At 41.9% G+C, this 63,578-nt stretch overlaps 2 protein-coding genes and 2 long non-coding RNA genes across 8 annotated transcripts; 2 read left to right on the forward strand and 2 right to left on the reverse strand.

Annotated features, from left to right (window-relative positions):
* Nucleotides 1–1,946: 1,946 nt before the first annotated feature.
* Nucleotides 1,947–17,803, reverse strand: RBM17 (RNA binding motif protein 17). Of its 2 annotated transcripts, none has more exons than XM_065049304.1 (12): nt 17,675–17,803; nt 15,515–15,655; nt 13,713–13,829; nt 12,645–12,811; nt 10,999–11,093; nt 10,016–10,072; nt 8,041–8,182; nt 6,014–6,165; nt 5,234–5,307; nt 4,765–4,863; nt 4,371–4,443; nt 1,947–4,225 (listed from the first exon to the last, which is right to left on the reverse strand). In XM_065049304.1, exons 2-12 carry the CDS (start codon nt 15,635–15,637, stop codon nt 4,122–4,124), a joined length of 1,203 nt encoding a protein of 400 aa, XP_064905376.1. In that variant the 5' UTR covers nt 15,638–15,655; nt 17,675–17,803; the 3' UTR covers nt 1,947–4,121. The 2 variants fall into 2 exon arrangements, with proteins under 2 accessions (XP_064905376.1, XP_064905375.1); XM_065049303.1 differs by having other exon boundaries at nt 10,999–11,096.
* Nucleotides 17,804–19,918: 2,115 nt separating this feature from the next.
* Nucleotides 19,919–46,275, reverse strand: LOC135578249 (uncharacterized). The gene is made up of 2 exons (XR_010469678.1): nt 45,982–46,275; nt 19,919–22,360 (listed from the first exon to the last, which is right to left on the reverse strand). It is a non-coding gene; the product is annotated as an uncharacterized LOC135578249 (long non-coding RNA).
* On the forward strand, nt 27,153–39,291 carry LOC135578250 (uncharacterized). Its single transcript, XR_010469679.1, has 3 exons — nt 27,153–28,427; nt 28,846–29,600; nt 30,295–39,291. It is a non-coding gene; the product is annotated as an uncharacterized LOC135578250 (long non-coding RNA).
* On the forward strand, nt 40,172–58,198 carry LOC102090507 (interleukin-2 receptor subunit alpha). 4 transcript variants are annotated; one of them, XM_021281594.2, is made up of 9 exons: nt 40,172–40,981; nt 48,465–48,611; nt 50,792–50,974; nt 51,167–51,301; nt 51,593–51,829; nt 53,102–53,143; nt 54,064–54,111; nt 55,022–55,085; nt 56,148–58,198. In XM_021281594.2, exons 2-8 carry the CDS (start codon nt 48,533–48,535, stop codon nt 55,063–55,065), a joined length of 768 nt encoding a protein of 255 aa, XP_021137269.2. In that variant the 5' UTR covers nt 40,172–40,981; nt 48,465–48,532; the 3' UTR covers nt 55,066–55,085; nt 56,148–58,198. The 4 variants fall into 4 exon arrangements, with proteins under 4 accessions (XP_021137269.2, XP_064905380.1, XP_064905379.1 ...); XM_065049308.1 differs by lacking the exon at nt 48,465–48,611 and adding an exon at nt 44,098–44,147 and having other exon boundaries at nt 40,174–40,981; XM_065049307.1 differs by lacking the exon at nt 48,465–48,611 and having other exon boundaries at nt 40,174–40,981; nt 51,179–51,301.
* Nucleotides 58,199–63,578: the final 5,380 nt, after the last annotated feature.

A 63,578-nucleotide genomic window follows, 5' to 3' on the forward strand; every position in this document is an offset into this window, starting at 1 on the left:
TTCATCTACCACCTCTCTGGCCAACCTGGGCCAGGCTCTCACCACCCTCACTGTAAAAAGTTTCTTCCTCATTGTCTGGCCTGAATCTTCCCTCCTTTTGTTTACAAAGCCACCACCCCTTGTCCTATTGCAAGAGACCCTACTAAAAAGTCTGTCCCCTTTTTTTTTATAGGCCCCTAAACTACGTGGGGTCACAATGCACATATTCTCCTCCACAGAAGGGTAAAATACGCCAAACATACTCTGACAAACCTACCACAGGAGCTTGATTTCAGGTAAGCACCTCCAAAGGTGCAACTCACAGATTACATCTCCTTTCCTCAGCTGAATTCACTTCAGAGTCCAATGTTCAGGGCTAAGCACACTTACCATTTTCTGCTGTTGAAACAAAAAGCAACTCAATGAGGAATGTGGCTTTTGGTTGCGTTCTTGGAAATATAGGGCAATTGGGTGTAATCCCAACTCTCTTACAACCTTTTGCACAACCTTGGGCAAGACATTTTTCACCCCTGCCTCCTTCCTTCTTTCTATGGCTGTTCAGACAGAAAGTTCTTTGAAGCAACAACTCTCACCTTTCATATAATACTGGCACAGCAAGCTTAGATTTTTGACAATCATAACGTTAAAAATGTTCCCTACAAGCTCCATCTCATCGGATTTCTTTAGTCTGACACTGAGTGGGCAAGTGATAAAGTGACAACTGAAATTCAACACAGGTTAATCACAGAACAGTGCACATTAAAAAAAACACAATCATAACCTATGTACAGAACGATGGGCTCTGAAATAGCTGGTACCACTCAGGAGCAAAACCTTGGGGTTGTAACAACTATAGAAGCATCAAGCCAAGGTGTCCCGACTGTTAAAATAGCAGCCAGTGCTACAAATTAGGAAGATAACAAGGCAGCGGTTATGCTGCTATGTAAATCCCTGTTCTTAAGACTTTAGGGTTGATCAGGCACTGGGGATGACACCTCGTTCAGCTCTGGACCGACACGTCCCTCTGGGTTTCAGGACACAGCCAAATCTCTCTTAAGTAGGCACCTAATCTAGATTCCCAGAAGTAACGAATAGTTCATACTTAGCCTGAGAGGAGATTCAGTTATTCAGCACCTTGGAGAATCAGAGTATATACACGGGTACTTAAAACAAGGAATTAAAGCTTCACTTTAGGAAATCAGGCCTGAAAAATACCAAACGCTGGACTAAGGCAAACATTTTAACAGGCCACCATTCTCTTAATTTTCTGTAAAATCACAATTTTTTAAGGCACCACACAAAGAGAAACAAAAATATTATTGCCTCAGACAATAGTTAAAAGGACATACCTTACAGAAAAACATGGGTGCGTAATTTCAATCATACAAATAAGTAAAACTTCGTAGCTGCAACAAAGAACTGCAAATTAAGTGCTGCTGAACCTTTTGAGAAGCTGCTGCTGAATCACAGAGGAAGGAAAAAGAATGAATGTGTAAGCAGGAAGAGCTGGAGGTGTTAAATAATAAGTAATTTGAGAATCTACTAGTAATAGAAATAAATCAGTGATAAGTTTCCAGCTGAGGTAAGGAGAAGTAAATTCAGAACCAAATTTTTAAAGACACGAAAGATACAGCCATACCTGAGAAAGTCTGAGCTGACACATCAAGGCGAGCTCAGTGGAAGAATGTGCATTTGCAAAAAAACTGCTTCCTACCAAGGACATTATCTGTGATAAGTAAGGTTTGATTAAAAACATCAGTCAGCATGTCTGACACTCTCCAGGTTTCCACACCTGTGCGTTTGCATTTACCGTGGCAGCACATAGAGGATGACTGCTACAAATCAGGCTCCAACATCCTGTATTTGTACAGCACCCACAAAGTGAGTACCCACAAAGAGAGGAAATTAAAGCAACATAGGTCTGCTAAGGCTTTAGAAGGAGTTATGTTGTCTGGGTGACTCCATGGTACAGAAAAATACTTTATTTACAGAATGAATCTCTTACACAAAGCACTAAATGAACAAGTCCTCACCCGTACATTTCCAGGGGTAAACTTTATCCAGAAGTCTTCAACCACAATATGGATTTTCAGAACTAAATGGTTCAAAACTTGCCAGTGAAGCGATTCTCAGCAAATGGAAGACTTCCAACTCATTAAACTGGAAGTTCAGAAGCTGGTATTACAGAGATAACAGCAGAAAAGGCAGCTATAAGACAGAGAAAAGAGTCTATATACCTTAGGAAATGCTTACACAGCAGTATTTGCTGAAATAGCCATAAATAAACAACGCTGCTTAAAGTCAAGTCATATTTCCAGCTAAGTTCAGATCATAGTGAATCTGTTATCAGTTACTTTCTACAGCATGCCACTCAAATTATTTGACTCTTACAAGCAATTCTATGCTAATTCACATTAAGCTAATTTCTTTGTTTTACTACAAAGTAGCAAAAGGCCTTAAAGCGTTGCTCAAAGTTAAACAGAAAACTAACAGCAGAGCCAAGAACAGAATTTGGATTCTGTTATTGCCCCAAGTCTTGTGGTTTTAGTGTTAGTCAGGCTGGTTTTTTACCTCTGCTTCAGTGAGGTTTTCTAAAGGTGAATTATAACTATTGCCAACAGCAGCACATGTGGTGTGGAAGTGACTGACTCTGTGGGAAGGCCTTGTGCAAGAGGACAGTAAAAAAGCCAACACACAGTAGGTAAAATACAAGGGGTTTTTTTAAAAATGGTTTTCTTGTTTTACAAGCAAATGTTTGTACAGAGGTGGGTGGAACACGAGCGAACAAAATAAGCGAAACACAAGACCAAGGGTTTGTCATATAGATCTGCGGCCAAAACTTAATAAAAGGGCAATAACTGGAGATATTTACAGTGTCGACCCCCTTCCCCCTAACATGTCTATATAACAGGAAAAAAAGACATCCAGCATCAGCTTTGAAACAGCTAAAATGCCCTCAGAGCTCACTTCCATTTTAATATCTGCACAATTCCAGGTGCAATGGAACAACTGCCATCATTGCACAGCCACCTCTTGGCAAGTCTTGTCACATACCGCTTCCAAATAAAAGCAGACATGAAATCAGGAGCAGAGTGCTATGTATTGTTTTACATCAGATAAAAAGAGTTGTAGTGTTTAGTAGCTCAGTTTGTCAACTCATCAGATTTTCATTTGAGAGTTTTCTTCCATTGCCTCCTACTTCGAAAACTTCGTCTGGCACACCACAAAAAAAAAGCCTAATTCAAATGTTATTTGACCTCAAATACAGAAATTTATATAGATAGCACAAATGCCAAGTTTGAACCAATTAAACAAGAAGTTAGTTACCTATATGTAAGGTTAGAGGAAGTGAAAATCTGATAGCAGGCCAGATACAAGAATGAGTTTCCCTCAGTTCTACCTACAGCATTTCAATCATGACCTGTGACCAGATAACCCTGGATATTTCTAGCAAACACTTCCTGACAGCACAGAGCTCCCGCTAAGTCCACTCATTCTGATTCAAAGGGCTCAGTGCTTTAAATTCCTTCCTCCTTCTATTTCCCTGGGTTAAACGTGTATTTTCTTTGGATGTGGGAAGACAGACTCATTCCTTGTTACTTTAGTCTCCATTCTGGCATATTGTCCTGGAGTCAGGAGAGAACAAATTAGCTGCCAGCTGTCCAAGGACCCCAAATCGCTCTGGTGTGCAGATGGAGGACTTGGGAGAGAACAGCTTTAATTCTGAGATACGTCATCAAGGAAGAAAAGCATGATAACACACAGTCCTCTTCCAAAGCTTCCCACTTATTGTGGATGCAGCACAGGGACTCCATGATGAAGCACCAGGACAAGGAAAGCAGGAATACAGGCAAAGCATCTCCTCGGCAGTGGGTTTTCAAAAGAACGAAACCATCTGAAAGCTCAAAAAAACAGGATCCCCAGAGCAATAAGCAGAATTGTGCAATTCAAAACCACACAGACGTGAATCTTACTTTCAAAGGGCTTTATATTACAAAAAACGTAAGTCACAACGAATGCGAAAAATCCATTCAATGAGGCTTGTTTCCAGTTTGCTAGGAAAGCTACTTTTTCTTTATTCCCAGCCTACCGCTGAAAACATGATTGCCAAAACAGTGACACCTAGGGCTAGGTTTTTAAAATCAAACTTGCTCTGCCAGATCCAGCACTCTGAACTTGTCCAGGTTGTAGAAACAAGCCTTCACCACTCGGCCTCCAAAGTATCTTCCATTTAGATCCACAACAGCTGGAATGGAAACCAAGAACAGGTCAGCAAGCAGCAATTCAATAAAATAAACATTTCTTTAGCTAAACAGTCTAATCAGTGAGACTGTTTAATCCCTTTACAGAAGTTAACTCTGAGGTTCACAGGACACAATTTAGTATCCTACCTTTGATGGCAGATTCAACCCGTTCAAACTCTAAAAATATTCTCACAGCTTCATCATCAGGGGCACCAGGAATCTGAAAAGAAACAAAAAAACCCAGAAGGAATTAGAACAGCAGCAAAAATACTGTTTTATATTGCTATTCTTCACAAAAGTAGTAAAGAGAACACAATGGAAAGGTTCCAAAAGCACAATACTCAGAGATTTTTGCCCAGTTTCTGGCATTAAGTGTTTGTATCTTACAGATACGGAAAATACAGAATCACAACACAGCAAAGCACCCTGTGAGATCTCCTAATCTATGCCCCTTCTCTACAGCAGTAACAAGCCAGTTGTGAGGGACAAGTGCCCAGTTTGCTTTCAGAGTGGCCAAAAACAGAGACAGACTTTCTCTTACCTCAAAGATGACACATTTCCCAACTTTGCCGTATTTTTCGCACTCCTCCTTAGTTTCAACTTCTAGATCTTCGTCCACCTCCCCAGCACCTACCATGTTCTGAAAGTTAAAAGAATAAACCCAACTCACTGGGTGCAGTCTATATAGATGATTATTTAGGCAAATGCCAGGTGCACACAACTGTGACCATGAATACTTTAAACTTCTCTTTACTAGTCAATATCCACAGGAGGAGCCAGTTCACCAGTACTAAGACAAGGTAACTGTGGGATCTAAGGCAGTGCTGATTTAAAGTCACAATTTTTATCCCAGGAAGACACATATTTTCTCCAAAACACTAAGCACCGTATAGGCACAGGCCAGAACTGTTCAAACTACAGAGTCACTGCAACAGGAACAGGGGTTTAAGCATTTCAACCGGTCATGTACACTGCAAATATCAAGACATGTTCCCTTACTCCCAACTTACCCTTAGTAAGACCACTTTAGTTGGGCATTTCAGTATCTCAGTCAAGGGGTTAGAATCCGCTTTCTTGCCTGTTTCTGGTATGAAGACAGAACAGTGAATCACGGAATAACATAAGATTAAAGCTGATTTAAACCTTATACAGGGGCTTTTATCAGAATCTTACTATTATCAAACAATGGATTAAAAGACACAAAATGTAGTTTCATATTGCTGAGGAATAGTTATTCAGAACTTGTAGCTATTTGGAAGGACAATAAGCAGAAAAACCACTGCTACAGAACGTGAATTAAACTATAACACTGACAACATACTGAGGGAAATAACTCATAAATTCAGAATTGTATTGGATCCCCTAAGAACTAAAAATGAGATCTGACTTTCAACACCTGTGCTCAGGCAGAGGTGCGTTTCTAGTAAGCTGAGATGTTGTCTCTACGTCAGACAACAGCAGGGAAATGAGGGCAATATCTAAAGCATGTGATAGAGAGAAAGTCATCAGGAGCAGAGCAGGATCACCCTTTGAAGAGGCTTCCAAACACTAAAGGAGGACAACTGATGGGGAAGGGGAGGATGCGTTAAAATAATTGAGGACCGCTTCAAAAAAAGATTAAAAAAAAGATCAATTTCCACGAGAAGGACCATGAGTCATTCTTCCAAATCTAACTAGTATTTTCTGCAAGGATAGATGGCAAACAAAAAATCCAGGAGCTTCCACTGAGCCCAAAATATAATTTTTCCCTGAAGATTTTTCACAAACTTATTGGTATAGGACAAAATTACCTTTCTCTGTAGACTCGCCAACAATGATCTTGCCACCCCTCTTGCTTGTTTTCTCTACAGACAGTGCTGTGCTCAGCCCCTGTTCATGCTTCCCCAGCCCCTGGCCCTCTCTGAAACCATACTTCTGCATGATTTTATGAGCTACTGTCCCTCTGCAAAGACAAAAAGCATCAGTAAAGGTTTCTTAGACAAAACATTAACATTGCATTTCTCCCGAGTGCTCATTTACTCTGCCTCCTAAAATCTCATTACGCAGAGACTGAAAACATGTTTCTACACGACTTGACAACCCAGCAATTTCACAGCACCCTGTGAACATGAAAAGTGTTACCCTGAATTACAGACAGAAAAGCTGCCAGAGAAGTTGGCTAAATAAAATTGTTCACACTTTTCCAAATAAAACCCAACTTCTATTTGCAGTGCAAGTCAGCATCATACACTCTATGGAACGGTTTGGGTTGGAAGGGACCTTTCGAGATCATCTAGTCCAACCCCTCTGCCATGGGCAGGAACATCTTCAACCAGATCAGGCTGCTGACAGTAAATCACAAACCAGATTAGATAAAGCGTCTATTTAGTCCAGTTTCTTATCTTTGCCAGTGGCTGGTATCAAGAGCTTGAGAGAAAAGGCAGATGTGGGATGATCTACTTCCCACTATCTACTAGTTCAAAGTTGGCGTAAGCTCTGGAGTAAATGGCTTTGCTTCCCCTTCCTGTAACAAATCTGGATATCCTCAGTATTTATTTAAGCATCTCATCTGTCTGAATTTTCAAAAATGTACTGAGGCAATACAATCCCTAAACTATTTTAAAGTAAGTACCTTACAAAAAGCACCTCCACTGACAGGTTTTAAAATTCCCACTAAACTAATAGATAGAAACGTGCTGGTATTTCTTTGGAAACTATAGTTCAATAGGCCAAGACACAAAAGACATGCCATGGTATAATAGTTTACACCGCAGTAAATATTCTACGTTCAGTGACCGCTATTTTACCAAGAGGCATGTAAAATTACATAGAAAATGCAGGATCAGTGACTACAAGACTATTTTCTAAGCATACTATATGAAACACACAAAGACAAATTAAAAAAGGCCAAAATTCTGGCTACATAACATTGAAAAGTTAAAACACTAAATCACAGAATAAACAGTAGCCAATTGTGCTGGTCAATGTAAGGCAGGTCAAGTCATATTTTTAGCACTTCCTCCAGTGAACTGAAGGCCCCAGGGTACTGCTAACTAGACAAGGGAACAACACATAAACTGATCCAACAGTACTGAGTCTGGTCATCCTTTTTCTTGACAATGTAAAAAAGAAAAAAAAGGCATTTCTATTAAAAAAAAAAAGCATGAAAAATTGTCTCCAAAACATAAATGAACTGTAATAATGTAAAACCCCACATTTTTATGTCTGTTTTCCTCCTGGATATAGTTTTGAGTACACCGAGGCTGCATTTCCACAACACCCACTGCGACTGATAAGGACCATACCTAACCACTAAACGTCTCAAATGAGGTCGCTAATTATAAATTTGACTTCATTTTGTTGCCTCAGTAGTAACACAAGAATGGCACACAATGCTAATCCAAGGCAGAAAAGTAAATGGACAGATTTGCAGCCGTGTCTGCTACACTCATGCGAGTATGCTTTGAATTTTTGAACAAATAAAGCAGAACTGATATTATTTGACCACTAGTACCTAGAAAATTTAAGACAAAGAAAACCAAAGGAACTAAGGTTCCATCCGTATTTTCCTGTATACACACTAGCTTGGCTTGTAAAAGCCACCAACACTTCACACTGGAACGTGGCTTCAGAACTTGCTTAAAAGCACAGCCTTGAATGCAACCACCTCAAATGAATCTCTCAATGGCGTCAATCCACTGATTTTTCTGTCTCCTGACAGCATGCACTCAGACTAACTACATACATGCAATGGGTTGTGTTCTCTATTGACAAACTATTTTAACTTTTGGTTTCCACCACCTTTTTCCACTAAATGTGCATAAATTCAAACATTTACCCCATGTTAGCAAGGAAAGAGTTGCTTGGTCCTGTAGGGGAACGAGGTCTTTCTGGCTCATCATACACAGGAGGAGGAATAGCTGCTTTGGAAGATGGTGCCCGAGGTCTTGATTCCTCTTCATATGGAAATGATGCTACAGCTGAAGAAAACAGAGACATTTGCTTTTTCAATCAAATACTTTGCATGAACTACCTACTTGTTATGAACACTAGAATATTATGCCTTCAATCTAACACATTTACAGACAGCTCTTCATATGCAAGTTGTAGTTTTTTCTGCTTTAATACTAACAAACTACTAAAGAAAAGTCTTCCACATAAATGCAAATCAGAAAAATGTTCCTCTGCACATGCTGCTTTAACATCCCCTCATCTGTCCCTCTCTCAGAAACAAGATTTGAGTTGTTATTCTGGATTGTTCTTATAGGATATACGATGAGTTTATACCCATAGGTCTATAATGCATTTTTTAACCTCTTATCAAATGGAGAAAAGAAACATTAAGAGGCCACCTACACTACAATGAGTTTATCCAGACAGAAGACAAGCAAGTCCCGTTCGTCAGGAACTAAATTATGACAAAAATGGATCAATGCACACAGCTTGGTGCCTGAGGGCTGTAAAGAAAACTACACTGTACACTTACACAAAAGAGAAATCAGTCTCTTAAAAAGAATGAATGCAATTCAAAGCAAAGCATAAAATCTTAAGAGATCTCACTGACAATTTCTGAACTGAAAGCTTTCCCAGGAGACAAACATACGTATGTGTAAGTATATACAGTACTGATCAGACTACTGAGCTACCTTCCACTGTCAAGCGGCAAAACACACAAAAAAGCCTACAGAACACTGAAGACAACTTTTGAATGTATTTATGGACTCTGACTTCATTTTACATCATTTTCTTGAGAACTAGTGCTTGTATCTTAGCAAATAAAATGAAGTCTGAGGATGTCACATGAGGAAAATAGAATCCTCATTTAAGCGGCAGATGGTCTGGACTACGGGGCTTCTGCTCCAGCAATGTTTTCTCAGGTTTTTCCAGCCCCAGCTTTGAGCACCAAGTAACAAGTCATACAAAGGTTTCCTTGTGAGTTCATGTCACATTTTGAAAGCTCTCCCCCTCAGGATATTTCTACCATTTCCAGCCGATATTTACTTTTCCTTGACACTGCTCAATTGCTCTTAATTATTTACTCAAAACAATCTCTTTCTGTTTTTAATGTTTACACACTTCAAATGCTTTCACTATTATATCATTCACTTACTCCACCGAGCTTCATTTTTTTTTTATCTGAATCTTCTCATAAATAAAATCATGACTCCCAAAGGAAAGTTTGTGTGCAAAAGATTATTTTTCCTTTTTATTTTTTTAAAAACGTACACAACATACTGTTTATTATATTATCTTTAATGTTTAAGACAGTTAGACATAAATAAATTGAACAGTTTTGTTCTTACAGGAAGATTTTGCCACCTAGTGGACAACTTCAAGCCAACTTCACCGAGGGAAACCCTAGTGCGCACCTCACACCTCTTTAGCAAATATTGTACCCCTCAAACACTGACAAAATTCAGTTTGTAGCGCACAATCCCTTCAGAAAAGATATTAATAAGATACCTCCTATAGCAAAGGGTAATAGAAAAACTCCTTCTCCGTGATGTGTGGGTTTCTAGCCTACCCAGAGAAACCAATCTGCAACGTTTCTTCTTTCACATCAGAAATGAGTGACTGAACATGATTATAACAGACCAGCTTGCTCGGCCACTTCTCAAGCAATACAGAAAGAATCGTTACAACAGGACAATAATATCAGAAGTTCCCCACAGCTTCCCGTCAAAGAACTAGCACAGGTTCTTCTGCCAGAAAGAACCATATGGGAAGAGTGACAGGACACGTTAACTGATTAGAGGATTGAGAGAGAAATAAATAGCGCTCTGTTTTAGAGAATGGGATTTGGGTGTACTTACGTTCCTTGTCCTTCTCAACAAGAGAAGTAGGTGGTGCAATAGCAGCGCCCCCCATACCTATGGGAAAAATGGGAGATAATTCACTCGTATGATTAGGGTCTGCTGCTTGAAATAGCTTCATTGAGTATTAACGCAGCTGCTGGGTTCTTAACAACCAATTCTTAACATATATCTCTATCAACAGAACAGCAGCAAGAGAGCAGTCTGAGAATTTTCAACAGTGGTGAACTAGAAATGAACAAAAAGCACACCAAGGGAAAAATATCAAACTGCAATTTATACATATTGTCTCTATCACAAACATATTTCACAGGATTTCAAATTTAAAGACTATAGTGAAACAAATCTTCAGTTTTAAAACTACTCAAACCAAGTGAAAAAGATACTATGTTCAACTACATTTTCAAAACAGTAGCGTAGAAAGAATATTTTAATCCATATTTTAATGAGCAATATTCTAATGTAGTCCCAAACTTCCAAAGCAGAGCAAACATTTGAAATGTCCTGATCAGAAATTATTTACTGTAACTTTGTTGCTGAAAGAGAATAAATTTATGTAAAGACATGTCTCACCACCCAGATCCACATCTTCTAACTAGTTCTAAGGGCATTCAAATGACAAATGCAGGAACAGTAAGTTTTAATAGTGAAAACCCAACAGTGATCCTCGTAGCCTAATTTTATCTCACATCTCACCCCTGGAACCTGCACCATGCAGAAACTTAAAACAAGTATGTACAAAATAACATAAAAAGAGGTCTTTCCACAAAAAATTTAGCTGCCATCTGTCTCCATGGAAAGAACACTTTTCTGCATTATGGTGTAATGAAATGCTAGGTTTACTCTAAAGGCTCAGAAATACCAGCATGCTTCTCAGCTGAGAACAGAGAAATACAGAATCTGTGAAACAGGAACAGGATTGTGAATTGTCCCCCCACCCTCTTCCTCCTCTTTCCCCATGAAAAGCCAAACAGCTCCCTTACTTCTTTTTCGTCTCTCCCTTTCATAATCTTCATCTTCGTCAGAATCTGGATCAGGTCTCCTTGAAAACCCACTGGCTTCATGTCTGTCTTTACGCCTTCTAGGAGACACAGTGAGTTAGGATAAGAAACCATCAGAGTTAACTCTTTGCTTTAATTTGTGATACACCTTTGCAGTGTGAATTATGCTGCTACACTTCGAGTGGCATTTTATAATTTTTCCATGAAGGTGTAAGTAAACACCTTTACTTTTTCTTTGCTTTTATCCTCACGGAGTACTTTCTGTACAATATAAGATAGATCTCAAACAAGATCATTTGCCACTTGCAAGTCAGTCAGGAAGAATACATGGAAATAAGGCAACATCTGAATAAATCCTGTCCAAACTAACAACAGTGACTGAATGACTACAATGGAACGGATAGCAAGGTAAGGCATTAATTAATCACACTGCTTTGAACAGAACCCTTTTAAAATTCCCTATTCAGAGTAATATCATTTACTCGGTCTATTAAAATAAAATCATCACACTTCAACATCAGATTATTGAGAAGCTAGCTTGGTAATTAAAATAAGATTTAGGCAAGTCCAGTAAAACTTTCAACATTAGTGAGAAATGCTTCAATACTTTTTTTGTGATTCGTTATTTATTGTGATCATGACATCACTAATTTTAACACTTTAGAAAACAGTAAAAGTATTTTTTTTCCCAAAAAAGTTAAAGAGCACAGCTTGGGGCATAAATCACATCTGATTCCCAGCACAACCATCAAAATTGTGCTACAGGATGCTAAAATCAGTGTTGCTATAGAATCAGAAAAAAATTTCTGAATCTCTACACTGTGAATTTAAAAGGAATGTATGCTCTCTGTTCAAACAGCCAAGTTATCACAAATTATGTGATCAAACTGGCTTATTAATTTCCCTTAAAATAAGCAAATATAATCTCAGTGCCTGGCTGGCAGATGTTTTACCACCTATTTCAATAGGACACGGAATCTGCATTCAACTTCTTTAATATGATCAGAGAGATTTCTTATTCCAGGGAAAGAGCATTAAAATAATCAAGTAGTATTTTCTGTTGTCCACAGACAAAGGGGTCATAAATACACGATTAAGTAACTCAAACTGAATGCAAAATATTAAAGAAGAAAATGCCAACTATGCCTCTCAAAGGCTACAACACCTACTTCTTTAAAACTGACACGCATTCATGTATCAGTTTGGAGTATTTAAATACAGAAAGGGGTGTTTATCATTGAATGTTGAAAGATACTTCTGTAGTCATGTTATCCTGACAACAAATGCTCTAAAATACCTGCAAGGTCTGCAGGTCTGACAACGCATGGAATAGCAAATTCTGCAGCTACTACCAAAATAAAGTAAATGTAGAAAAACTTGACACACCTTTCAGTCAAAGAGGCTGTAAACATTATAGATCTTACAATTTTTGCACTGTTAGACAACTCCAGTGAGAGCACTAAAACTATTAATGAAAACATTGTGCTTGTTTCTACAAGCACACAGTATTCTTCACAAAACTTTTAAGAATCTCCCTGAAACTGTTTACAGGGATAAAACTAAACAAATTGATTTTTCTATACTTTATCTAATTGTCAATATGTCATGAATTTCAACAAAAGCCTTACTTTTCTCTTTCTTCAATCTCCTTTTGCCTCTCCAGCTCACGCTGCCTCTGTCGTTCTTCTCTTTGACGTTTTACCACTTTTTCGTAGTCATTTGGGAACATGGGATCGTATTCATCCGCCAAAGGAATCAACACATCTCCCGCAGAAAAACCGCTAGGTACAGGATCCTTAAAAAAGAAAAAGGATTTTTTTTCAGCTGAGATCTGAAAACAGCCAGTTGGACACCAAGGGTTTAACACTTCCAATGACACAAAACTCAATTCCTGACTTCTATAATAACAGATAATATTCTAATCCCACTGGTACTAGAGAAAAATCTTTGTTTTATTAAAACTAACATTTCACCCAGTCTCCCACTATCTCAAACTTTTCCATGAATAAAGAATCATTCCCACCCACTCCCCCTATCAGAAACAAAGCAACATGGACGAGAACTTTCAAAACCCATTAATTCATTATTAGAAGTATTATGGTATCTTCGTGTTGCAACCATCTGCAAAGGATCCTCCCACACAATCTCTTCAGTCTTTTTCATCATCTGCTATTAATGTAATACCAACGGAGGCGCAGATACTGTTCTTCTCTCATCTGAAAGAACTATTTCAGAACCATCACCACTGAAAAAGTTTCAGGGAGAAAGTTTCTTTTGATTCCTTACCACAAATAGATCCATTTTAAAAGGTGAGCTGGCTTTTCTTTTATTTTGAAGTTGATTGTTATATAGGTCAAGTTCCAACACTGGTGCAATTACATTCATTATTTATGTGACCAAATCGCTGTCTTGCAAAGTACTTTGAAAGTGTTCAGAAGAAATATGCTGGGAACATTGTTTTATTTTAACTGCACATTAATCTTAGTTAATTCCATGTTGTATCACATGGAAGTCTGTCTAAAGTAGAAACGTTCATTAATGAAAGAGCCTCTTAGCATAGGAACAATTTCAGAAAATGATCACTTCTTTCACCACTAGGAAAGATGATGAAAAAATAAAAATACAGACTGCAGTCAAAGAATTCCAACTCCAAAACATTTATTAACAGCCAGACTTTTTAGCTGCCTTGGTCTTACCTTTAACCCAGATGCCACATGAGGTGGTGTGTCCACAATCTGTCTCTCATCAGAAGAACTACCTCGTTTCAGGTCAATCACCGGAGCAAGGACTGTTGTTTGTTTGGTTCTCTGACTCTGTAAAACCACCAACACACAAAATGTCTAAGAAAAGGACAAAACAATTATCTAAAAACTAGCTTCCTTTACATACTTACTTGCAGCTGGTATCTCATTTTTTTCTTTTAAGGATGAAAACCACTGTCTCAAACCAATGTCTCAAAGCTCAATATATCATTTCTCTTCAGTTTATCAACATACAGTAATTCTCAACATTTCTAAAGAACCTTGATGTGGATAACTAAGTTGATGTCATATTTTAGTGGCGGCAAAAGCCGCTCAGTTCTGAGAGAGGTGCTTGCCAACTATGACTAAAGAGCTGCTATGCAAATAGAGACCTGACTCAATATTTCAAAGATGCTTCAGTGGAACCAGTGCATACCTTCTTATTTTTAAGCAAGTGAGATGAGACTTTTCTTGTGCATGCACTAGGACATACAATAGGAGGTGAATGGTCCTTACTTTGGACTAGGACCAGAAAAACACAAAAAATTCATATGACATCTTCAAATGAGGCTGAAGCGAAACCCCTTTTTTTAAGAAGGTTAGACTTATTCTGGAGATCTACCAGTCTTCACATTTTATAACCTGATAAAATGTATTAATCTATTTTGATCTCTGAATTTTCTAATCCTATTCTATTTTTCTATTAATCTAAGCATATACTGCGTATAGTTCCATAGAAAAATAATATATCTAATATAGTAGGCATTTAGATTAAATTCACGCAGGTTGTTCCAATTATCAACTAAATCCTGCCCTCAACTTTAGCAGCATAAATCAGGACTAGTTCCAGTGAAAAAAATGCTGTGCCTACTCAAGTATTCAGTTTCTACGCTATTACTTCTTTTTTAATTAAGTAATATCACTCCAGAACCTACACACCACAAAAAGCACAGGTGTCCTGCCTGAACAAAAATATCAACACTGCTTAAAGAAAAAGGGCCAAATACTGTGGCAATAGAAAGAGAAACTGGCTCTGTCACAGTTTAAACTCAAGAAGAAACTTCTTCTCAGTGAGGGTGACAGACACTAGACCAGGCTGCCCAGGGAGACTGTGGAGTCTCCTACTCTGGAGGCATTCAAGACCTGCCTGGACACCTTCCTGTGTAACCTCATCTGGGTGTTCCTGCTCCGGCAGGGGGATTGGACTGGATGATCTTTCGAGGTCCCTTCCAATCCCTGATATTCTGTGATTCTGTGTGAATTGGTTTGCTCTCCTTTTCTCTTCCATGTACCCTGGAAATACTTGCTGCAAAAACTTCTTATGTATGACAATTTGCACTTTAGGGCTGAAAGCCTTTTAAACAGCAAGTACAAAATGATGCAAACATAAAAATAAAAACCAACGCAAAATGCCAAGAATGACCAGCAGTCAAGTACTGCTGACTATCAATCACAGTATGACCCTTACTTACTTAAAAAAATACCAAAATTTCATCTTAAAAATTAGACCTAGTTAAAAGATTTGAATCTTGCAGTACATACATCACTTCTTAATTCAGTTTTAATTTTACAAGACTCCCTCTAACAGACTTCAAAAATCATGCATCTTGCCTTTTTCCACCATCAGTTTTACTGGGCTCCTCACTAAAACTCAAAAATTACCCCAAATGAGTATTCTAAGGTCATAAACCTTCCTCAGTGCTCTGAAGACAAAAGAAGTTTGAACAATAGAAAGCAAAACCACAAAGGGACCATACCTTTGCTTGTGTGAGAGCTGCTTTCTTCACCTGCAACTGTGACTGTAGTAGTTTGAAATTTTTGGACCAGCCTTCTGTTTTAGAATCGCTGGTCTCAACTCCCAAGTCATCGTAAAGTGACATTTTCTCTTCAATTTAAAACTAAAAGACAAAAGAAAAAAATCCAGATGATAACAAACCTATATCCAGGGCTTATTTGCTACTAGTTTTCATGTCTTTATTCCATACCTTTATTTTCCAAAGTCAAAGAGAATTCAAAATAATAACATTTTTCTTGTTAGTAGCAGATACACATGGCTGTTTAAAAGTAACTGAAATGTAACGAACTGTTCAAGCATTAACAGGCATTGAGAACTTCCCGAAATTACATTTGTAGCATTAGATATCAATCATTTGAGGCTTTTAAGAAGTTGTAGTTCACACTGGTACCTTGAGGTTCACAAATAAATTCAACAATAAGTATCACACAAGCCTCAAGACTTCCAAATCAAACACCAAGGAATTATCGTCTCTGCTGACCTTAAAAACTACATGCACAAATATATCAACATTCCAATCACCTTCTTAAATTTCACTATTTTTTGCATCACTGTAAGGGAACATCTTTCTTTTACTAAATATACCTGCCAGACTATTAATATTTAACTATTTCCACAACATTTAAAGGTCTCTGAAGTACAGAGAACTTAAATATGCACATACATACAACATACACACACACACATATATAAAAAACTATCTAAGTAACATCATCAATAACAGGATATTAAATGTATCGCTTTGATATTGTCTCTAGCATGAACAGAACAAGAGAAAATTTGAAAGCAATGAGAGCTCTGTCACCTGTAGAACAATCTGTATGTTCATTATTTAGTCTCCAACAGGCCTGGATTACACTGTCTCCACCCAAAAACTTTAACTTCTTCATTTATTACAGAATCAAACATGACTTATTAACAGTCTCAAGTGAATGCTTAAAGACTCATCAGCAAGATCCTGATACCACATATCTCACATATAGTTATATTTGAGGGAACCTGCCTGGTGTATAAGAGATGGCTATTGCTATAAATACAACTTATATGCATTTTAAGCTTGTGGGAAAAGTCTCAGATACAGCAGACAACAACTATATTAGAACTCCAAAAAGTTGTGAGCTCAGAAAAAAATTTTTAAAACCCAATAATTTAATCTTGCAGTGGAATATGAAAAGCAATATGAACAACCACAGCTCAGAAAAAGCGAGTTCACTGCACAAAAATGGAAGAAGTTGCATCCATTGGAGATTATTAAACATCTGGGCATAGAGAGTGAAACATATAGAAGAATGTTATAATGCCTATGGGACCAGGATGAGGACAGGGCACTACAAGAATTACCATCTGCCACAGGGAAGTAAACGTTACAGAGTAGGACAAAAGCTGTTCTAGGGCACATATGAAACACCTGGGGTACTTTATGCTATGCCTACAGATACCGAGACAGTGCTGCCACCATGAAAAACTTCAGGCATAGAATCATAGAATAGTTTGGGTTGGAAGGGACCTTCCAAGCTCACCCAGCGTCACCCCTGCCATGAGCAGGGACATCTTCACCAGCTCAGGTTGCTCAGAGCCCCATCCAGCCTGGCCTGGGATGTCTCCAGGGATGGTTCATCCACCACCTCTCTGGGCAACCTGGGCCAGTGTTTCACCACCCTCAGGGTCAAAGTTTTTTTCCTCGTGTCCAGCCTGAATCTCCCGTGTTTTAGTTTCAAACCATCACCCCTTGACCTATTGCAACAGGCCCTGCTAAAAAGGCCTCAACGCCTTAGGGAGAGGTTTTAGTACAGCCGGTGGAGACACAAAGCAGGAAAGCGGGGAGGGTATAACCACATCAACAGAATACCAGGCTATTATTTCCCTCTCCCATGCGGACAGAGGGGCCGAGGCCTGGGACGCAGCCAGGCTGCACGGCAAGGGCCGAGGGGCCCTGACTCCCCTCCCCCCCATCTCCACACAGGCCTCGGGCCCTCCAAGGCGAGCAGCCGCAGGGCCAAGGCCGCTAAGGGCGAACAACCACCCGCCTCCCGCTCCACCCTACCTCCCCACACCCCCACAGAGCCCAGGGCGGCCCTCCCGGGCAGGTGCGGCCGCTGGCAGCCCTCCGCCCGCCACTCACCCGTAACGGCACCGCCGCCATGAGCCGGCGCTGAGGCAGCCGGGAAGGACCGCCCCGCACGGCGGCCGCGCCTGCGCACTGCGGCCCCCACACCCCGGGCACGACCCGCACAGCCAATGGGCGCCGAGGGCGCTGCGGCAGCACCGCTGTTGTACCGCCCCCTGGCGGTGGGAGGAGAGCACGGCACCGTCTTTCCTCCCCCGTCTCCCGCCCAGTGCGCACCACAGAGTGACAGATTCACAGGCACAGGATCACACAGAATAACAGAATAACACAGAATCAGAGAATAACACAGAATCACAGAATCTCAGGAACTGGAAGGGACCTCGAAAGCTCGTCCAGTGCAATCCCCCCATGGAGCAGGAACACCCAGATGAGGTTACACAGGAAGGTGTCCAGGCGGGTTGGAATGTCTGCAGAGGAGACTCCACAACCTCCCTGGGCACCCTATTTCAGTCTCTGTCACGCTCACCGTGAAGAAGTTTCTTCTCAGATTTAAATGGAACCTCCTGTGTTCCGGTTTGAACCCATTACCCCTTTTCCTATCATTGGTTGTCACTGAGAAGAGCCTGGCTCCATCCTCCTGACACTCACTCTTTATATATTTGTAAACATTAATGAGGTCACCCCTCAGTCTCCTGTTCTCCAGCTCTGGAGCCCCAGCTCCCTCAGCCTTTCCTCACACGGGAGATGCTCCACTCCAGTATGGAACTGAGGAGAGAGCGCCACATCCCATATGCCCCATGTTGCTACGGGCTGGAGGAAGGTTCTCTGACCCAGAAAAGGAGCCTGGAGAAGAGAAGCTCTGGGGAAACCTTATTGCAGCCTTTTAGTGTTTAAAAGGGGCCGATGAGAAAGATGGGAACAGACCTTTTAGCAGGGCCCCTTGTGATAGGACAAGGAGTGATGGTTTTAAACTAAGGGAGGGGAGATTCAGGCCAGACATTTTTACGCTGAGGGTGGTGAAACCCTGGTCCAGGTTGGCCAGAGAGATGGTGAATGCCCCATCCCTGGAGATATCCCAGGCCAGGCTGGATGGGGCTCTGAGCAACCTGAGCTGGTGAAGATGTCCCTGCTTATGGTAGGGGTGGCACAGGATGAGCTTTGAAGGTCCCTTCCAACCCAAACTATTCTATGATTCTAGGAGGGAATGGAGGAACTATTTAGATTCCTGACCTCCCTCTGCACTTGCATCCCTAATTAAGGTGCCAGACCCCCAAAGCAGCCCCCTTTTACCTGCCTGGTGCAGTGGGGCCAGACCCTGCCTGCACCCCAGATTTCCTACACCTCAGACTCCATAAACCTCAGACTTCCTACACCTCAGACTACAAAGCATGTTGTTTCGGCAGGCAGGACAGGGCAGGATGCAGAAAAATGGTGTGTGGGGATGAATTCTTCAAGACAGACAGGTGACAGCTAATTGTACACCCTATTTTTCACCACAGGTGTGTATTTTGCCTCCAGGCTTACTCAGTCCCAAAGAAACCTTAATTCCTTTTGGTTTTCAGAAGGTACACCTGGTGTAATTGGTGCTCTGAGCTTTGTTTCCCTCCCTACACAGGGAATCCAATCCCTGATGTGCCTTGGGGTCTTGCTGTGGGTGAGACCAAGATGTTGGTGGGGCTGGGGTCCCCTGGCATCGAGATAACCCCAGAATTTTCAGTCCTGTGGGGTGGTGATGGGTCACAGCCCAACTCTGGGGGAGTTTCCAGTTGAGCTGAATGAGATGAGAGTCATTCAACTGATGTTCTGCAAGTGATAGTCACATAAACCACAGAATGGTTGGGGTTGGAAGGGCCCTCTGGAGATCTTCCAGTCCAACCCACCTGCTAAAGCAGGTTCACCAGAGCAGATCACACAGGAATGTGTCCAGGTGGGTTTGAATGTCTCCAGAGGAGACTCCACAACCTCTCTGGGCAGCCTGGGCCAGGCTCTGGCACCTCAAAGGAAAGAAGTTTCTCCTCATATTCAGATGGACCCTCCTGTGCTTCAGTCTGTGCCCGTTGCCCCTCATCCTCTCGTTGGGCACCACTGAAGAGTCTGGTCCATCCTCTTGACATCCACCCTGGAGATATTTATAAACATTGATGAGATCCCCTCTCAGCTTCTCTTCTCCAGGCTGAACAGCCCCAGCTCTCCATCTCTATTCTGCAGGTCTCTACAATGATCCCTGCAATAACCCTTTTAAAGGAGGTGTGTGAAACTGTGGAAATAGGGACAAACAACAATGAACACAAGGTAAAGTTTATTTTGGCAGGATGGTTTAATGTGAAACAGCAAATACTATCGGACAGTCCATATATTTCACATAAAGACAGCCACTTTGAATCCCGGTGGCAACAGTGATACCAAACCTGTTCTACACTCAGAATTTGAATGATCCTTAAGAGCCATCAGGGTTCTTCAGGTTTAAGAACTCGTGTTGCTGCTGAGGAGAGAAGAAATAACCATTATAGCTGAATTATGAAGTTTTTTACAAAACAGAGTTGAGCACAGAGATATGTCCCTGCAATATGATGAGCTGCACTGACTTACTTAGTTGGAGCTATATTGGAGTTTGAGGCACATTTAGGAATTTGAGCAGCAGAGGGCAGCAGTGTATTTATGCCCATCACTGTATTTTCTCTGTATATCACAATTCTCTATACTGTATTTCTAACTCCTTAAGAAAACTTGGTAGCTTATTGAATGAGTAATCTGGCAGCTTGTCTCCTTGGGCATTCAGCATTTCCAATTACTTACCAAGCGCACCTTAATTTGGGGGGAAAAAATGGAAACAATAATGTGAGACTCTTCTGAATTTAACAACACAGTTGAAGAGAAAAGGTTAGGAAGAAAGAAAACATTCTCATTTCACATCAAGCGTATTTTAAACATCCCCATTTATTATTCAGGCATGCTTTTACCATTTCAACTCTGCCATCACTCCCACTAATACTGAGGTCACTGGATAATCATGTTATTGCAAAATATTTGGCTATTAGAAGTATTTACAGCCTGATGTCCTTTGAGTGGGCTGAAGTGGTTGATTTCTGTGATTGTCTAGCTGCAGAAATCATTTTTGTTTTCAAAAACAATCCCTAAAATTCTGTATCTGCCCAAGCTTGGATTTTACCCAATCACACCAATTTCCCATCTTTGCCAGGTAGCTCACCCCAAACTCTTGCAATAATTATCCAGTGTCTTCTTTTTTTGCAGCCGCAAGAATGGGTTTTCTTTTTCTTTCTTCTTACAGTGAGCAGATGGATCTCCAGCTCATACCAAGCATGTCAAATTGGTCGAGCTGAGGTTTCTAAGAATTACGGCCACTTTATGATTAATCAGGAAGTCCTTATCTCCAGTGTTGCTTCAACTGTGCTACTATGCAATTTATTTCCCCATGGTTAGCTGAAAAAAATGATTCTAGTAAGTAAAACTACTACTGAAAAAAGATCTAATTTCAAGTTCTGGACTATAGTAGACCATTGGCCTCCTAGTTATGCTGCTTTCTCCTAAGGCAGTTTTCCCAGGCGGTGCATTTACAGATGGGTGTGTTTCCATAATAGCAGTAAAAGCTTCTTAAGCATAAGAAGAAATTTGCTTGACTTTATTTATACAAGATCTCCCAATTATATTTCTTTGGTTTCTCATCCTAGCAATGCTTGCATTTTTAAAGGAAGGATTGATATAATTCACATATTTGTAACTTTGTGGAAGAAAGAAAATCAGCAGGACACTGGAATACTAACTTTACAGTGGCGGAATCCCATTGAGAAAAGAACTCGCATCCTACGTTAAAGGAAGAAATCAAATAGCTAATTGCATCAAAAGGTACTGAGAGAAATCTCTCTGGATCGAAATGTCGCAGAGCAATATCACAGCATGACAGTTGCTGGGAAAAGCTAAAAAGAGATTAGAGTCTGCAAAGGTGGAAAACACGATAATAATGGGAGATTTCAGTTCCTCCTAGGAACAAGTCACAACAGGGAGGGCAAAGGCTGAATTATTAGACCCATAAATAGCTACCTATTGAAGCAATGAAACAGATGATTCACAAGGAGAGAAGCAGCTCTTGGTTAAGTCTGGAAGGTGCATTAGGCATGGATGAAAATTTATCCATCACTGTAATAATAACCACAATATACTTGTATACCCCTATATAAGAACAAAGAAGCTAAAAAATTCAGGAAGGCTGCAGGCAGGTAGAGAAATCCCACCCAGATGCCAAGTCTAGAGGTCCCGGGCAGACTGGAAATGGATGAGATGCTTTTGAGATCATCTCCAGAGCTACATGTCTTGGAGATAGGTGATACCTGTGACTGAAATGCCTTTTTTTGCTAGATCTGCGAAGGTGAGGAAGTATTAGCCAGCTCTGCACCCTCCTAAAGACCCTCAATGATGCTGAAGTCTGACCGTAGAATCACAGAATGGTTTGGGTTGGAAGGGACCTTCAAAAATCATCTAATCCAACCCTCAACTTTCAACCATCTTCTTTTTTTTTTCCTTTAGGATTTTAAACCAGTCCATGTTGGTGTTTTTCCTCTTGAATCGCACTAATAATCACAATCTCAGCAGTCCTGTTTTTGCACCTGCCTTTCTTACCTCATCTGGCCCTGCTCTGTACCTTTTCTTGCAGCTCTTTCACCCAACTTAGCAATTTTATCAGCAGTTTGAGATGGTGTTGATGCAGCTGGGTCTTCTGAATTCCTGGAAGAGGAGAGGAGAGAGATTATGGAGATGGGTTTACAGGCAAGACCAAAAAGCTGTGGATAAACCCCTGATTTTCACTGTCAGAAGCACCACCAACCTTGGTTGGGACTCCCCGTACTGACAAGTAACCTGGAAATGGTGAATAGCCAAGGTGATAAAATTTGCTGCGGATCCCATTTTATTCAGAGTAATCAGCCAAAAGCTGGAAGCAAAAAGTTGCAGGAGGGTGGGATAACGCTGGCTGGGTGATGAGATGGCAGATGGGAGCCAGCGTTAATGAATGCAAAGCAATGCACGCAAGAGAAAATAGCACTAACAAAACACACACAGCAGCAGGCTCTAAATCAGCTGCTTCTGTTAAGGAAAGAGATGCTGCATTCATTGTGGATAATTTTCTAGAAATGCCTACTCAGTGCTCTGAAGGAGGCACGAAAGTAAACAGGCTGCTTGGAAGTATTAAAATTAAAAGAATTAAAAAAAAAAAAAACAGAAAGCATACTCGATATAAATCCAACATATGCATGCACCTTGGAGTGGCCATACACACTCCTGGGCATCTCATCATCTCCAAGAAGCAGCAGCACAACACAAAAACTTAGACAAATCAGATGTGTTGACTGAAGAGACAGCCAAAGGGAACCCTGAAAGCATCTAGCATCCAAAATGATATAGAAAAGGTAGATAGGGAGTTCTCATTTTTCTCCCTGATAGTGATTGCCAAAAAGGTGTAAAACAAAGCAATGCCAGGGAAAAAAAACAAAAACAAGCAAACAAAACACACACAATCCTCCCCACCCCAAACAAACAGCCTTTAACCACCTTATTTCATATATTTTCCCTTAAACTTCGATGTCAGTTTTTGCTGGATTTGTATAATTTGTACTAAATATTACAAGTCTCCACTGAAGAGAAGGGTTTCTAATGTAACCCAATGGCATTAGAGGGCAGTGCGTCACAGCCGAACTGGAGATCTTTGGGGTGACAATTGTGGTTGCAGAAAGCCCCCCCAAAAACACTGGGGACAGGGAGAGAAGAGCAGTTCCCACCCACCCACCCAGGTGGAAAATGATGTGAACCGCAAATGTAGCTCAACAGCAAAACATTGGGGCCACTCAGAGAAGTGTTGGTGGGGTTAAAAAGTGGCTAAATCCCACCAGATGGTGGTTTCCAGCCAATGGTGGATGTCGCAAGTGGAGAGCTGACAATTTTTGTGGTGGTCCTGGCAGCACCTTCAAATCTTTTTGGACCCTTTTTCATTGTTTGGGGTTTGTTTGTTTGTTTTTAGAAAACACCTGCTTGATTATCATGCAATCTTCCCAATGACCTTCAGTGTTCTCTGAGTGGCAAAGTGAAATATGAAGAGGACAGTGCCAGAAGAAAATATATCCTGGCTTGGGAAGACTGGCTTAAGTTTGCTGACTTTAAAAAAAACCCCAACAACTTGAAGGTGTAACAACCTAAGAGAATTTAAAATAGGTAGAAAGTCATTTGAAATATTCTTTCTTCTGCTAAAAGAACAGCTGAAAATGCCTCTATGAAAGCAATGAAGAAAACAGTATATTTTTGCTGTGCATAGAATGATTCAAAACCCCGGAAAATTGTGGCCTTTTTTCACCCAGTTTTTACTTACTTCACATTTTTACCTAATTTCATATTTTGGCTCAGTTCCATAACAAAAAATGAGTAAGAAGTGTCTCGGAACAGAAATGTTTCATCACAGATGAAGTTTCCGACACACTTATTTCAATATTTTTGATCAAAACTGAAGAAAGCTCCATCGCTATTGACACTGCATAGTGTTTTTGTTTGGCCAGCAACAGGGGAAAATAAATTCTATAGAAGAGGAAATGACCATTTTGTCCTACTGTCACTGTCTCAAGCTGGTTTGAAGAACCGAGAAAACATGTTGAAAATGTAACAGTGAAAATATTACACGAGTAGACACGGTACAGATGGGATGTCTGCCGTCACTGAGGGAAAAAACATGATTGTGCTGCTCTGCTAGAGGAAGGGTTTGGATACGAAGTTATTCAAATCCCCCTGTGTTAGCCGTAAAGAGGCTCTTTGTGCCAAATATGTGGGGTTTTTACGTGCTTTAAATCCCACTGTCTGGGGCAACAATATAATCAGAGGGTTTTCAGGAGTTTTGTGTTTGCTGGGGGTTGGACTCAATGAGACTTACGAGTCCCTTCCAACTTGAGAATTTCTATGAGTTTATGAAAATGAAGGAGAGGGGAGGAAGAAAAGAGTTCAACCTCCATTGCACTGCTCATCGGGTTTAAAACTAATGGCTTTGAGAAAGATTTTGGAAGCCAAGGCAAACAGCAAGGGAGGATTTGGAAGAGAAGGAGAAAATCAGCTTTACAAGCTGGCTTGCTTGCCTTCCCAACAATTACTGTGTGTGTCTGCACTGAAAGCTTTCTCCCATCTTTCTTTTAGTTTTTTCTTATTTCAGAGCTAAACTTTGGCTGAACTAGTTCTTTTTTTTCTCCCCAAAATTTCAATAGCTCCCACTCCTTTTCAAAGATGAAGTGATGTTAAGTACTATGGTAGAGAACCTTTGCTATTAGATTTGTCTCCAGGTTTGAAGATTTCATGCCAGGAAAGGCCATTGGTTAAATTCACCAAACCTTTTACTATGCAAAAGTGCTGATTCCCTTATAGAATCATTTAGCCCCTTTGATTTTCCATCCTAAAATACTGCTTCAATCTGCTGCAGGTTTAGTAGTGACGCTAATTTATTTCCTACAGTTTTGAGAGCCCAGCTTGAAACCGCTTGAAGGATTCTGGCCACCTATTCGCTGCAAATGAAAATATCTCAAGCTGAGTACTCAAAACCAGGAGTCTCAGACAACAACTTTCAACATCGGTTGAAACGTCTGAAAGAAAGCTGCCTTCAAATTTACAGGTATGTTTTCTGAACTGAAATACAATTCTGGACTTGAGATTAAATTCTAAGAACTGTGGGTTGTTACTGAGCAATACGACATTGCTCTGGAGATGCATCTGTACTGATGATTTACAGATAGGTAAGGTTACCCTTCCGCTTGCTGCAGATTTATATCAAATTCTTGTGAACAACGGTTTTCGGTCCAAAACAGCTGAATTCAAGAACTTAAGGTTCAAAGAGAATAGTTTAAGCTCCTGTAGGTGGCCATCACGACACTCTGAGGACAACCAGGATTATTTGGCGTTAGTAGCACATTGATGGGTGCTAAGACGCTCATGGATAGTAACAGGTTTGTGCAGTCTTCATCCTTGGAGGTTTTCAAGACCCAGCTAAATAAAGCCAGGTGGGATCTTATAACAACCCATAGGTTAAGCAGGAGCTTGGGCCAGTCCTTTCCAATTTGAATTATTCCATGAGTCAGTGATTATTTCTGTGGCTTTGTTACTTGCTGCAATTCTACAGAGAGCTGAGACGAAGGAGAGGATTTATCCTCCTGGCTTGCTTTGAGTTACTGGCCAAGTCCTCTGGTCACTGGGAAGATATGCAGAAGAAGTTCTCCTCCTCTGGTAGCTATGTAGCTCAGAAATGGAATGAGTAGTATAAAATGCAAGTGGATGAAGGTACCTGCTGTGTTCATGAATCAACCACCTGCTCACCTCACCCCAGTGAGTTTCCTATTGCCTGGTTCCAGGTGAGGTCTTGTTCTCCATAGCGGAGCACCATGTTAGATGTCCAGATAAGACCTGTTAGGTCAATGGAGAGGGACAGATATTTCCCTTGAACTATCTGAATTGTTCTAAAAACACTCTGGATTCTTGCTGGTGACCACATGCAAAAGCCAAACACTTAAGATGGCTGTCCTAAAATATCCTGTAGGATAATCTCACCCAGGCATCTAAAAGGTATAGGCCATCTAAACAGTCCTCCCCTTTCTGATCCTCAGCCTACACAATAATACTGACCCTAGGGAGTCCAATACCATAGTGCAAGTCTAACGGTTACGATTTCATGGAATCACAGAATGATTGAGGTTGGAAGGGACCTCTGCAGGTCATCTTGTCTAACCAGCTTCTCAGTCAGAGCCACCTAGATCTGGTTCCTCAAGCTAGACAGCTTTTGGGTACTTGCGAGGATGGAGAATCCACAACTTCCCTGGGCAACCTGTTCCAGTGCTCAGTCACCCTCACAGTGAAAAAGAGTTTCCTGATGTTCAGAGGGAAACTCCTTTGTTTCCCATGCCCATGGCCTCTGGTCCTGTCACTGGGCACCACTCAAGAAAGCTTGGCTCCGTTGTCTTTGCACCCTCCATTCAGGGATTTATACACATTGATAAGATCCTCCTGAGCTTTTGCTTCTCCAGGCTGAACAGTCCTGGTTCTTTCAGCCTTTCCTCACAGGGGAGATGCTCCAGTCCCTTAATTATCTTTGTGGCCCTTCACTGGGCTCTCTCCAGTATGTCCATGGTCTTCAGGATGGATTCAGACCTCGTTATGGAAGTGTTGGTCTGCAGTTATGGGATATATTACCCAATTTGGTGATTTCACATAGTTTGGAGGTCGCTTTTCTGAAGAGTATCACAAAGGGATCACAAGGGAGTGACAACTTTAAAACAGAATTTCAGCTTCTTTTCCATGTATGCAGCCTTTTGTGCCAGGGCAAGTTTTTGGTTTTTATTATGACTTTCTTCTTGTGTGGGGAATGTGCAGAATCATTTGGCCTGAAGTATGTCCAAGCAAATAGCATTGCAGTGAATTTTTGAACCTAAGATGAAGCTGTGTTATGCAGAATCTGTTGAATGAAGGACTGCTGGTTTGGAGTTGTCCTAGAGGACTTGGAAAGTCCTGGAGGACTTACAAATCAGCCCTTCAAGATATTGTCTTTGCCACAGAGGTGCTCGATGCAAACAGGGACAGATATATTGGAACATCCTTGTCCTTGACATTGGGAATGGACCAGTCTGATCTAAATGTTGTGGCTCTGCTTTAGGATTCAGACCTTCAGCAAGTGTCTGGCAGCATTTTCCAGCTGTTTAGCAATGACACTTCCCTTCCCGGGGTAGGACTGTGTATATTGGATATGTGAACACAGAGACCAGGTAAGGTGTCTTGGACAATTATAATATAATTCATCTAATCCAATTTTATCTATCTAAAACTGAGATGCCCAGTAAGTTTTCAAGCATGAGTTATGGCCAGGAGGTGAATAATGTCTAGAAGACAGGCCAGGGAACAACACTTTCTTAATTTACTGGGACAGTTTCATATTCCACTTTATGTCACCGGATTTTTTTTTTTGTTCATATTTTTCATTTAATAAAGAAGTTTGTGTGCCTTGAGGTTTTCGGTCTTTCTGCAATTCACAACGTACTGCTGTAATATGACACAAAGAGCTATGTGCTTATTCTCATGCAAGAGAGAAAAACTGTGTGTTATAAAACAACCCAATGACTGGAATTTAAGACAAAATGAAGGACAAGGGCTGATTATTCTGCATTTTTCTTGGTTGGATTTCTTGCCCCTTCCTTTGGAGATATTATCCTGATTATTGTAAAAGGGCTTGACACATTGATAGGGAGTCTAGCCCAGCCTAGGAATTCCTGTGTTTCTTAAGAAAAAGCACTGTAGCCAGAGATACAGTGCCTAAAGTCCTTAATGATCTTGTCCTCTGGTATCATAGAAGGCAAATGAAGAATATTGAACCCTAAGTTTGCCTCTTTTTTTTTGAATATGAAAACATTCACTGTTTCTCCCGTTTTTCCTTCTACACTCTTTCCAATTTGTGTAAGACCAAGACCTTAAGCATAAGTGAGCAATGGCCAAGAATGAACATCGTCCATCCTTCTGTTCCTGAAAAACAAGGAAGACATCAGAAAAAAAATTACGCACTCTTCAAGCAGCAGCCTTGTAAACAGCATTATCTCCACTGTCAGAGCAGACCACATGCCCATAAAAGGATGTGTTATCAAAAATATCTATAATGGTGACCTTAAAAAAGTACAAGAAGTGCTAATGAATTTCTTGTTATTTTAGAAAGGGACTTTCTTCTCCGTTGTTGCAGAGAGCTTCCTGAAGCAAAAACAAATGAAGTTCTTCTCTCTTTCTTTTTAAATACAAGGTAGAAAACCTTTTTACTAAGTTTCTGCTCAGTTGTTTCCTAGCTATTCAGAATTAAGAGATTATGCTCCGAATGAAGACTTTTAAAGTAATGTCTTTGCTCAAAGACTGCATGACATTAAACAGGAGAACATAGAGACATTTCTGCAGTTACAATCAAGATTGTTACCAATAATTTCTGGTTATCAACAGCTTGCAGGTATCAGGCAGGGGGGAAGACAAGTAAATGGCTTCCCCAGGCCACAGTTGGAGTTAGTGGAGGAGCCAAAATTAGGATAAGGTGCTCATAGATGTCTCCTCTGGACTCATCCTTCTGATGCTTGTTGCCTTCAGCAGCAGGTCATTCTAATGAATCTCTCCCTTTCTTAGCTCATCTGGTTTCTCGGTTATGTTTTTTGCTATGATTTCTCTTTTTAAAGCCTGGTGTTGGAGCTGGACGTTGCTGGGATGGAGCCTTCCAAGGACAGAGCCTGGCTGTCCCACTGTGGGGAGCTCATGGCAATGCTTGTGATGATGCATCAGTACCAGCATCTCTGCTCCGACAGTGTCACTTTTGGAGAATGTGAGAAGCTGAGGCTTGGCCGTGCACAGCTGTTTGGGACACCGGACCTACCAGAGCCCAAACCCAATTGTGTTACAACAGGGGCTGTTACATTTTCTCTCCTGAAACCCAAAGAAGAATGCTTTCTTCTGAGTTTCTCCTGCTAAAAATTATCCCATACATTAACACTGCCTGGCACTGCTGGCCACACTGACCCACAGTGAGAAGAGGGTGCTGGTTTTGTGCTGAGCTGAAGGACGTTATATCCTTGGTGCTTCTCCAGTTTCACCGTATTTTCTTGTCTTCCCTCCCTGATAAATTGATTTGGCAAAGCTCTAGGGCAGTGCCCATTGGAGGCATGACAGAAAGACTCGAAGTCTGGACTCTGTCACACTGCAAAACTCGATAAAATGGAAAAAAGGAGGAAGCCATGCATAACAATGTCTGGGCCAAGACCTGGGAAAGAAACCATTTGTTTTAACTTCTTCATGCAAATCTTTAATTTCTCATTCTTCTTAATTCAACTCAAGAGAGATGATAGAGATTTGATCATCTTGGTGGACATGGTTTGAACAGTCATAGAATCATTTCAGTTGGAAGAGACCCTCAGGACCATTGACTCCAGTCAAGCAGGTAGATACTATCCTTCTATTGTACTTTATATTTTCATATTATCCTTTATCTGTTCTTTCTATAGTACCTGAGCTGTACATATCTGGCATGGCAATGGGGGTACTTTCCTCTTCTAACTTTAAATGAGCTGACAAAACACTCCAAATTGAGGAGGCTCAATGTCTGGCTTTTATTAGTCACTTAAAATATTTCAGGTTTTCCACTTGCTCACCATGAAAACGGCTAATGAGATTATTTTTTGTTGAGTGCTACTCTCGGTATCATGCAGGTAACAGATGTAATGAAGATGATCCTGCAGACATCTGAGCAAGAGGCAATTAGAGTCTGACTGATATGAATTAAATCAGCCCTGGGAAATCTTGTCTTGTTTTCACTGCTTCAACACAAGTGACATCAGTCTCGTGTAACATGGGGCCATGTGGATCCATCCCCACCCCCAAAATCCTCAGGTTCAGGGACTTCTTTCTTATATTTTGAAAAAAAGAATTTTAAAAATCCTATATTAAAAGAAAGTTACAGTTGCAAATCAAACTGTCCAGATGAGGAAATGTTGATCTCTGGGAATTAGAAATAAAGAAACTTAGGAGCTTGGAGCATGCAGCTTAGGACACAGACTGTAATTATAAGATTGTTTAATACTTTCTTCATAGGACCTTATTCTCCTATATGTCTGTCTGTCATTATTATCCTGCAGTGATCAAAACAGACAGGACTTCAGAACGTCTGAACTGTGATAATCAGAGGTATAAATAGAGAAGAGAGTGTCCGTGTGTCCAGAAGAGATATTAATATAAAAGATCCTACATTATGCTTTTCCATCTGATTTCTTGCCTGCAGTAAACATTGCTGTACCCTTTGAAGAACAAGACCATCCCGCACATGGTGGGATTCTGCTGGATGAATGTGGTGTCCAGGAAAGTTTGCACATTTCTTGTGCAGTTGGGAAATGCAACCAGATTTGAAGCTGACTGCACTCACTGTCTGAGCTTGGTGTCTTGGGTGAGGACCCTTTTTCAGCACCAAATGATCTCTGGTTATAATGAGCTTTGTCCTGGCCTTAGGGAGAAAGTTTGAAGTCAATTGCCATAGACAAGTCGGTCCTCTACAACCTGCAAAGTCAACCCCTGGGCAGTTGCATTGGTTGGATGGATGCAGGTGATGAAATAGGGTCTGGCCATGAAGTGTGGACAGTTCAATTTATGAGGGTCAAAGGAGAATTTCCTTGGGGTAAGAAGGCTTCTGTTGAACAGCCTGATAAACAGGTGCTGCGAGTTTTTTTTGAGAAACAGCTACAAGGCATGGAATATAAACTGTTTCATGGAAATAACTCCAGCACTTCATTAGCATGTTTTAGACTTAGCTTTACCCTGTCTGGGTCACCTAGATCAGTACAAGAAAGACATGGACCTGTTGGAGAGGGGCCAGAGGAGCCACAGAAATTATCCGAGGCTGGAACAGCTCTGCTGGGAGGACAGGCTGAGAGAGTTGGGGTGTTCAGCTGGAGAAGAGAAGCTCCGGGGAGACCTTAGTGTGGCCTTTCAGTGCTTAAAAGGGGCTGATGAGAAAGATGGGGACCGACTTTTTATCAGGGCCTGTTGTGACAAGACAAGGAGTGATGGTTTTAAACTAAAGGAGTGGAGATTCAGACCAGACATGAGGAAAACATTTTTGACACTAAAAGTGGTAAAAGCCTGGCCCAGGTTCGCCAGAGAGGTGGTGGATGAGCCATCTCTGGAGACATACCAGGCCAGGCTGGATGGAGCTCTGAGCAACCTGAGCTGGTGAAGATGTCCCTGCTCATTGCAGGGGTTGGGCTGGATGAGCTTTGGAGGTCCCTTCCAACCCAAACTATTCTATGATATCGTGATTCTATGACCTTCCTCCTTCCTTCTCCCAAGCTCCAGAGAGGCACTGACCATTGGAGGCCCTGAACAGCACAAGTGTTTGGACTGGTATGGATATCTTGGACCTTTCAATACAACAGATTTACCAGCTGCAGTTCATTGCCTTCACCTTCAATAGCATTCACCTCGAAGAGCAAGGCTCTCCCCAAAACCTGCTGCTCTCCAGTCCTTATAACCTGTGTACAACACTGGAACACCCAGAGAGAGGGTGGGGTTGGTGACAGGGTCTGGACCCAGGACTTTTCACAAACATACTGGCTTATCTGTGTGAAGGGGTCCAATCTGATGGTAGGGAGATTATTTTTGCCAAGGTCCCTAAGCACTGCAAGACAGTCATAGACACTGAGGCAATGCCAGGCAATTTTTGCTGCTAGTTACAGCAGATGGAGTTTGTTTGCGACAGTCGAAAGCCGGGTGGGAAGGTTTGGTGGGTATTTGCATGCCAAATGTGACATCTGCAGCATGTGGGCATTCAGCTCATTTGTAGCTGGTGTGGAGAAGCAGACACTTCTGCGGTGCAGTTCATCCCACCCAAATTCAGACACCTAAAATATGTCATCTCTCCATTGACTGCAACGGCAGACGAGTGACTAGCTCAAAATTTCATGTCTGCCCCAACATCTAATATTAAGTGAGAAAAGATGAAAAGCACTTCATTGATCCCAAAGTGTTTTCTTGTCTATAAGTCAGGTTTCCCACTAGAGAAAGAGGTGGAGTTCTCTGAAATCCTCAACAGGCCCATTGGGTTACTCAGAGCTTGGCACATCCAGCATTCACCATCTCATGGTCATTTGCTAATCCAAACATCCTCATCCCAACCCCACACCTTCTCCAGTGGACAAATAGTGCTCGGTCCACAAAAATGGTACTAGGGTAGCAAAATGGGTCACAGAAATCTAACCTGATGGAAAGGATACCTGTCAGTTGGCTATTTATTTAATATTTCACCCCAGCCCCTCGAATGCTGGTGTCACTGCAGTATTTGAGAACAGCTGAATGTGCATTAGAAAAACACCCTACAAAGAAAAACCTAGATCAGCCAAAAGAAATTATGATTTGAAAATTATGTCCCAAATCATGAGGTCTGACTGAAGTAGCGTAACCTCAGCCTAAGTTACTCCAGCAATAATTTGAAGGATTGTTCTTGATACTGTAGGATAAGACCTGGGGACTCATCACAAGATGAGCCTTATTAGGAGCAAAAAACAAGGCAGGAACCCTTATTCTGCAGTGAATAAAAGGGTCAGCTTTAGTAATTTATGCTCAAGGAGGAAAAACTCATTTTCTATTTCTTTAGCAAGAACTTTTCATTTTCTCACTCTCTACTTCCTTCCTGAGGACCACACCAATTTTCTCACTTATACACTAACATTTCTTGGTTAGTGGTTAGATTTAGAAACCTCCGAACCTTCAAGCTACTCTAGCTGAAGAATTTATGTAAATATTTCCTACTGCTACTATATGCATGTAGAGGTTCTTTTCGTGTTTCTGTAAGGAATCCTCAAATTCTATACAGTTCAGAAGCCTTTTTTCACACCCAGGGAAATAGCACTAGATTAAGATCACCTAAGAACTGAAATGCAACCGTTTACATTTATTTCTGCGGCATGGTATTTAGCTTCAGTTCTTGGAACATCTACAACTGTTTCCTATGAGGTGGTAAATTCAGAGCTGACTCAACAAAATTCATACAGCCGAGATTAACTGTGCCTTCACTGACCTAAAGGAAGGCAACTGAACTGTGCTTTCCGAAACAGAAGCATCTAACCAGGTCATAAAACTAAAGAAGAAAGCTGCCTTATGACATGCAGCAGAAAGATTTCTAATGGTGGTCTTCAACCATGGGAAGTTCACTTGGTAATATAAGGGCTGAATATGGGATGGGAAGAGTGTAATGTAACAGTCTGTGCTTGAAAACTTGCTGTAAGCCAGATTTGTCTCCTCTGATTTTAGATGCCTATAATAAAGGGTATCTATGTGTAAATTTATCTTCTAGATCACCTTTATTTTCAACAGAGAAAACTGAATACTTAGAATAGAATCACAGAATCATTTCAGTTAGAAGAGACCCTCAGGATCATCGAGTTCAACCATAACCTAAATCTAGCGCTAAACCATGTCCCTAAGAACCTCATCTAAATGCCTTTTAAACTCCTCCAGGGATGGTGACTCCACCACTGCCCTGGGCAGCCTGTTCCAATGCCTGACAACACTTTCTGGGAATAATTTTTTCCTAATATCCAATCTAAACCTCCCCTGGTGCAACTTGAGGCCATTTCCTCTTATCCTATCAGTTGTTACTTGGGAGAAGAGACCAACACCCTCTATGTTACAAGCTCCTTTCAGGTAGTTGTAGACAGTGATAAGGTCTCCCCTTAGCCAATTCCCATGCCTTATAGGGCATGTTCTATCTGACCTACTTAAAACAACTTTTCTATGACACAGCCATGTTCTAGTTGAGTCTGCTTGTCTTGACTGACAATAAAAGGAGTCTAGACAGCCAGCTCAAGTGTTTGTCTCCCATGTGAGTCTCCAAAGGTGTTATGACTCCCACCTTTGGTGTCTAGTTTTCAGATAGGGACGAAAGCCTTCTTGGTTAGACAAAGGCAGATACTACATATTCAATATCCCAGATGAATATTATGTAAAGTTTCTGGCTGGCTTTTATGGCAACAATACAATTGTGTTATGCAAAACACACATTTGTTCATTTAGTCTTAGACCCCAGTACAGTCACAGACCTCTTTAAAACTGAAGGCCAAGCTCTTTCTCTAGCCCAAAGAAGGTATAATCGATACAAAAATCATTCAGGCTCGGAGGCTGCCCAGACATGTGGGTTAGATGAGAAATAAGAGCTAATAATAACGCAGAAGGACTTTCCCTGATTCTAAATTACAGGGCTAGAGCACTGGTTGCGGCATGCTGGGCTGTGGGTCCAGAAAGTGAGATGGAAGAGCCTGATCCTTAACAGACCATGGTCTCTAGTGCTGGAAGAAAACTTGAAGGCTCATCTAGTCCATGGCTAGGCATGATCACCTCCACATATATCACTGCTGAAGACTGTTATCTTGCCCCCTTCTCCATCATCATTCCTCAGACAGTCTCAAGTTATTCAGTATTTCCTGTTTGGAAATGTTTTCTAGACTCCCTTATCATTCTTATTGTTCCTCTGAAGTGTCTTCTGCTAGTCTGTGTTCTTCTTAATGTGTAGTGCACACAACTGGGCACAGCACCCTACCCATGGCTTTATTGTCACAGCATAAAACAAGGGATTGCTTTGAGTGTTTTTTACATTTCAGAATTAGATTTACATTTTTGATGTGTGACATTGCCAGTTGGTCTTTTGCATGTGAGCCCTAGATCGTTTCCGGAAGAACATCTATCTAACCAGTGATGCCACTACTCCATTTCACAGGCTGTTTTAATCTGGTTACATATAATGCTTACACTTATTCTTTAAATTGCATGTTTGTTTGTTAGTTTGTTTTGTCCAGTATTGAGGTCACTTTGATCTCCCTTCCTGCCCTCTAGTATGAGGATGGTCTCTCCTGGCTTAGCACCTTGTGCAAATGCAGTGAATATTGTCTATATTAATCACCCAGGTAATTGTAGAAAATACTGAATAGCCTAAGACTGACAGCATAAGCTGGGGAAGACCTTTCAATACATCCTTTTCTTCTGACAGCTAATTGGTGCCACTCAATATGCTCTTCCATCTGACACAGTTTTGAACCATTTTAAGGGCACTTTCTTTTTAGGGATTTCCCAATCAATTTTATACTCACCTTATAATTCAACTAGGTTATATTTCCATAACTTGACAGATAGTGTAAAAATTCTTTCTTAAGTCAAGCAAAGAGATAGGGTGCCTTGGGTAAGGAGTTCACTACAGAGAGTGTCTTAAGGCTTGTGCACTGTGCAGGATTAAGTATAATTGATTAATTATAACTTGATGGCAATAAAAAGGAGAAGGGAAGGAACAGTTATGAACATGCAATAATATACTTATCAGTTTATTTTAATGTCTTGAAATTTTCTACTCGGGCCAGAGGAATGATAGTTGCAAATAAGAATATCTATAGAAAAAAGTTATCTGTACTATGCAGCTGTATTTGCATGGGGAAGTGTTAAAGAACGAAATCTATTAATAGGCATAGCTATGTTAATGAAGTTGTGGCAGTGCTCACTACAGGGAAAATAAATATATCCAAATAGTTTTAATGTAAACCAGAAGCTCAGCCTTACAAGGAGAGTCAGCAAAGGTCTAGGACTGTTCAGCATGGAAAGAGGGAGGATGTAGGGAGGTTAACTGTATCGTGGAGGTGAGGGATACCGTGAATGCAATCATTAGCCACCAAATCCCACAGTAACAGAACTAGGAGACATTTACTGCATTCAGCTCTGGGGCCCCCAGCATAAGAAGGACACAGACCTGTTGGAGAGAGTCCAGAGTAGGTCACGAAGATGATCAGAGGGCTGGAGCACCTCTCCTATGAGGACAGGCTGAGAGAGTTGGGGTTGTTCAGCCTGGAGAAGAGAAACTCCAGGGAGACCTTTTAATAGCCTTCCAGCCCCTAAAGGAGAGGTACAAGAAAGCTGGAGAGGGACTTTTTACAAGGGCATGTAGTGACAGGACAAGGGTTGATGGCTTTAAATTGAAAGACGGTAGATTTTGATTAGATGTAAGGAAGAAATTCCTCACCATGAGGGTGGTGAGACACAGGAACAGGCTGCTCAGAGAAGCCATGGATGCTCCGTACCTGGAAATGTTCAAGGGCAGGTTGGACAGGGCTCTGAGAAACCTGGTCTAGAGGAAGGCGTCCCTGCCCATGGCAGGGGGGTTAGAACTAGATGGTCTTTAAGGTCTCCTCCAACCTGAACCATTCTATGATTCTATGATTAGTAGGAGATCAGTTTAAAACAGACAAAAGGGTGAATTTATCCCAACACTGAATACTGGATCCTCAAGATTCCCTTTCAGTTTTATTGTCCTCACATATTTATCACAGAACTTGGCATCACTGAAAGGAATAGCTAGTAAGAGTATAATGAACTTTGTCCAGGATGTTGAACAGGGAAGACTGTTCTCAGTCACTAAATAAGGCATTTAAATTTTCTTTTGAAATTCGGTTTGTATTTTCAGGATGAATTTGTCTCATCCAGGTGTGGCTGTCTAAAAGGTTTGTGTTTGGTTTAAACTAGTTATGCTGGTCTAACGATTATCTGCAGATGGGAAGGAGAGAGAGAAGGTCAGATCAGTGATTCACCCCATAGATGTTGATGTCCAGAAGAGGAGGTGACTCTCTAGATGCACTTGTTGACTCTCTCCATTGACTCAATTTGACAACTATGCTGACCATACAACTTTCTCTTGACTTGAACCTGAATGCTTGTTGACCTTGCACATGGTGTAACTAGGGCCTCCCTACACTTCTGCTTTGCTGATGTAGACAATGGGAAGGACCATTGTACATGGTATTTCTAATGGCTTTTCTTGAAAATATGGAGTAAAGTCTCTAAGTAATCTGTAAAGAAAGCCAAGAGTGACCTATTTAAGTGGAAAACCTAGCTATTTGAACTTCAGATGTTCAGTAAGTAATGCTGTATCCCATACTTAAGGACAAATTCCTGATACATTTCCTCCCAAATAAAAAAAAAAAATAACATTAGTTTACAACTGCCATTACCATCATTTCAAGGCTGTATAAGCAATACACTGATTAAAAGTTTAGTTAGATATTAGAGCCAGCTTGACACCTGCCAGGCAAACTCCATATGAAGTGTTATTCCCATGAACAGAGGGCTCATGTAGGGGTGATTCACAGCAGAAAAGTTGAATTAAAGAAATAAATCATTGTTTTTATTAGTGAGCTACGTGGGTATTTACCACTGCTTAGAGCTGGAAACAGTTGTAATACGATCACAGTGTTGTCCTTTCATTAAGCTGGCTTATTTTTGCTTGCAACGTCATTGAATTTATAAAACGAGCAATGCCCAAGTGAAAATTTGATACTGCTAGGTTTTATTTGAGATGGTAATGTAAAGGGGCCAAATCTCCCAAGTCTCAGGAGATCTTGATACAGACCTCTATGAATTTCTGTGTCCTCCCCTGCTTCTGAATGATTCTGCTTTTTTTCCATCAGATAAACCTGCACCAGATACGCTGTAAAATCTGCTTAAAGCCTCCGCCACTCAAACCTCCAGACCAAACGAGTTTGTGCACTAAGAGCTTTAAAAGCACTTGCAGGATTTCAAAAGGCCCTTGTTAAACTCAGACCTAAACAAGGCTGGAGCTGTGTCTGTGTTTTACTCCCTGGAAACTCCATTTCTGCATCTTTCTTGGTCTTGTGGCATTGTATAAAAATAATCTTCATAATCTTGTCTGTGGTGGCCTGGGCCATGTGACAGACTCTTTTCCTTCCTGCTCTCTGATGAAAGAAGGGACTTTTCTGAGCAGCAAAAGTCTGGTGAACAATGGAATAAAATAAAAAAGCAACACAGACACCAGCACCTTCTGTTCCCCTTATGCCTTCCTAGATGCTCAAGATAGAATTGTAGAAACATTTTGGTTGGAAGAGACACTCAGGGTCATCTAGCCCAACCATAACCTAACTCTAGCACTAAACCATGTCCCTAAGAACCTTGTCCAAATGACTTTTAAACTCCTCCAGGGATGGTGACTCCACCACTGCCCTGGGCAGCCTGTTCCAATGCCTGGCAATCCTTTCTGTGAATAATTAAACAGAAATTAAGATGCTCCTGTTTCCCTTCATCACTTCCCAGGTTGCCACTGAGTTTTCACAGCACCTCCCCTCCTTTATTGCCACACACCTCTGTTGCTAATATCTAATGTTAATCACCTAAATTATAATGCTAATTATAAATACTGGTTTTGTTCTCATAAAACCCTGTTTTATTCTGTGCCTAGATAACTTTCCCTCTTGCTGGGTCCCTCCATTCTCATCCTCCCCTTCTCTGCCTCGCTCTGTTTTGGGTCAGTTTCTTGCAGAAGCAGCACTGTTCTTTCCAGGAATCGCTCAGCAAGGTGACCTATTTCACAAAGCTGACCTAACTAACTGCTCTCACAAGCTCTAACCGTTTTTTTTTTATTTTCCCTGACCTTTAAGAGGTCTAAATGCCAAGTTACAGGTCTTTCTCATGCAAACTGTGCTTGTAGGAATCAGCCACCTGGGGTCACCGTTCCTTCCAGTACAACTGACTGTAGCTAGGAAATAAACTCACCATTTCTAATAAAAATCTTAGTGGCTTTTATCCACCTACACTGAGATTTGCTGCTTGAAAGCAAATGGCTGTGTGAAAGAGGCAGCGCACCTCAGCTCGCTTGCTGAAATAAAGGTCATTTTTTTTGCAGCAAAAGGAAAAATTCAGCTTGTTGAGAATCTGTGTCTGCAGTCCAGACTGCTGCCCTCTGCTCAGAGCTTCAGATCACTAACTGACCAGCAGGATCTTGTTAATAGCTGAGAGAGGCAGATTGAGCTGCAGGACTGCAGAAAAGGTCCCCCATTTCTGTCTCCATCATCCAAATAGCTATGTAATTAAATAGTTTGAGCAGGCAAGAAATTGAAGGAGATGTTGGGGAGTAAATCCCTGCACCTCCAAAGCACAGACCCCATGTTTATTAAGGGAAGTATAAATTTTGATTAAAAGCCTGAGATTTCTTTCCAGGCAATGTAACCAATACTTTTTACCAACCCAGATGGCTGTGGTTCTGCATGTGCAGTTGCATATCTCCATATATCTTGGAAAAAAAGGTGAGGAATTGATATCTAAGACTTTCAGACAGATGTTTCAAGAGCAAATCTCTCCAAGTCCCTCAGTGGGCTTTGGCATGAGTGTTTCATATTATGCTGTTAAATACGGAAGATGATTTGGTGCTAAAGCAAAGGCAGTAAATATCTGTGGATCATGGAGCAGCCCACAGCAGCTGCTCCAGATGTCTTACTCATTCTCTGTGCCCTGTTGCGTTTGGGTCTTGGCAGTCATCTCCTGGCCAAAGCCTCGTTGCCAACAGACCCTCCAAGAGGACTTGTTGCCTGCATCAGTGGAGCTGCACAAAAGCTTTCATGAGACTTATCAGGAGGCAGGGATCAGGGGCTGTGGCATCTCTTCTGTCTGCTGCTCTCATGAGCGCTGCCTTGTTTGCACCTTTTCATGTGCTGCGGGAGAAGATGCACATTTGTGCAACCTTCCATGGGTATGGCATCATTTATCCCCCCAAAAAAGGTCTATTTTGGGTCTCACTCAAAAGAAGCTCCCTCGTGCCAGCTGCCTTTCACAGGGTCATCGCACTTATGGGTGTGAGGACACAAGAAGCTCTGATAGTGAGGAACAGAGATACTATTACACTGATATTATACTAATAAAACAGCATCCTCTGCATCTGTGGCTACAACTGATGGATGCGCCTGTAGCAATGTTTAAAAATGTATCACATCTCTTTCTTGGCATGCCTGTTCAGAAGACTTAATTCATTAAGGATTTAGAAAGGAGAAGTAAATATCCAGCATGTAGTGATCATCGTAGAATACCACAGACAGTTTAAATCTGTTTTTCTATAGTCTATCTGAACTAATTCTCTAGGTGCTGACAGATAATTTATCTGGAAGTGGCTGAAGAAAAACTACATAAAGTGTGATACTTCCTTGATAGTTTCTGTTTTGGAAGAACAAATTTCACACAAACCCAGACAATTCAGGAGAAAGCACGACCCTTTCCAAACCTGCCAGCCTCATTGTCATAGATTCTTTCTTTTTTAATCAAAGTGTCCATCCTTCAGAAGCTCAGCTGTCACTCAGAGAAACTGCAAACAGGCATACATCAAAAAACAAATGGAGTGTGTCTTTACCATCATCAGAAAACCTGCAAAAAGCCAAAACAATACCCCACGGGACCTTTTCTTTGTAGGCAGACCCCACAGGCAGTGTCTGAGGTCCATTGTCATACACCAGACAACTCTTCTACAGCCATGGTCCATCTCAAATGCCTGTCCAGCCACAGGCTTGGGGCTGAGTGGCTTCACAAACCTGTTAAAATCTTGCCCCTCTCTACCGACCTCAGCTGGAGAGGAACAGCTCTGGAGTCAGTAGCTCTGATGTGTCAAACCACTTCCTACACACGACGGCGTGCTCCGCCACGCTGAGCCTTGCATTTGATTTCCTGGATAAAACCTACTAATACCTGAACAGAGAACAGCTTTTCTTCTCTCTTGCGAAGCCAGCCAGTGAAACGACAATTTGCAGACCAAAGAGCAAAGTCCTTGCTGCGCACGCAGGGTGATGCTCCCCACCGGTCTAACCAGGCAGTAGACATCTCCTTGGCTTGGTCGGCACCAGCCCATCGCTTCTGAGAAACTTCACCATCCTCGGTGTTGCAGGGAAAAGATGTGAATGAGTCCCATGGAGCTCAAGTGCCTTTTGATGTGGCTCTTGTTTGGATCCATCAAGGGGAACAAGACAGGTAAAAGACTATTTCTGTCTTCTGGGGAGGGAAAATATGATTTGCGTTTTTGTGGTGACTGCTGGAGGATGTTCGCAACATCCTGACTCCTTTCAAGTAAGGAAAGGTATTAAGAGCTTAAGGAATTTATTATTCTAAGGAAATGAGAGAAAAGGGTTTTGTGCCCGCAAAACATCCACTGCAGACAATCCACAGCATTACAGGATGTTTTTTTGTGTGAGTAATGTATGTATCCTCCAACCCATTGTTGGAATAGTGGGCAGATCAAAGCAGCCTTGTGCACCTTAGGTAGCTCTTTTTTTTTCCATTTTGCATGTAACTTTAGGAAATATAAAAATAGACACTGAAATGTCAGTACCCCTGTAGGTAAAATTGATGGCAATGCTGTTAGTTAAAAGGTGCCATCCAAGTTTGCTATGGATACTATAGATATCAAGTATTCTTTCAGCCACACCTCCCAACCAGTGGTGCCTATAAACTGAACGGAGGCAGCTAATTCATTCAGCATAAATTTACACATTTATAAATTGTGATACTGCTTATATGTAGCTTATTTATTGTGACAAGTGTGTGCATTGAGAAATGGTCTGGTGATATATTAGCACATTTGAATTTAAACTGCTTTGTTCAAAGGGAAAAAAACCCTACAACCTTACATTCTCAGTGCTCCATAAATTTGATATTTCCTTCTGTATCTGATGGTGATGTCCGGGTTGGGAGGTATGAGCAGATACAGCCTCAGGCAGTTCTTGGATACACTGGTAACTGCTAATGGATTATTTCTAGCAGGGCTGCAAATTTTACCAGGAGCTGGGCATCTCAAGGGAAGATTGCATTGCTTAAGAACAAACTCATTAATGCAGAAAGTACCTTCACAAATGTATAACCCCCATCTAATTTTACTCTTGTTAAAGTATTTTGCCAATAAATGGTGTACCTTTGCCATCCCTGGAGGTGTTTAAAAGACGTGTAGATGAGGTTCTTAGAGACATGGTTTAGTGCCAGTGTTGGGTTAACACTTGGACTTGATGATCTTGAGGGTCTCTTCCAATCAAAACGATCCTCTGATTCTGTGGTTCATGAGGCATTTTCATTCCCAAACAAAGTGCCAATACCCATGACAAATGTTTAAGAGCTGCATGCAAGGGCTTCACTGTGAGACATTCAGCCAGAGATACGTAAATAGAATCAGTTCTGGGATGAGTCAGGTTCCCTATATCACGTTTTCTGTATTACTGTGTCTGGGACATGTTGTGCAATTTCTTGCTGGCAAGTCTCATTTATCAGAAATCTTTCTGTTTTTTGGAAAAAATTGAGGGCTGTTAGAGAAGTTGCACCTTGTGCTATTTGATGTGATTTACTTCTCTGATGAATGAATAAATGCATAGCATTGCATTCCTCACTGATTCACTAAGCTTTGCTTTGCTCAGCTTCCTGCATTTATTTTCAATGCCTCTCTCAATGTTTAAACATTATCTTGATATATTTTTTTTACATTTCTCCCTGGAAATAATAGACTAAGGTAGAAATATCACCTTTTACCAATTTAGGGGTTTTGTTGTAGAGACGCCTGAAGTATTGTGGCTGTAAGACCTATTGTTTTTATTTCCCTCATGGGATCAACAAGGAGACCCGGGAATAAGACATAAGCAAAGCAAAGGGAAAGAGGTTACTTCAAACTGGACAAAAATCCGCTATGCCTCAGTACATACAGTGCCATTCATTTTATTTTGCCTTAGTCTTTTCAGCTCATCCTAGTTTTGTAAATGGATCCTGCTATAGATGTTGTTTGCAAGAGGGTTGCTGGCAAAACACACTTTCAGGAATAAATATAATTAGGGGAAAAAGGAAAACAAAAAGCCTTTGTTTTACAGAACAGTTTCACTGATAGATCTCAAACTGCTTGGAGAGGGCAAAGTCCTCTCAACTGGGGAAACTAAGGCATGGGATGATCATTTAGTAAAAATTAAACTACACCTTAGGGCTAAAAAGAATAAGAGAAATGCTGTTTTTCTCATGAAAAGAATTGCATTTATCTCATTTACTCTGCACAGCAGCAGTGCCTAGAATGGATGAGGCTTGCAGTATGCTAAGTGAGGGTCAAATATAAGATAAAAGCTGGTCTGTGCTCCTACGACCTTTCCATCTTGGTATTCATCATACAGGAATACACTGAATAGATTTGCAAGTCAAACCTGGAAAGGATTAAAACTCACACAAGAAAGAATTTCATTCACACAAGATGGGTACCAGATCTCAGTCATTTAAATGAGAGGAATTTCTTTCCCATTATACTTGCATATTAGTGCTCGCTCCCATGGATTTGAAATGCTATGCAGAATAAATTAAAGTTGTCAAACACGTACAAGTGTTTCTTGCAAGGTCAACCAGAGAGTAAATACCTTTATAAACCTTCCAGCTACAGTGGCCCTCAGCAGCAAGGTACCCAACATACAGCTACAATTTAAAAAATTGTTTAATTTTTTTGTTTAAATGGTGATCCTGCTGAGGTACCACAGATACCATGGACAGAGATCCTGCAGTATCTGCTTCTGCCTTGAGATGGAGAAATCTTCTCCCTACCTCATGACATGTTGCATCCTTTCCTTTTATCATCGAAAAATAATTCACTTATTAACTACTGCTAGAAAGCCACTGCCTTTGACTTTGCTCACTATTGCCTCCATCGTGTTGCAATTTTGATGTCCCTGCTTTCTTCCTTCAGCTTTTTCTCTCCTGTTTTTCCTGTTGCATTAATCAAACCTTCAAAGCCCAGCTTTTGGATGTTTTCTACTCATTGTTTCCATCTCCTGACCCTGGTTCTGAATCTTGGATTTCCCAAATTTCCCAACCTGGCCGAGCCTTTTCTCCATCTACTCCAAAGCTTCCCCAAAACTCACATTTCCAAAGCTCTTCCATGACTTTCTTCACTTGACTAGTTGCTCCTCAGCCGTGCCATCTTTTCACCTGCTGCTTTTTCTTTATGTTCTCCATTTGTAAAGTGCAAGCCCACAGATAAGGAATATACAGCCTTCTTTATTTGGCAAATTGTTTCATGCATTACAAGGTCAGAAAAATCATCAACACTAACAAATCATTTCCATCCTGCTCTTGAGAGCTCCAGCGAAAAGCTCAATGACCATGCCAACGCCACAAGTCAACTGAGGTGAGTCCTAAAGCCACATTTGAAATCAAAAGAGTCCCATCAGACTTTTTGTCATTCTTACCCAAGGCCGGGGCACATGCTTGTCAACCAGTTCAATTATTTTCAGAGGAGATGTTCTCGACTGCCCTTCTAACCCAACAAAAGGCAAGGCTGAGAAAGTACCAGCCGAAGAAAAGGATCTGAATTTCTGCTGCTGTTTAAAAAGCCAATTTTCTTTCTCAGTTATGTGTTTTTCCCTTTAGATGAAAATACCAAAGAGGTAGGTGTTACTGAAGTAACAGATTTAAGCAAAAATGCAGCCAAACCTATTCAAACCCCAAATGTCACATGCCAAAACAAGGCTTTTACGTATGTTGTTCTCAAAACCAGACACTGTGTTCTGCTACCATGTGCAGTGGTTGCCTTGAAAGAGTTTGAGCTCTGTGGCTTTACCACAGAACCAAGAAGGTTATAAACACCCAGAAACAACAGAATAGCAAAAACAAATGTTCCAAATTATCCGCTTTGTACATTTTCTACACAGTGCACTGTGCTAGGGCTTTCTGTCCTCTTCCTGTTTCCTAATACTGCCTCTTCCAATTCCCCATTTGCAGCCCAAGTCCCCAGCTCAACCTCCCTGCCAGACCAGGCGTGAGATTAATCTTCAACTTAACTTCAACCGTCTGCACCATCATCTCCATTGAGCTGGACATGTGGACTCCCTTCATAGCCAGGGGAGAGAAAGTAGACCTTTCAGGGCACAATTCTACCAGATTGAAGATAAGGGTACAGTGAATCATGTCCTTTAAGTCTCTTTCTAGTGACCATATAGGGAGCTGGAATGTCTGGTTCGTGTCGGCTGGTTGGCGTTGAGACCATGCCTTAAAACAGGAGCAAGTTGGTGCTGAAGGGGGATAGTTGTGTTTAGGAAGAGGGGAGACAGATGTTCAGTCAAGAAACATCTGGATCAGCAGAAGACACAACAATCTCTGCAGGCTGATTTGCTGGGATCTCAACAAAGTGATGTTTAAGATGAAATCAGTGCATTAGCTAAGCCACACTAATTAACTGTGTGAGCATGTTCTGCCACCACTGAAGCCAATAAAAAGAGAGAAGAATCTGTAACATCGCTTTGGGGACCTTGAGTTAGGTGTCTGCTGTCCTATACAGAGGTCTGCCCACCTCCACTCCTTCCAGAAGGAGCTAAGGCAGTTCCTGAGTCTAAGTTATGCTTAGCATGAGAAAGCTTACTCCACTGTAAAACCAATTCTAGCCTTGCTGTATATGGAAAGTTTTATATGGAGAACACATTTCTGTTTTTTTGCATTTGAGTTCACTGCCAAGGTCAGTGGCAAACAGCTGGTTAACATGATAAAGTCAAAAGATAGGAGAAGTGCATCTCTGCCAAACCTCATTTTTCATGGTCCTACAAGGAATTTGTGGACAGATCTTGCTGGTTAATATCCTGTTTTATTTTACACTTTCTTTCCAACAAAGCCAAATTCCAGTACAGCAAACTCAGCAAGCATGAAACTACTTAGTCCTTAGAACAGAACATGCCTTTTATCCACTACTAGAAATATTAAAACCCATCTCCTCCCCCAAAAGACTGATCTCTCCATCACATTAAATCTTGCATCTACAGTATAGCTAACCAAAAGCTGGCAGGCAAATTAACATAAACTTCAGGTTTGCACCCCAGCCCCAGAGCTGGGATCTATTGCCAGTTTATAAATCTACACAGAAAATAAACATAAATTACATTAATCAGAGGGGAAAGAAGCAGGCAGAGCTGTAGCTACCTTGTTAATGGACCCTTTGGGAATAAGTTTTGAAGTCAGAAAAAGTTCATTACCGCTTCAGTCCAGTTGTTGGTATTGATTCCTTCTCTTCACCCATATCAGTTTCATCTTCAAGAAGATGCTCTGTTTAGAGAGCGCATAGTTTCCAACAGCATATGAACCCCCGGGGCTGAATTAGCTTTTCAGGCACATCTTGAGGAACGTCCTCATTTTGCCATGTTCTGACTTCTTGGTGTCTCTGGGGAAAGGTCCTCTTCATCTCTGCACTGGGCAGGTGTGTGAAGTGCCTGGTTTCTTCCACTGATTCTACCCAGAACAGCCGGTTTCCTACTGATCCTGTCTTACCACATTTGTGTTTAGTGGAAAATGACCCTATTTTTGCATCTTGCCTTTTTAACTTGACATCAGAATAATGTCAGTGCTGGTGACACACAGCCACATGACAGAGGAAATTCTGAGTTTAGGTTATCAGGGCATGACTCACTGTCTGTGTTTACCTCACACTGAAAACACCTGTTAACAAACTTTCCCCATTTGCTGCTTCTGGACAAAAGGTGTTGTTCTGATGCCTTGTCTAACACTGCTCTAACAATTCAGATGTGGAAAAGAAATAGGCAGGAGAGCTTCATAAATCCTAATACTGCCAGAATATTTATTAAGAGTGTTTTGTGTTGGGTCAGTAACGTGTTTGAATGGGAAAACTCTGGGAAGAAACCCAAGTGCTGAAAGAAGTGACGGTGATTTAGCTAGTGGGTTTATTTCCCCTGAGTCTAAATAATGACCCTGGATGCTGAAGGTAACCAAAGGCAGTTAAGCTTTATTTAGCACATGGCAATGAACTCACAAAAGATGGGGCATGGCAGGGTATTTTGCCTGGTACCAACCTCCAATAACTCCTATGTGATATCTGATGGCTTATGTGGAGGTCCTAGATGCCCTAAGACACCTCGAATGGCATCAAGTGTCATTGCTTAAGCAGGAATAGCAGGAATCCCACCTATCTTGTGGCTCAGATGACAAGGAATGGCCTACAGGTCTCAGAAAACTTATCAAACTTAATTTTGGGAGTACACCAGAAGATGCAATAACTGCTTGTTAAATTTTATGTTTCACAGATGTCTAGCGTCTGAATTCACTAGTCTCCCTCTAATTTGAAGGGCATGTCTCTATCCACTATGTGATAACATTTGAAACCAGTTCCAAAATATCCAGAAATGCTGTTGGCACCAAAAATCCAATAATATGGGGAGAAATGTGGATTCTCAGTTGCTGGAGGAGAACTACATATTCTAGCAATTCTGCACCTGATAGTAGTGCTAAATCCCATAACACTATTACACCAATGTCTCTGTTTGACCCATTTCAATACATCATGTTAGTACCTCTAAGTGCAAAGAAATGGAGTCACAGGGAATTTTTGGGGTGTAGGAGATGAGATTGGTAGGTGGGGGCTGATTAAGCTTGTGAATGAAGGAAAGGGAGGACTAAGGACATCAGGATTAAAAGAGAAGGAAATAGGGACACACAACACCTTGTCACAGGGATAGAGAATTGGAGGATGTAGGAAGGGAAAATGAGGATGCAACCAAAACCCCAAGAGATGTGAAGGTGATGTGAGAACGTTATTTTAATCCGATATTAGCAGAAGTGTAGCCCTGGAGTAGCTGTGGAGGGATGCAGAATCCAGAAAGAGCTGGGCTGTGCAAAACTGGGCTACCAGTGGCTATGAGGCAGGTGGCACCTAGAAGTGCTGGCCTTGTATAAGATTTGTGTTTGCATATCACACTAACTCAAACAAATTGACAAACTAATTCCCAACCAGGTCCAAACCAGCAAAAAAACCCAAAGTTAATCTGTCCTAAAAATGTAAAAAGTCAGAAAACTTGTCGAGGAGTAAATCTACACTCCCATTCCTTAGTTTCCTGGCTTCTTCCCATCCCTTGGTTCTTTTATCACCCACACAACAGGGATGTTGATTTTTTAGGGGCAAACCATCAGTTTCCTCAGGCACAAAGACTGAATGAAGTTCTAGAGATGATTCACTCCAAAGGTTGTTCTGTGTAGGCAATTTGATCCATACCTCATCAGATCTGCTTCTTCTCTGCACAGTCTGCCCACAGTATACCAGGAGGTCTAGTGCCATCAAACAGCCATGCACACCTACATACCACCACCTGTGGCCCCTGCAGCTTTGGAAGACACTTATTCTTCCCTGATGGGAGCTTAAATACAGTAACTAGCTTGAACCTGAGGTGCTGCTAAATGGCAACGCATGGGGAGCTCTTTTGGGTTTGATGGCCAAACCATAACTTCCATTCTCAGGTAGACTTCATTGAGTGTGCGGTCATTATCATGAGTTATTATCACATCTACTGCCACAATGCCTGGAGTGCTGGCTGATAGTTAGGATTCGTTTGTGTTGGGCATGGTATGAATAGCTGATCAACACATGTAGTTTAGAATCCAAATATAAAGCGACAAAGTACAGAAGTAATGCTAATCAGTATGATGGTGCCTACTTGTTCTTGAAAAATAGGTAAAAGACCACTTAAAAAAAGCACCTCTGAAGATATCTAGGATACTTAAAGACAATGAAGAGGAATAATGGCAACTGGTATCTTGAAATGTCCATGTTCTGGCACGGCGCCTCCCAGTGTGAAGACTGCCACAAGAAACCCAGAAGGTGATGACTTTGATATCAAACCCATTGGTGGGGAGATCTAGCATGGGAAGAGAAGCCAATGCTTTGAAAGGATATGATGGTTGATGAGGAGAAAGTTCTTGAAAATGGGAGCAAAATACTTGACATGACAGTGAAGCAGTTAGCAGTCAGCAGAGGGAAGCAAACAGAAGGTGACAATGAGACCTAGGAAATTCATCTTTCCAAATGCTTTCTGGATCAGAGACAGGAAGGTGACTGTAAAGGCCAAAGCAGCAGTGGTCTAGATGTAAGAGGAGCAGAGTTTGAGTGATGTGGGTGAGATGAAAAGGCTGGATCCTAGGAATGTTACTTGAGATCCATCTGCCACGTGGATGAGTTGATCCAAGGGTACCAGCACAGTGGATTTTGCTCACTGTCACCCATGTGCACCATCTCTGCACAATCCCTGTTTGACAGTGCAAGTTCAGAAGAACTCTGACTTCATTTAATCATCGATTGAAACAACAGCTGCCCTTTATTATGAGTAGGTTAAATGCTGTGGGTTTTCTTAAGAAGAGACTAAAGGGTTGTAGGTTTTAGTGCCTCGTGCTGAGATTCAGATCTGCAGTCTGCTTCAAAGTGGCTTTTGAAGTCTTGAGGGAAACATGCTTTTAGCTTTCAGGGAAAGTGAGAGTACATGATCTCGACTTGCTGCTAATCTGATAACTCTTTAATTTTAATCACCCTGACAGTCTGTGGTAAACCATGTGGTTAACTATTTCGGGTATAGCTGCTTCTCTCAAAGCCACAGTCTGATGTAGTTTACAAGGCGAATCCTTTGATAACACAAAGACAAAACGGGATTAAAACACCCCTTATGCAGCTTAGCTGTTAAAACACTCACAATACTTTTCAAGGTTGCCTTCGTCAAACTTCATGACTTTTACTAGCGGCAAGATAATGAAAAGTAAAAAAGGGCAGAAAATATCAAAGTGAGAAGATGATGGGTGGCCCTGAAAGAAAAGGGCATTGCAGGGCTAGGTCTGGGAGTCACTGACTGGGTTGCTCTTGGCAACACATGGCTTTGTTTCAAGAAGCCACTTTGGGAGTCAAGGGCAGGTGCCAAATGATGAGCAACTATCAGGGATTCAAGGCCCTTTCACAGTCATTCTTGCTGGTTGCTAAGGCTGCGTCGATTATGGCTGCAGAAAATGCGAAGACGTGATGACTAAGAAATTTTACTCCTAATAGTTGTTGCTACTGTGCGTAAGCATGAAGGGCCACAGATCATGCACCTGAAGGTCTAAAGTGACAGCCCAAATGCAACCAGCCTGTTTTAGCTTTGAATTACTCAGCCTTTAGACCTTAGATAATCATTCAGTAGCGCCTTTATCAACTTCTGGGTCTCCTGCTCAGCTTCAGTGGTCTTTTCAAATGCATTGAAAGGATCCAACTTAATTCATTGCAACTGATTGAGAAGTATATTTAGATATGATTTGTTGATGACACTGCACTTCACGTCCTTGTTTTGGGACAAGTTATATTTAGGTTTGCAAACTTATTTCCTAGTAAGCTGCTCATTGGTGTGCTCAAACAGAACCGAGAGCCTACTCCCCTTTCTAATGTTTGATTATAGATGATTGGAACTTTTAATTACTTAATTTTCCTTGTTCTGCCTCATTCCATAAATACAGGGCTTCCCACTCTGGTGCAGGCAGCAGCTCTACAATATGATCATGTACAGCATTAAGAAGCTGCTGCAGAACATCTTTGCTTCAGCATTCTTTCTCCTCTAGGAGAAACACAAGGGTGTCAAATCAGACTCTCCTAACTAAAAGAGTGTAGACAAATACAGGCTTCACAGCACTTCTGAAGACAATCCCAAGGGATTTTTCTGCATCCTGAACAAATCTATACTTATAAAATCAACAGCAACAAGTAACTCCAATGTGAAGAAGGCTTTGGATGGTGGGATTGTTCTAAGATTAAAAAATGTTTACTTAAAATAACTAATAGTTTTGCTAGACACTCTGAGCATCTCCATGGCATAGAGACAATCAAAATAACAAAGTTTTGCCACCCTCATGTTTCCTTCATGACATCCACTTTCATCCCTCACCTGGGATTTTAGCCCTGGGAGCAGAATTAGGCTTACTGAGCTCTGCTGTTGATAAGACAGAAAGATGCACAGGCTGTCCTGACTCTCAGGTTTCTGTTTGCAGAAGAATGCCCAGCTCTTCCATGGACCAAATTTGCTGTTTCTGCTGAAATGTATCCACTGGGGACCAAGCTGTATTATGAATGTGACAGTGGCTACACAAGAAGAAGTGGCCAGTACCCAGGAATTCAGTGTAAAGAGAAACAGGGGCTCGCCTCTTGGGTCTACAAGGAATTTGAATGCATTGGTAAGTGATTATTGTCCTTTTTCTACACTCGTAGTAGTGTTTTTCCAATGAGTTAGTCAGATGCATCTGGGTACTGTTCTTCTGTGCTTATCTTTGGCAATTAGAACTCGCAACAATTCTATCCTGACTCTAAAATTTCAGGTGCTCTGGCTTTGCTCTTCTATTCATGCTACTGTAATTCAGCACATATAGTTTCTCCCACAGATGAGAAAAAATTGTTGTCAATGTCTCCCACAATGGAGATAGATTTTACACAGAAGCCGGAAAGAAAAACACAGAGCCCTGCACCCCAGAAGCAAGAAAACCTGTCAGAGTTTGGTCAGAAAGGTAAGACCCCATTCATTACTGTTACACTGATTTTTGTGGAAGTGGTGTAAGAATGATGAGTAATGTTAAATTATTTTGTCAGACAGAGAGAAAGAAACAATTGCTATAATACCTTGGCTGAACGAGTGATACAATATAAGTGAATGAGCATTTTATATCCTAACAAAGAATTAAGAAGGCTTGGTATATCCTGCTTCTCTGTATCTTGTAACAATACAGATTATGTTGTTTCAAGAGCAAAAGCAGCAGGTAAAACCTGTTTTAACCATGTGCTGCCTTGTGACCTCACAGATTTTTGTGGTCCTCCCAAGACTATTCCACATGCATCTTTAAGCCTGAAAGGACAATATTATGTGGGGCAAGTACTGCATTTCAAATGCCAGAGAAGTTACGATAAGCAAACCCCCACCTCTGGCACCAGCACGTGCATGAAGGTGAATGGTGAAATTACCTGGACGCCCCTTGCCATGCAATGCACCAATGACAGCAGCTATAGCGACGAGTCTCTTCCGCAGACTATTGAGCCAGGTAAGGTGGTTGCTTTGGCATCACATCAGTGTCATGATCTGCTCATGCAGGGTCCAGAACCCCACCAACTCAGCACATCAGTCCTAGGGAACAACCTGCTTGAGGTTCGGGATGGAGAGATCAACGGCCTCAGGACTCTGACACTGATGGAGATGTCATCTCTGATTGACAGAGGTGACATCTCTGGGGAGAACATAGCTGCATCCTACTTTGTCTTGGATGTCCTTTCATACTAACTGCAGAACTGCAGGAATTTGTGAGCAGAAAAAGAGCCATGCTGTCATATACTGGGAGGCCACACTTTGAATCCTGGTGTCAGTTTTGGGCCCCTCATGACATGAAAGACACTGAGGTGCTGGAGCGAGTGGAGAGAAGGGAAGTGGCTGGGGAAGTGGCTGGAGCACAAGTGTGATGGGAGCGGCTGAGGGACCTGGGGGGTTCAGCTGGAGAACAGGAGCTGAGGGGAGACCTTCTGATCTCTGAACTGCCTGAAAGGAGCTTGGAGCCAGGGGGGGTCAGGCTCTGCTCCCCAGGAACAAGTGATAGGATGAGAGAAAATGGCCTCAAGTTGTGCCAGGAGAGGTTTAGATTGGATATTAGAAAAAACGTCCAATAGGGTTGTCAGGCATTGGAACAGGCTGCCCAGGGCAGTGGTGGAGTCACCATCCCTGGAGGGGTTTAAAAGATGCATGGATGAGGTTCTTAGGGAAGCTCCTGAAAGGAGCTTGGAGCATGGAGGGTGTTGGTCTCTTCTCCCAAGGAACAAGCAATAAGACAAGAGGAAATGGCCTCAAGTTGTGCAAGAGGAGGTTTAGATTCGATACTAGGAAAAAATTCTTCCTGGAAAGGGCTGTCAGGCATTGGAACAGGCTGTCCAGGGCAGTAGTGGAGTCACCATCCCTGGAGGGGTTTAGGAGATGCGTAGATTAAGTTCTTAGGGACATGGTTTAGAGACAGCATCAGGTTAATGGCTATTGAAGGTGGAAGGACCCAGCTGTCTACCACCTCTAGAGTCCTCAGGTTTTCATTTTTCATTTCCCAACCTCCTCTGAGGCAGGTGAGTGTGATTGGGCTGAATTTTAAAGAGGTGGGAGACAATGCAAGGTCAACACAAGAGGACTTTAGAATACCAGGCCATGTGGTAGAGCAGGATGGTTTGGGCACTTGGCCATCGTTGCCTCTCATCACTGCCCTGAGTGTAGGGATGAATCTCCTTACTCACTGGGCACACTTTTTCAGCATTAACCCAGGACTTTCTCCCCTTCTTTATAGATCCATCTGTTTCCCTGTGGTGCCCAGTTCAAAGTGATCCAGGTACAGCAGTCACAATTTGTTGTTTGGTCTTTCCTTCTCCTTCAGGACAGTCATTTATTTTTCCCCATTGACAATTTCACTTGGTACTATCAGGATGAAGGAACTGTTTGCTGTGATGGAAATAACCCATCAATATGCCGGTCCTAGAAAATTATACAACCTATTGAATAGTCGGAGATTACAAATATTTGAAATTTTTTAAATTAGGATTATGAAAAGCATAAGGCTGAAGGATAAAATAGGCCATCTTGGCTTTGCATTCGACAGAACAATAATTTCAGTTTCCTGCAAAAGTACACTCAAACCTGAGCAAGGTCTGGTCTTTGTAATTGGTGCAACAAATATTTATTCCCAAAAAGTGTTGCCTTCCTCTTCGTTATGATGGGGCTAGATAAGGAATATCCTCCCCTTTCTCTGTTCTCCTCCCAGCATCCAACACAAAGAGATTTATCAAGAGACCACTCTTACATGACTTCTTGTTAAAAACCTGCTGATTTACTGGCTCTACTTCAGAGCTTCTTATTCAGGATAAGGAAGAAATTCAATTAATTTCTTGCACTAGGGAAGTTTTGGGTTGCATTTCTGGGGAAAAAGAGTTCCTGTTTGAAACCATGTTTCCAAATCCCAGCTTGGCACCTTGAAAATAATCCTTCCTGGTTTCATATGTAATACAGGTCTTTGCTGGATCCCATTCCCTGGAAGATACAGTTCACTTCATGCCCACCATTAACAGGTATTAGGTCAGCATATATGTTGATATCCAGGATGGAAACATCTAATGGTGGCCAAGAAGCAAACATGGCAATTATTAAGTCTTGTCTACAGAGGGAGAGCTGTCAGACCTAGCTTGGCTCCATCCTCATCATTGCTTTGATGAAGGGCAAATTGATATAGAACCAAGACTTTCTCTCTCTTTTCAGGTTCGCCTCATCCATCCTGTTCCTCACCTGTGATGCTGCCAGTGACAGGTATGCCATTTTGTCAACTGTTAATTACAGACTTCACCCCAGCCCACAGGGCAGTTACTTTGCCTTGTTCTACCAAAGAGAACCATCTCTGTTACAAGAGATAATAAATATACTGCAAGACCCCTCTACATCAATGTATTGAGTGAGAAGTTAGTAAAGAAAATGTAAATAGAGACTGTTTAAGCACTTAAGCTTTTTTTAAAGAGGTTGTCAAAGACTCATAAGGGATATAAAAGAAATAGGCCAACGCAAAGTCTAGTTTTTAAATGCAATCATTTTCAGATTCTTTCTCTGTGATTTTCTGTGAATTCAGTGAATAACTTCAACTGGAAAAAATAAAAAAGGAAAAAATATAAATATTTAAACTATGTGTTTCTTTCACATTTTCAAAGGAGTAAAAAAAAAACCAGCAAATAAAGTATTTTGTCATAGCTAAAGTGATGCATTTAAATGAGTCTGAAGGGATTTTTTTTCCCCGTCTTCCATTCAACCATTAGCTGCTAAAACAGAAATTGTCTCTTACTGTGCATACACTCAAGACTTCGTTTGAGGACTCTTGATTCCAGCTGGAGTCTGCTGACAACTGTAGCGCACATTGTAATAAGGAGGAATAACAGAGTGAGATAAAGAAAGGGAAGGAGGAGCATTGCAAACTGTGCCAGAGACCGCGGCATCACTAGTCCCTGGTTATTTGGCCACAGGTGCTCTCTATTTGCCCAGGTGCTCTCTGGCTGGGTCTTGTTTGCCCCAAGGAGCAAAGAACTGGGGCAATATGGGAGAATTATTGGCTCTAGGCATGGGGGCAAGATAAGGCCCTCTCACAGGTCTTGCCTGTTTCTCCCAGTTGGAGTAATTGCAATAATTACTGATAAAACCAGGTGCTAACTGTGATGATTTTCTGTTTTAACAGCTATCGTTTTTGTTCTGCTTATCATTCCTACTGTTTTTGTGTGACTCACCAAGCAGAGAATACGGTAAGTGGGAAGGAACCAGGAAAATGTGAAGTCTAAAAGAAAAAAGGGGAAAGATATCGCCTGGATCAGGCATCTCACTATTGCACTGCTTAGATTTCTGGGTATCTTCTTTGGTATTAAATGAATGCCCCTGGATTTGGGGTTGTCTGGTTCAGCTATTAAATACTGGCACAATAAAAGGAGGAATCAGAGCTTTTGAAACCAAAAAGCACCCTTTGTCCCAGCCATTGTGGAGCTGAGAATGGCAGTTCAAGTAACAGGTGGAAAATGAATCTGGTGGGGAAATTAAGGTTAATTATGCAAATATGTTGGTTTCAGATAGATTACACCACCAGTCTTTTTCTCTCTGTCTAACCTGTGGGAAGTCTGGTGGAGCATCTGCCACCACAACCGCATCGTTCTTTTCCCTTCATCCCCCTGAATTCTCAGTCATGTCGTGACAACTTTGTACTTCAGACTTATTTTAGTCTGGCCTCCTCACTGTTTCTGTTACTACTCTGAGATGCACAAAGGCTGTTCCTGTTCACAGGCTCCCCAGCCTAGTTAATCCAAGATGTCCCTATTTGACATTTGGGAGTTCTCCATTTCTCCTCTCTCTTTGCTAATCCTCATCCCAATTTCTCTTCATGTTCTTTACTAATTACCAATCAGCTCTGCTCCACTGAATGGAGATTTTTCTTGAAAAGGAGGAGGGTAGGACCTTGTGAAATCACCATCAGCTGTGCTTTTTTTGCCAGTTTATGGTAAGATAAAGCCATAAGAAAGGCTTGACAACACTTTGAAACATGTTTTAGTGAAGATGGTGAACCATGGTTTAGATTGCCTGGGCCATTGTGTGATTTCTGAGAATACGAGAGGTGAAAAATTGTCGAGAATGATCTGCATTTCGCTGGCCCCGTGGTGGAACAAGTGATGAAATAGCCAATACCAGATGAAATAGTAACCGAGATCCTAAGTGGTGTCTTCTGCAAAAAGTACTGAGTGGTTTCTCATAGTAAATATAGAAGAAATCATAGAAAACTGCCTCTTTCTAGCTTTAATAAAGTCTCTTTCCTGCTGTAGAGAAGAATTCTCAGGGAATTGCAGCGTTTGGATCCAAGCTCTTGAAATCAATGCCTTGCCACAGAAGAAATCAGATTGTACCAGAAACTCCAAGACCGGTGGTGGCAAAAGAGGAGGAAGCCTGGAGCCTCAAATCCAATGTGTGAAACAGGCCAAAAATGTTACCATTTAATTCTTATGGGGACAGAGTGACTTTCCACCTACAGAGCGTGGGTGGAGGGAGTGCACCTCATCCTTGACAGACAGGGAAAGAGCCCTGCCTGAAACTGCTTCCCAGAAACGCTTCTCCTCCTCCTCCTACCATATAGCAGATGTATTGCTATTAGAATATATCTGCAGCCTCTCCCAAGCGACCAGGCGTACACATGGACCGCTCACCCAAGCATGTTTAGATTACAGCACCGTCATTACAGCCCACACACCACCTTTCCACAACGAGAGATGCTGGACACCTGATGTCCCCCTTCCCTACCCAGACAGGTCAAACCCAGTCACGTACATTTGTCATCACTACTACACGATTCCTCAAGCTCAGAGAAGGATGCTGCAGATTGTGACAGTTGATTATTTTGACAGCTCTTTTCATAGCTGCAGAGCATCAAAGAACGTGCCACAAAGGCATTTGAGGATGGACTCAAGCATCCACAGTACTTGGCATGTATTATTGGGAATTTGTGGAGTTTGAATAGTCTTTGGCCTCTTTTTTTTGCCACATTCAGCCTGGTAGGTTGGGGTTCATCTGACAAGATGCAAGCATCTATGTCCGACAATAGGAAGGAACAAGTCCCTTCAGAGAGCAGTTCTTCTCACCCTATTGCCTATATATATGTGCATATTTATTTATTTATGCCACATATATATTTATATACAGGTCAAATGACTCATGGTTTGAAGCCACTTGTTTCTCTACATTGACTCTAAATCGTGCCCAGATTGACCAGACTAGCTATAGATGCTTACATGGCTAAAAGCAAAACAAGATTAATCCCTTCCTTGTAATTCAGGAGGCATGAGATCCTAGTAACGTTTTCTATTTTATGATAGAGTATACGTGTCATTGATTTACTGGCGCGTGTTCCTGTTGAGTTATTCTCACTCCGTACCCTTGATATTTATATTTTCCACGGCTTTTTTTATTCCTGTTGGAATAGGACATACTTGTACTATGTATCTTTATAAAGATGGAAATGTAATGGTCTCTTAGATGCTGTTATTTTGTATGGGAGCAAACAACAACCTGTATTTACACGACAGATGACAGGTTTTCACACCTGTCAGCTACTCTGGAGGCTGCAAGCAGTGGTACTAAGATCTTCTGCTTCATTCGGTCGATGCACGTTACTTATTGATAAAAGACCTCGGTTAAGAGCCGCAGTTACGCTGTCATGTCTTGTCCTGCTCAGGGCATTTTGCTGGAGAAGGCTAATATTTCATCTGCTCCTAGCGTGCACGTTTTTATGCTGATAACAAGAGAAGAGTCATATGTCTCCTACTGCTCCAGTGGTTTTTCATCCTTCCCCTAGCCAGCTTGGTTCAGGGAATCTCTCTCTCTGTATTTTGTCTTTGTTTCTTGGAGATTAAGGGAGACACACTGCTGGTAAGGGACCTGCAAGCAATAATGGGTTACATACTGGACAACTATTATAATGTTTAATTTTCCTAGCTATTAATGTCTACATGAAGAGTCTGAACCCAGGTCACCTCCAGCACGGGAGCTGTATCTGCACTTTGTTGGGAAGCTATAACTCCTAGTTGAGCTGTACTTTACCTTTCAGTAGGGTTTGTTAGCCCTCTGGAGAAATGTTTGCATCTGAGGTTTGATCCTCCAACACAACACACACAGAGGACATGGAAACAAGTAGGACCCATCCTGGGAGCAAAAACCCACCCCTGGAAGAGACTGTGACCAAAGGGACACCATCACTGTTGTGCCTTCTCCATGGCTACTCTTATGAGATGTGGTGGTTAGTATTTTTATTTTGTAGACTTGGATTTTCTCAGCATAGAACAACTAATAAACTATAACAATAAATTGTTTTGGGTAATTGAAAGGCAGCTTGTACTTCTTGCTATTGATTGAAACTTTGAAAAATCCAATATTTATTTTCTGTTACCCACACATTTTAACAAAAGGTATCACAAATCCAGCAACACATCGCAGGAAGGTTTATTCTAGAGACCTGTGCTGAAGCTCACATCACACATGTACTATCACACCTGACCATTAAAATGCTGACGACTAAAAATATTTGGGCAAGAGCAACTCCAGCAACGAGGTCTCCAAAATAGATAATGGAAACAATTAATAGATTTGTACGTTCTTGTACCATGGCCAGGAACCCAAGTGTGAGAAAATGTGTTTTTCCAGAAGTCTGCTGTGTAGAAGTCATCCTGCACAATGCAATGTGCCATCATAGGTACATTCATACAGGTGTCTCCATGTGAGCTGGGCACTAGGGCAATAAGAGGGGTCTAGAGAGACTCGGCTATCAAATTCAGGTGTCCACCCAGGTCAAATAGCTGTCCAGACCCCATGGACAGTATCAACTAGATCTCCAGTGACTCTACTGGGAGCTCAGACTCACATAGAAACACCTACATATTGATCTGGTTGCCTAAATATAGATATGTTCTGAGACACCCAGGAGTGTCAGGGCCATCTACATAGGGCTGGAAGCTACAACACAGGACCTATGGGAGGCCTGTCCTCTACACTCCTAGCTGGAAGACAAGCCTGCAGAATTGCCCCCATGTGTTATACTATAAGATGTCTCAATAAGTGAGCCAGATTCCAGCCTCAGAAGTCACCAAGACCTGCAGAATCTGCTACTCACCTCGCTGAGGAACCTGACAAAAACATTTCCTGCCGCCCTAATACAAAATAATTCCTCGAGTTTAAATTTAAGCTTTTTTTTTTTTTTTGGTTGCAATGACAAATAAAAACCAGTAACAGGTCAGAAGATTATGCACAGGTACTGCTCAGTGCCCCAAAATAGCCCTTGTCTTAGACAATTTTGGCAGTAGATATAAGGGAAGGGTGAGAGTGCAAGGAGGTGGTGAAACAGTACAGACCTGTCGCCCAGTGAACACCTTAACACTGCAGCTACCTACACATTTTTTAGATTGATTTTTATATTTTCTGTAGGAATAATAGCATGACAGGGCAAATATGTGCTCATCTATGGAATACAAAGGCATCTGAGCAAAGACTTCAGGACTCCAGCAAGCACCAGCTCCACCAGTCATTTCCAGGTCTCTAATTCTCTAATTCTTTTCCCTTCCAATCTTTCTGCAGAAAAAAATCAGGAAAGATATTATTTAACCAGATTTTACTTTTAAAGCTGCAGGGTGGAGTGGTGCTTTTCCAGGGCCTGGGCTCTGGCACTGCTGCTGCATAAATGGTTTTAGGGCTTTTGGCAAAAAATGAAACTGGTTCTTCTACCTTGCCAACAGGGTCCACCTTCTCATGTCTTCCTAACACAGCCCCTTCAGCCATCTGGGGGGTTGGAATAGATGAGCACTGCTGAGAAGGTCTTGGGAGTTCTGGTCGACAACAGGTCGACCACGAGTCACCAATGTGCCCTTGTGGCCAAGAAGGCCAATGATACCTGGGGTGGTTAGGAAAAGTGTGACCAGCAGGTCAAGGGAGGTTGTTCCTCCCACTCTGCTGTGCCCTGGTGAGGCCACATCTGGAGTTCAGTGTCCAGTTCTGGGCTCTCCAGTTTAAGAAGGACAAGGAATTGCTGGAGGAGTCCAGTGTCAGGACACAAAGACGCTGAGGGGTCTGGAGCATTTTCCTGATGAGGAGAGACTGAGAGAGCTGGGGCTGTTCAGCTGGAAAAGAGAAGCTGAGAGGGGATCTCATCAATGATTATAAGTGTCTCCAGGGTGGGTGTCAGAGGATGGACCAGACTCTGTTCAGTGGTGCCCAACAATAGGATGAGGGGCAACGGGCACAGACTGAAGCACAGGAGGTTCCATCTGAACATGAGGAGAAACTTCTTTCCTTTGAGGTGCCAGAGTCTGGACCAGGCTGCCCAGAGAGGTTGTGGAGTCTCCTTCTCTGGAGACATTCAAACCCACCTGGACACCTTCCTGTGTGATCTGCTCTGGTGAACCTGCGTTAGCAGGTGGGTTGGACTGGATGATCTCCAGAGGTCTCTCCCAACCCCAACCAGTGTGTGAGCTTTGAAGATCCCTCCCAACCCAAACTATTCTGTGGTGCCATGATGTACCACCTACAGACACAGGGTAGGTGCCAGGACCTGGCTGTGCAATGCCCTAGAAGTCCAGCAGCACCAAAAGCTCCCAGATCTTCAGAGAGGCTCCTGGTGACAATGTCACCGTAGGTGTCCCCAGGAAACCACCCACCTCCTCAGGGAAGCTGGTGGCAGCACCACTGTGAGATAACAAGAAAGCTGATTTAGTTTGGCAGGTCTGGGGCAGGGGGTGGGTATCAGAAACACCCTGCTTCAGCATTTCCAGACCGAAATTCTCAGAATTTCCATTTTAAGGGGAATTTGGAAACTCTTGGGGTTTTGTTCTGATTCACACTGAAACCACAGTTTGAAATGACAAAATTTCCTGTGCACAAGTAGCCCTGTTTTCCAGCTCGCTCTGCTCAAAAGCAAAGGTTTCTCTCTCCTCCAATTCTTTGTGTTTTTGTGCTGCTCAACCTCCCTCAGTCTTTGGTAAAGTTCTGATTTAAGGCAGATTAAGACAAAAATAACAAAACTGAATGTTTTAATACTCTCTTTTTCAGCCTTAGCTCACAGTGCACAGTAAAATGAAGATAATTCTATTTTCACTTTATGGATTGGAAATGGTGGCACTGAGGTGACTCTGTAAACTGGTCTTGACTCTGGCCCAGTGCTCTGAACACTCAGAGTAAGATCTCAGAGTCCCAGGAGTAAATTACTGTTTACCATTGATGCATGTAGCAATGTGTTAAAACAAGGCATCGTTTACTGAACTAATAAAATGTGAGCAGGTTACTCAAAAAGAGATTAGATTCAGGCAATGTACCTGCTGAATGAGTTGCAGTTGTGCAATTTGTCAGAAACAGAGTGCAAATTTACATTATAAGTACTTTACAGAAGCCAACGTGATACTTTGAAAGCAAACATTAGTTCATAGCAGGGAAGCTGGCATCTTGGATCTGAAAATATTAATCTCACTGATATCATTATGGCAGGTGGAAACAAAAAAAGGCATTCCTGGCAAATATCTTGGGAGTTGTGTAAAATCATACAGACAAGGCATAAAGCCTTTCAGTGTGAACTCAGCATGTGCAGTGTTAACTTGGAACATGTTTTTCCTCTTTCCTCTCTTCCCCATTTTAAAATCCTATTAATTCCTCCACATCAGATCTAAGATCCCAATTTTCCTTCTGGCTTAAGGTTTCCTCCAAGCCTAGTTTATGTCTGGTCTGACAGAAGCTTTTGTCTTCCCCATCTACCCATTTCCTGTCTCTATGCAAATACGTTCAACAATCCAGTTGTTTAGGTGGTGTCATTCCCCTTTTATAAGTTCTCAACAGACCTTTCTGCTGTGTCAAGCCTTTAGTTCATATATTCTGTGCCCTTCTGTTCATCCCCCTCTGGATTTTGCTCTCGGAGTTGCTGACCATGATTTTAGCCCTTAGATCCCAGAAAGGACACTGAAGATCAGACAGGAGATGCTGCAGAGATGCAAAGGTCCATGATTCATTGTTCCTCCATTTAACTGGCTAACAATAATATTTTGCATACTTGCATGAAGAATCAAGAAGCAGAATTGTTTTTCAAACCTCCAGGCTTTCCAGCCTATTTGTTGACCTTGAAATGACAATGCATAACATGTGAAAATAGAGATGATGTTTGTTTTTCAATAAACTGAACATTCGTCTCTTCTAGTAGCTCCCAGCAAGATAAAGGAGTTAGGTTAATGCAAATAGAACTTTTTTTTTCATTTTTGTAGATCTGCATTTAACTGAAGAGAGGGACTTCCCAGTAGGACCTCCTGTGAGAGTCAGGAAGGACCCTCATGGCTTTGAGCCTCATTTCCCAGGAAAGAGCCTGTCCCTGCGGGGTGAGATGAAGAGATGTTCACTCCCCTGGGACACCCAGCCAAGAGATCAGATTGGAAGTGTCACAAAAAAGCACGTGTTTCACTCAGAACCATGCACCTTGAATCCTGGGGTCAGTTTTGGGCATCTCATGACAAGAAAGGCCTTGAGGTGCTGGAGAGAGTTGAGAGAAGGGAACAGAGCTGGTGAAGGGCTGGAGCACAAGTGTGATGGGAGCGGCTGAGGGACCTGGGGGGTTCAGCTGGAGAACAGGAGCTGAGGGGAGACCTTCTGATCTCTGAACTGCCTGAAAGGAGCTTGGAGCCAGGGGGGTCGGGCTCTGCTCCCAAGGAACAAGCACCAGGATGAGAGGAAACAGCCTCAAGTTGCACCAGGGGAGGTTTAGATTGGATCTTGGGAACAATTTCTTCCCCAAAGGGCTGTTGGGCATTGGAACAGGCTGCCTAGGGCCGTGGTGGAGTCACCATCCCTGGAGGGGTTTAAAAGGCACATAGATGAGGTTCTTAGGGACATGGGTTAGTGCCAGTGTTGGATTAATGGTTGGACTCGAAGATCTGGAGTGTCTTTTCCAACCAAAATGATTCTGTAATTTACTGGCTACACAAAAGAGATGACAGGAAAATCCAATAGCCTTGACGTGTTTGACCCAGCAGATGGAGATGGCATCTCCTTTTCCCAGGAGAGCAAAGCCCCAGTAAGGTGCTCCCAGCCTACCTTCGCTATGTGTTAGCCAGAGGTGATCCTGGAGAACTTTACAAATAAGCATACTGCAAAATGTTACAGCTGCTCAATATCTGGATGTATCAAAGGCATTTTGCCCAACTGCTTTCTCAAGCCAGATAATGCCACTCTTTTGATTTACCTGTTTCCTTCCTTTTTTGCGGGGACGAGCAGGGGGAACAGGATGTGACAACGTTGTTCAGTTCAAAGAACTTGAACCATCCGTGTTCTTGGAAAAGGACTAAGCAATCTTCATGATCCAGCCCTTTGCAGTGAAGTGAGCTTAGCCAGTGGCAGGGCCCTCAGCGAGTTGCATGGCCGTTCAGACAACTCAAGCGGGTAATGCAATAAACCACAGGTTAATGGGATTAGCTCAGCATCCCCTTGCATCTCCTGGGCAAAATCATGTTTCTTTTCTGTCTAAAACCTCAGCCACCCACTAGTGCCCAGAGCTCTTCCCAAAGACAGACAGACACAGAGCAAACTCTGAATTTACCTTCCCATCTCAGTGCAGTTGTCTCTTCCCAGCAGACAGAGGAGCTTCCCACCCCACCAGGGGCACGAGCTTGATGTGCAGCTGTGGGCTCACCAACGGGCTGTGTCCTTATTCTCTGTTCATAACCAGGAGCAGCAGAAACCAGAGT

The sequence above is a fragment of the Columba livia genome, chromosome 1, assembly GCF_036013475.1.
Source record: "Columba livia isolate bColLiv1 breed racing homer chromosome 1, bColLiv1.pat.W.v2, whole genome shotgun sequence".
Lineage (NCBI taxonomy): Eukaryota > Metazoa > Chordata > Aves > Columbiformes > Columbidae > Columba > Columba livia.

What these genes read in the sequence shown, in the direction of transcription:
- RBM17 (XM_065049303.1), bottom strand. Translation starts at nt 15,637, where the DNA reads ATGTCACTTTACGATGACTTGGGAGTTGAGACCAGCGATTCTAAAACA. An exon ending in GAGATTGAAGAAAGAGAAAA is followed by an intron (nt 11,097 to 12,644) that starts GTAAGGCTTTTG and finishes TGTGTCTCCTAG; the next exon opens with AAGGCGTAAAGACAGACATG. An exon ending in AAGGGAGAGACGAAAAAGAA is followed by an intron (nt 10,073 to 10,998) that starts GTAAGGGAGCTG and finishes TTTTTCCCATAG; the next exon opens with GTATGGGGGGCGCTGCTATT.
- LOC102090507 (XM_021281594.2), top strand. Translation starts at nt 48,533, where the DNA reads ATGGCAACTGGTATCTTGAAATGTCCATGTTCTGGCACGGCGCCTCCC. An exon ending in CAAGGAATTTGAATGCATTG is followed by an intron (nt 50,975 to 51,166) that starts GTAAGTGATTAT and finishes CAGCACATATAG; the next exon opens with TTTCTCCCACAGATGAGAAA. An exon ending in GTCAGAGTTTGGTCAGAAAG is followed by an intron (nt 51,302 to 51,592) that starts GTAAGACCCCAT and finishes GTGACCTCACAG; the next exon opens with ATTTTTGTGGTCCTCCCAAG.